Source organism: Nothobranchius furzeri, chromosome 2 (genome assembly GCF_043380555.1).
Source record: "Nothobranchius furzeri strain GRZ-AD chromosome 2, NfurGRZ-RIMD1, whole genome shotgun sequence".
Classification (NCBI taxonomy): Eukaryota; Metazoa; Chordata; class Actinopteri; order Cyprinodontiformes; family Nothobranchiidae; genus Nothobranchius; species Nothobranchius furzeri.
Window position 1 is genome coordinate 85,997,135 of NC_091742.1, and position 68,642 is coordinate 86,065,776.

The 68,642-nt window shown below is 42.7% G+C and overlaps 1 protein-coding gene and 1 long non-coding RNA gene across 3 annotated transcripts in view; both read left to right on the forward strand.

The window, feature by feature from the left end:
• Positions 1–1,155, forward strand: part of LOC139066131 (uncharacterized) — a 4,236-nt gene extending 3,081 nt beyond the window's left edge. Inside the window, exon 3 of the long non-coding RNA XR_011519101.1 lies at positions 954–1,155. This is a non-coding gene — a long non-coding RNA (uncharacterized lncRNA). The remainder of the gene's footprint in view (positions 1–953) is intronic.
• Positions 1,156–30,509: 29,354 nt separating this feature from the next.
• LOC107376895 (zinc finger protein 638) lies at positions 30,510–60,021 on the forward strand. 2 transcript variants are annotated; one of them, XM_054747370.2, is made up of 21 exons: positions 30,510–30,642; positions 35,422–37,609; positions 38,929–38,990; positions 40,234–40,272; positions 42,479–43,269; positions 43,648–43,781; positions 43,934–44,068; positions 48,697–48,795; positions 48,902–48,981; positions 52,126–52,931; positions 53,541–53,750; positions 53,824–53,858; positions 54,158–54,343; positions 54,455–54,517; positions 54,678–57,725; positions 57,799–57,889; positions 58,247–58,360; positions 58,444–58,731; positions 59,007–59,120; positions 59,214–59,335; positions 59,726–60,021. In XM_054747370.2, exons 2-21 carry the CDS (start codon positions 35,579–35,581, stop codon positions 59,789–59,791), a joined length of 8,514 nt encoding a protein of 2,837 aa, XP_054603345.2. In that variant the 5' UTR covers positions 30,510–30,642; positions 35,422–35,578; the 3' UTR covers positions 59,792–60,021. The 2 variants fall into 2 exon arrangements, with proteins under 2 accessions (XP_054603345.2, XP_054603346.2); XM_054747371.2 differs by having other exon boundaries at positions 58,444–58,725.
• The last annotated feature ends 8,621 nt before the right edge of the window (positions 60,022–68,642 follow it).

Genomic DNA, 68,642 nt, shown 5'->3' on the forward strand with positions numbered 1-68,642 from the left:
CATTGGAGCACCACAGGGGACTGTACTCTCACCATTTCTTTTCACCCTGTACACATCAGACTTCCAGTACTAATCAGAGACCTGTCATCTACAGAAATACTCAGATGACTCTGCAGTCTTCGGGTGTATCAGAGATGGACAGGAAGCTGAGTACAGAGAGCTGGTGGAGCACTTTGTGGCATGGTGTGGAAACAATCATCTGACCTTGAACGTGAACAAGACAAAGGAGATTAATTTAGACTTCAGAAGAAACAGGGTGGAGTCAAACACTGTTTCCATCATGGGAGAAGAAGTGGAGGTGGTTGAGGAACACAAATACCTTGGAGTTCACCTGGACAACAGACTGGACTAGAGAAAGAACAGCGAAGCCGTTTACAAGAAGGGACACAGCAGACTGCACTTCTTGAGGACGCTTAGGTCCTTCAATGTCTGTAGCAAGATGCTGCAGATCTTCTACAAGTCTGTTGCTGAGAGTGTAATCTCTTCAGCCTTCGCCTGTTGGGGTAGCAGCATCAGAAGCAGGGACCTGAAAAGGCTCAACAGCCTAATAAAAAAGGCTGGTTCTGTTCTGGGGACGACTGTGGAACCACTGGAGGAGATAATGTAAAGAAGGATTCTCCAGAGAATCAAGAAAATGATGGACAACCCTGAGCATTCTCTTCACAAGACTGTCCGACAACGGAAGAGTGTCTTCAGTCAGAGGCTTCTTCAGTTTCGCTGCAACACTGACCGCTACTGGAGGTCCTTCCTGCCAACAGCCATTGTAATATACAATAACTCTTTGATGACTTGATTATTATTATCATTCTGAGCTACAACAGCAATCAGTTTCCCTCTGGGATTAATAAAGTATTTTTGAACTGAATTTAATTGAATTGAAAGCTAAAGAACCATCTTTCCTAAAGCTGCTTGTAAACAAAATATGTCATTAAAGTTATTGTCTATCATTGCAGAATATGGCGATGACATCATGGAACTGGTCTTTGGAAAAGTTTTCCCTGAACCAACTCCGTTTCTAGATGAGGTAGAGAAAATCAGCATCCCACTAATCTTCTGGTCTCAGTAATCAGACAATGGAGGTCTCCCACTGTTATCCAGGACCAGTTTGAAGCCCGCATACAGCCCCTCCCTCATCATCAGGAAACAACAGTCTGTATCCTGAGGACAACAGAAGATGGCAGGAGGACAGGAACGCTGAGACCAAGATACACCAGCACCAGGACACAAAGCACCTGTGTGCACAATGCCTGTTTAACTACTAAAGCCTGTTTATTATATTGTTCTACTTGTTTGCTGTGAGGTTAATAATTTGAAAATTTGTATATTAATATAAACAATAAAAAAATCACTGATTGTATGTTTTCTTTTAGATGTAATGGTCCAAACTCAGCCTTGTAGACATTTATTGCATCCTGTAGGTAAATACACAGAACAGGCTCAGGTCCAGGATGACCCAGCATGCTCTTCTTCCATTCTGGCTGTTATGGATTTTATCAATAACTCAGTGCCTACTGATGTTTTCACCTAACGGTATTTATTTAGAATGCAGGTAAGATTTAACTATATTTGTTAGCAAAGCAGACTGATCTTGGGAATTTCACTGCAGCACTGATGTCCACCTCTGTGTACACATTAGAGAGAATTACCACGTTACAGCTAAACACACATTTAATAAAGATATAGGCTACGCATTGCAGACAATAAAAACATAAAGTTGTAAGCATTAAAATTATAATGATCACATTAAAATAATGATCACATTAAAGAACATTTGGAGAAATGCACTTTATTTGTCACTAGAATCTCAAATCTTTAAATTAAAATGTAACTGCTTTTTATCCATTTTCAGCCATTAAGACACCCAATACAAAATAAGACTACTTACTAAATTATATATATATATATATATATATATATATATATATATATATATATATATATATATATATATATATATATATATATATATACATATACATACACATACATACATACAGAGAAAGATCTTAAGAAAATATATTCTTTTAATGGTGTTTTAATGAGCTGTATCATTTTTTTAAACAATTTTTTTACAGAAATAAATAAGCAAGCAGCATTCCTTGTGTGTGTGTGTTTGTGCGCGTGCCTGCTCGCTTGTCCCTCCGTCGGCCGTGACGGGTGTGTGTGACTACAGACAAATGCATGAGAGAGTTAGCAGCCTTGAAACAGCTTGATGAACAACTCTCCCCACGTTTTAAAAATGCTAACATAACGTTTCTGCTACGCTAAATAATAATTTCCCTATAGAACTACAAAGTCCGACTGGGGGAGGAGAGTACAGGTCTGCACTGTGGAGGGGGGCGGAGTTTACAGCTCCTTCTCCAGATTTAAAGAGACAGTACCCAAAAACGGCTCGTTCTCAAGACTCTCCTCAGAACAGGGGTAGATGGGGGGTCTGTAGAGCAATATTAATGAGGAAATCAGACCAAAGAACTGCAGTTCCACTGTATTTAGACCCCAACTGAAGGATTTAGATGTAAAAAGGAATAACTTAAAAGCATGTTATGTCTCCTTTAAAGATGAGGTAAATGTTTACAGCCTTTCAACAGAAATATTAAATCAAAAATCAAGACAGAGAACACAAGATTGTTTGCCTCAGAGTGGATTTGAAAAAGAGGATTCCTCTCCACCTACTTTACCAGAGGACAGAGAGGAATGTGAGGAAGGTTTTTTTCAGAGGTGGTGAGCAACCCTGAGCAGTATTGCTTCTAACTGATGGCCACTGGTACCAAGCTATAAGCAACTACTTTCCATTCCAACTCAAACTTGCTAAAACATGGCTGCATCTCCACTGCTTTTATACCCCTCAGCCAACGTTACACATACCTGCTAATGTCACATATCATCGCTCAGCCAATAGCAATGGCTGATTCAAAATCAAATGTAGTTCAGACTTTTAACCCAAAGAGGGTTGCTAGTTTGAATATTTATATTTTAGATGACTAAAATGCCAAAAAATAATGACTAAACCTGTGTACAGCACTATTAAACAATCAACTATACAGTTTATCAGCAAAAGAAAGTTGATTTGGGGATGATTCATGCCTTACATCAGTTAAAAGAAACATTTCTGAACACACTTTATAATGCAAGTGACCGTATTCTATTCCTTTTTACAAGCTTCAAATCTTAACTTGCAGTCTACACCTGGAAACTTTTTGTATTTTTTTTTTTTTACAAAATTCTTAGTTTTTTGTAAATTTAATAACTTTTTAAAATTAGTGTTTTAGATTAGAAAACTATTTTCCGTGTTTTTGTCTCTTTTTGACATAAATGTCTCATGGAGCTAAAACGTTGTAAACCCAAATTAGCCTGAGTTTATAAAACGTTGGATTGTCTTGAGATGCTGAATGACAGCATGTTTTTACAAGATATAAACACAGCCGTCTTAAAGGATAAAAATATTATTGCTGTTGAGATTCTTTGTTTCCTTTTACAACTGATTTATTAGCCTTGCCCGTGCTCTGTAACCGTACCCGGTAATAGTCTCTGACACTTGAGTGGGTACGAAGATAAAAACAATTCTACAACATTACAAATCCTCCCTGATTATAAATCTATAGCGATGACTACTGCTGACTGCTGTGATCTAGCTCAGCTCCAGTCCAACTGCTCCCTTTGTGTTGGACTCCATTTGTTCACCCAGTTGTGAAAAGACTTTCTAGGTCAGTCCAGTTGTGATAACGCTGGACAGGACGTCTTAGCCACAGTTATGAAACGACGTGCAGACATTTTTGTTTGTCCTGCCTGAAATCATCAATCCCAAGAAAACTATCAGAGTTAAGAAGTGTTAAAGCCTCTGAGCGTGTTTTGCATCTTGATTTATATTTACGGCTTCTTAAAATAGCAAAATGTCTGAAGGCTCGCTCACCATATCAGTCGATCGTGTCAAGTGTGAGTGTGTCTGAGACACGATGACACATAGCTGGATGTGATGAAAAGTCTCAGCTGCAAGTGAAGCCGCCGGTCGGTGACGTAACTCCAACCGGGCCTGACATCACCGCCGCCACGTTGTCAGGTTTGACTTCCATTTTCCGCAGGTCGTCTCATTCTGGCTTCAGATGGAAAATATTTCTCTGATTACGCGATAAAGGTGCTCCAGGCAGCGGGGGTGCACCAAAACCAATATGCCCACGACAGTTTATCAAACATGTTTTATTGTAATTGGACTGATAAAGTTGTTACACCCATTTAGGCTTAAGGTTTGAAAAGACACTTGCTTAAAGAGCAAGTCACCCCCTACAAGAAACTTACTTCACTCCCACTTCATGTTTGAAAAATGCAACAAATGCTGTTGCTTGGCAGACCGAAAGGGCGGAGCCACTAACACACACACAGACACACACACACACACACACACACACACACACACACACACACACAGGCTCACAATGGCATTATGACATCATAATGTACCAGATGACATCATAGCATACCTCTTAGCCAATGGCGGTGGCAGATTTAAATTCAAATACAGTGCACAATTTTTCCCTGACGACGGCGCAACACTGACAGTTTTAGGCAGAATATTTGAATTTTAACCAAGATGCACTGAACTGCCAAATTATTGACTACACGTGTCTGTAGCTTGATTAGACACTCCTTTATATAGTTTATCAGCAAAAAAAAAATGTGATTTGGGGGTGACTTGCTCTTTAAGTAAAAAATTGGCATAGATGAAATGATAAATTCAGCTCTGCTTTTGGCTCAGTTCTTTCTGAAGTTGAATAGATTTGTGGGTACGTATTATCGCGATAACCCACATGAAAACATGCGGTACACTGGTATCTACGCTAGTTGGAAGAGCAAAAGGTAAAAAAGGGTTGCTAATAATATATCTGTTGCACTTAAACATGATCTAGTTGTACTTGCGGCTCTGGGTGCTATAGACACAAATCTGATTCATAGCATTGTGGCACATTGTTGTCACAAATTAGCATCAAACCACTTCCAGCCTTAAATCCCCCTGATGGAGTATCAGGATTAGTACTTTAATCAGAAACCTCATGTATCCAGTATCACATTTAATGCCCTCTGGTGGAGGAAGTACAGGTGGAAATGAGTGTCGTGTTCTGTGGTGCTCTTTTTACCCACGACATGCAGAATCAGAGGCGGAAACAGGGAGGTAAGAAAATAAATAATTTATTTTAGAATGGAGAACTCAAAGCGCTGCTCAAACTGATGCAGGAAGTACCAGGATGTTCTACTGGAGAGACAAAGGTCAATACACGTGAGAGATGATGAGATGTATAACTGAAGGTTTAGGCTTACTGTCAGGAGGTGGTTGGAGGGCGTGCGAAGGAGCACTGGTTGGTCTGTGAAGAAGAGTTGCAAAGGGGTCTTGATGAAGACGAGGTCCAGAGTTTCTGCGTGGTGAGCTTAAAAGGGTCAGGCGGTAGGGGCGTGGTGGGGAGCGGACAGCCGGGAGTTGGAGCTGCGTGAAGAGGAGCTGATGAGAGGTTCTTGGAGATGGCTGGAGGAGATGGTCCCTTGAAGGGATAAGAGGAAGAATTATTCTTGGTCCTAGTCTGTTAGAAATCTGCTTCACAAAAAATTCCTTAGTCTAGGTCTTAGTCTTAGCTTGACAATAATTTTTAATCTGGCTCGAACTACCCAGGTTGAGTAATCATTTGGCAAGGGTGTTGAGGAAGTCAGCTCCTTAAATACTCCCTGGAGGATGATTGGAGATGAGCTGCAGCTGGCCGTTGCTCCCGCTCTCCAGACATGCCCAACTGCAGACTCTTAGACTTAAAAACGTGGTGAGAGTAAAAACAGCCCGTGACAAAGGGCAATTTTAGTTGTTTCATACAGTTATAATGTTACAGAATTACATAATACAATAAAACACATTAAATAGTTGTTTAATTACCATTAGACTCCGTTTTAAAAGCTAGGGTAACACTTTACAATAAATCCCTTTATTAACGTTACTTAGTGCATTATTAAGCTTTAATAATGTATTAGCAACTGCTTAATATTATTGTTAATATCAATAATTTCATTACTAAGACCCCAGCCCTTTGTCCTAACCTTAAGGACACTTAATATTTAACAATATTTGTAACGTTAACAAAGGCACCTTTTGTTTATTAATGCGTAATAATGCACTAAGTAACATTAATAAAAAGACTCTTATTGTAAAGTGTTACCAAAACTAGATTTCAAAAGAATCTTTTCAGGCTCTAAAGAGTCTAATTTCTCCTACTGCAAATATTTGACCCTCCTTCTGTTCTATTCTCATTTCCTTTAGAAGATCACAGTGTAGGGAGACAGTTCACCAACACAGGGTTGGTCCTCCTGTAAACAGACGCCTTTACCTCACTGGTTTAATAACACTGGGTGTTTGCAAATGCACCCTTTACTCGTCTCTGGTTTGTACGTGTTGCTGTCAACAAGAACTAGGAACCAGCTGGTGTTGAAATATAACTTACAGGAACTGATTGTACACAAAAGCAGGTTATGTTTATGATGTCATTTTAAAATAAAAACATGGAGTCTGAAGGCAGCTCTATAGCTGACCTCTGTAGCTCTGACCTACATTAACAAGCAGACTTATTAATAAATTGAAGCACACGTTTTTTCTGGTCATTTGACTTCTTATTCATTAAAGTTGAGCATTTTGGCATTTTGACTTAAATTTGGCAGAGAAAAAGTGAGCCCAACTCAGAGATTTTTGATTTGTTTCCACTGGTTGTTGGTCTCCTTGAGCCTGCCTCCAGAAGGCCCTGCCAATCAGAATCAGAAGGTTTTATTGCCTTATGTGCGAGAATCACAACATTAGGAACCTGCTGCGGTACTTGGTGCAGAAATAGAAAGATAAAAATAAGAGATAAGAAAATATAGGAAGTAAGAATTTAACCATGATAAAATAATAATATAAAGTGGCATTACTTACAGAAACGGCTGCTATAAACAAGACAGTGTAGGTACTGATCAGAGGGGATCAGTTCAGGCCAACCTTCTGATTCTCAGACAGCTGAGCTCCAGATGCTGCGTTTACAAGGAAGAATATTAATTCAAATGAAAACCAAAACAAAAAAACAATCCAAGTCAAACTAAACTGAAAATATGCTAAAATTAATACAATAACTAATTGTAATTTATATGTGACCTCCAGCTTTTTGTTTGAATTTAAATACATTTCAATTTTCTCAAATGTATTTATTTATAATTTCTGACTAGTGAAAATACTTTAAATACACATTAAAGAAGTCCCCACTAAACCTGTTCACATTAGGTCTAAGTCACTAAATGTAACTGACATTATAAATACTCATAAATACTCGTCCATCCTCGTGCTCCCAGTCAAGACTAATCAACAGGTTCTCTCTGCATGTCCAGACTTCAAAGTGCTGAGTGACTGCAGCTTTTTCCTCTGAACCGGAGGTGATTAATTTTCATCAACACTTACTGGGATCTCTGCTAACCACTCCTCAGAGAATTACTGAGAGTCGGTTTACCCACCAGATGCTGGCAGTTTCAAATTTAACCAACTCTCTCCTCTTCTGTCAAAAATTACACAACTACGCTTCAATTAAACTGCAAAATCATAAGTCATAAGTGCATCAGTTTTGGTGGCCTGAGGATCGGGTCTCTGCTTTTTGCAGATGATGTGGTCCTGTTGGCTTCATCAGAACGTGATCTTCAGCTTTCGCTGGAGCGGTTCGCAGCCGAGTGTGAAGCAGCTGGGATGAGAATCAGCTCCTCTAAATCTGAGACCATGGTCTTGATTCGGAAAAGGGTAGAATGACTTCTCCAGGTCAGGGATGAGGTCCTGCCCCAAGTGGAGGAGTTTAAGTATCTCGGGGTCTTGTTCACAAGTGAGGGAAAACTGGAGTGTGAGGTTGATAGGCGGATTGGTGCTGCGTCTGCAGTGATGCAGGTGTTGTACCGGTCTGTCGTGGTGAAGAGAGAGCTGAGTCAGAAGGCGAAACTCTCGATTTACCGGTCGATCTACGTTCCTACCCTCACCTATGGTCATGAGCTTTGGGTAGTGACCGAAAGAACGAGATTGCAGATACAAGTGGCCAAAATGAGTTTTCTCCAAAGAGTGGCTGGGCTCTCCCTTAGAGATAGGGTGAGAAGCTCGGTCATTCGGGAGGGGCTCGGAGTAGACCCGCTGCTCCTCCACAATGAGAGGAGCCAGTTGAGGTGGCTCGGGCATCTGGTCAGGATGCCTCCTGGATGCCTCCCTGGTGAGGTTTTCCGGGCATGTCCAACCGGGAGGAGACCTAAAGGTAGACCCAGGACACGGTGGAGGAACTATGTCTCTCACCTGGCCAGGGAATGCCTTGGGATTCCCCCGGAGGAGCTGGCCCAAGTGGCTGGGGAGAGGGAAGTCTGGGCCTCTCGCCTTAGGCTACTGCCCCCGCGACCCGACTCCGGAGAAGCGGATGAAAATGGATGGATGGAAAACATAAGTCTGGGTGAGATAAAGCGCCAGAGTAGCGCAGAGATGTATGACCATGACATGGTTGGGTTTCAGTTTGGACTTTGTGTCCCTGTTGCATTACAGTTTTAACCACTGTGCCTGTTGCTGGGCAGACTGCAGAAAGGCAGGGACCCCCAGGAACTGCTGAGGTAACCACAAACTCATGTGACATGAGCTGTCTGTTAGGAGGGGGCGTGCTGGGTGAGGTCAGCAGCTGAAAGAGGTGATAATTTGGGGCTCGATGGCATCACTACACGCCGAGGATAATAAACGTATACTATTAGTGGACTGATGGCTTTAATAAGCTCAGAGGGCAATGAGGGGAATGGTCAGTGTAGTGTGGAAAACAGAGTTGCAGACATGCAAAAACAAACAAAATCTAAAAAACAAATCTGAAAAGTAAATAAAACTATAATATAAATTCATTTATTTACTCAGATTTGCTTAATTGTGTCTGCCCACACACAATCTCGATGATTTACTCGTTTTCATTTTCTGTTTCATATTTTTATTAAAGTATGTATACAAAATTACAAGAAAGAATATACAGAATATACAGTTGATTTTTACATTTTGCCATAAAGGATAAGAAAAATATGATGTAAAGAGAAAAAATAATTATATAAAAATGGAAAATAGAAGATAAACAAATAGATGTTTAATTGCAAAAAGTATATATATATTCAAAAATCCAAAATAGAGTCCCTTATAGGCCTGACAAAAATAAATAAATAAATAAAAACTTTGGGCATATCTCCTTACCAAATTTTACCACTAATACAACGTGGTCGGTAACTGCCCAGCGGAGTTGGGACATGGAAACAGAGCATTAATGAAATAAATTGATAAAAATAAAATATTAAATAAAATAGAAATGGAGAGAAAGAGAGAGAGTCAAGGAAAAGAGGGGTATCAGGAAGAAGTTGGAGGGGGGTCAAATGATGTAAAAAAAATCAATGAATGGCTGCCATTTTCTGTAAAATGTGTTCAGACTGTGCTGTCTAGAATACCGTATTTTTTCAACTTTTAAATAGGACATGACCTCATTCATCCACAGCCAGCGGGATGGGGCAGTAGTGGACTTCCACTGGAGAAAGAGATGTTGCCGCACCATCAAAGAGGTGAAAGCCAGAACCTCAAGTTGTACTGATGAAAAATGTGTGTACTTCTCTGGGAGGCCAAATATTGCTATGTGAGGGGAGATATCAATGGTTCTGAGAAGTACCTTTGACATGACATCAAAATACAACTGCCAAACATTCCCTAAAGCTGGACAGGAGTAGAACATGTGCGTGAGATTGCAGGGTGAGCCAGAACACCGATCACAGATATCAGGCGTGTTATGAAAAATTTGAGCCAGTCTAGTTTTAGAGTAATGGCATCTAAAAGAAACTTTAAATTGTATCAGAGTCAAGCGAGCACAGATGGAGGATTTGTGAATAACCTGTAGTGCAGCTTCCCACCATTGGTCTTCAAACTTCAAACCTAATTCACCCTCCCAAACTGCTTTTGTTTTGGTCGTTAGATGACAGTCATAGGATTTTATAATGCCATAGACCAGTGGTTCCCAAACTTATTTAGCCGCGCACCCCCTTCTATGTCCCGACCATGTCGACGCACCCCCCCAGCCCCCACATCAGGGCATGGCTATATATATATATATATATATATATATATATATATATATATATATATATATATATATATATATATATATATATATATATCCCTGCCATAGACTTTTGAAATTAAAGATCTTTGAGAGGGATTTAATTGTAGGAGTCCTTCCCATGTTTGCTTAGGCGGGAGTTGAGAAAAACTAGGAAATAACGGTTTTACACAATTCCTCACCTGGAAATACCTGAAAAGATGGGAGGGTGGAAGGTTGAACTTTCCAATCAAGTCAGTGAATGAGCAAAACTTGTTTTCATTTTCACCAGCTACCTCTATATAAACAGTAAATTCCCTCCACCAGACTTACTGGTTTCACTCCTGGGGCGCTGGAAAAAGCGCCCCTGAACTGCATTTAAACAGCCAATCACATTTGGTCGCTAAGGAGAACTGGAGAATTTTGGGCCACGTTGTATGGTGTGGCTGAATCTGCGATCCGCTGCCATGCGGACAGGAATAACAAATGCTGCAGTAACATGAGTTGTGGTCAGGTTCGGAGTCACTGGGTGGAGCGGACCCGACTTTAACACGTCATCCCAAAATAGAAGCTAATATCTTAATTTGACCTTGAACGCAAAATGTTATAAAACCTCTTAAAAGTTTTTATCATGGAGGAGGCAGCGCTCATTTCTGTCTTCAGTCTGACGGCGCGCCAGAGTTTGCGCAGCGTGCGCGCTTATTGAATGTGTGTGTGTGTGCGCGCGCGTGGCACCGCTCCATGAGCCGCTCCAGTCACCGCGTCTCGTTATTGGCGCTATTTAAACCAATGTTGTAAAATTCTGCCCAGCCCAGATGTGCTCACTTGTGCACCCGTGAGCCGTGGTTCCGCTGGAACGCGTCTGACCTCTGACAGACGCACTCTGAACTTCAGATCTTCAGCACGCTGTTAATAGCCTGAATGGGAATCATTTCTTGATTTATTTAGTTACATCCACAATGTTCTGTGTGTGAGGTTTACAATGTCAGAACACCTGCATGAGACAGGGTGTTAATTACAATCTGCCAGAATGACTCGCCACCTTCAGATTCCTCCAACACCGATAAAAATGATCAAATGCGAAACATCGGCGTGCGCAGGCCAGAGTGCTGAAGCTCGGCACATTATTATTATGAAGCTATGAAGGGCACATGTGGAGGACACACACTCAAAAATATACTTGTTTTCAATTACATTTATTGGGCCCACTTACGTTTTCTTAGGCCCACCCACAAATGAGTTTCTGGCTACGCAAATGTGACATATGACAGACTTCTCTGAGCTCCGCAGCCATTACACTTTTCACCTCGCGCACCCCCTTGCGGCAGCTCGCGCACCCCCGGGGGTGCGCGCACCACACTTTGGGAATCCCTGCCATAGACTTTTGAAATTAAAGATCTTTGAGAGGGATTTAATTGTAGGAGTCCTTCCCATGTTTGCTTAGGCGGGAGTTGAGGAAAACTAGGAAATAACGGTTTTACACAATTCCTCACCTGGAAATACCTGAAAAGATGGGAGGGTGGAAGGTTGAACTTTCCCATCAAGTCAGTGAATGAGCAAAACTTGTTTTCATTTTCACCAGCTACCTCTATATAAACAGTAAATTCCCTCCACCAGACTTACTGGTTTCACTCCTGGGGCGCTGGAAAAAGCGCCCCTGAACTGCATTTAAACAGCCAATCACATTTGGTCGCTAAGGAGAACTGGAGAATTTTGGGCCAATCAGCATACATAAATTTAATGTCTTGGGGCACTACAGCACCCCTGATACAGAAAACAACTAGCTAGCATGCTAAAAGGTATTGGATCTCATTGTCACTTCCTTATTTAAACACACTCACTGTTATTTTAATATAAGTCTCCTCCCTTTCCGGTCAGCTCATGGATCCCCAGAAGAACAATAAAGGAATGCAAGTAAATGGGCCTAAAAGAGCTATTTTCTAATCCGCTTTGCCTTACGCCCTTAATCAGATATGTTATATTTTTATTTAAATGAAAAGTAATGATGTGTGTTTCCACCACGCCAGTCACATACTTCTAGATTTATCAGCTTGTAAAAGTTCATAATTAGCATGACTACAAATCAGATGTCACCACATAATCTCTCCCCTAGCGTAGCTGTTACCACATGACAAGGTCTTTCCTCCTGAGGGAAGGATTTGAATTTCGCTGAACTTATAGCTATTTGTCCTCGGCTTTTCTCTGTGTCTGGTTCAATGACGTCAATTTGGTGATGCACATTTGTACTGCTAGACTTATTTTCTTTCAAAATCTAAATTACCATTTTCCTCCTGTTCGAAATTTAGTGCTTTTTTGACATCAAAATGCATATTTAAAATTCACGGACATCATATGTGAAATCCATGGCACATAATAAACGTGATTAGAAAATAGCGTTTTTAGCCCCATTGACTTGCATTCATTTTTTGTTCTTCCGGGGACTCATGGTGCGGAAGTGGATGGGTGTGACTAAGACTCCCCATAGAACTGAAATCATAGCTATTGCTGCAAATCACGTTTATTTGTTCTCATTTTATTGGATTATATTTTTAAAACAATAATTCAGTTTTTATGTAATGTTACTGCCACCTACTGTCCAAACTAAGTATTGCAGTCTGTGCAGCTTTGAGCAGATGATTGAGACACAGGATTTTTGATTGCAGTTGCTCCTAAAGGCTCACACATGCTTGTGTATTTATTTTACTGTTACAGTTATAGTCTCTGTAAATTTGAAATTTGACTTTCTGTAACACAGCTTATTTGGAGGAGGGAAATTCATGTTTGTTTTGGAACTGCAGTCATTTTTCAACTGTTCGTTTTAACTTATTATGGACTGATAAGACAAATATTTCACACATAAACATTTTTCACCAGCCGCCACTGTTAAAAGATCCTTTATTAAGAGTTAAACAAGTTTGATTTTAGCAGGAATAACTGGATCAGATTTCCATCAAACAGATTTAGCACTGAAATATCAAAAAGAAAAAAATTGGTGTTTTGCTTTTGTTTAATCATAGAAAACCTTAAAAACAAAGACTGATTATCTCTGTAGTTGGTGATGATATATTCTATCAACACCTGGAGGCAGTGCCTATGCAACGGCAGGTGATAAATCACTGCGTTAGAATGACATCAAGAAATCAAACACCTGCTCTGAAAATGAGCACATTAGAAGATTCTGTGACTGATTAGCTCCTTGTCCTCTTTTATTCTTTGTTTGAACCCTTTATTTGAAGGTTTAATTCACTAATTTTCCAATAAATCTGCTGTGGTCTCATACCTTGTGAAGTTTTTTACGTGGATAAAAAGCTCTCGTGTTCCTGTTCCAGGGGGTAGAAGTTAGTTGGTGGGGATGGAGGCAGAACACTACATTGTGAGTGTTACTCATTAATATTCATGATATACAACATATCACCTAGGGACGCACCGATTTGAATTTTTTGGGCTGATACCGATATTAACTGCCAACAGTTTCCTGATCAGAAAAGTCCTTCGCTGCCAGTGCTTTTTCAGCATTTTCACAGTTTTTTTAGGAGTCACAGGAAATTGCACGCAAGGACGATGTCAACGCCAAACTACCAAAACAAAGAGATTCACTTCTTACATCAGGAAAAATCCGGGCCTTTCGAATGTTATCCGTTCTTTCATAATCGCGCCTCACTTTTTTTTACAGCGGCGGTCCAAAACGATCTCCTAACACATGGATTTTCTGCTTCCTGATCACGTGACATGTGACGTACACGGATGAAGATCGGCTTTAGAGTTGGGATGTTTGTTCTCACGGTGCGGGGGCTCATTCCGACGCCCACACAGTAAAAAAACGCAAATGACGACTTTAGTCATCATTGGCAGTGAACGGTTGGATTTAAAATGACAACTTTTGTCGTCAATGGCAGTTAATGAGTTAATATCACTGTTATGGCCGATAACCGATATTTGCCAATACTGATTTCTGCTTCTGAAATCAGCAAATTTGAATAGTCTGAAATTATGCAGGTTGAATTTTGGAATGTTTTGCTTTATTTCTATAAAGCAGAAGTTGCAAGATGTACACACACACACACACACACACACACACACACACACACACATTTACGCTTCTGAGATGATTACCACCACTGTCTCATGACTAAACAATTACACATCCTCACCCCCCCCCCCCCCCCCCTTACCCTCTGAAACATATACACAAACGGGAACAAGATGGAAAAAAATATTGGTTGTTAATATCAGCCCAGTTTTACTCATCGGACCGATATGTTACAAAATGACTAACATTGGCCAATATCGATATTGATGTCAATATATCGCGCATCCCTAGTATTGGCTAACAGCAACACAACTCTTCCCCTGCCTTCATTCCCTCTTCACTTTTAACCCAAATTTTCTTTTACATAATAAGTCAAGCTATTACTACTTATCTATTCATAATTTTACAAAAGGTGGGACCATTATTAAACAAAATTAGAATTACAACAAGTATTTGCTTCACTAATGGTTCTGAGCGGAGACAACTCACATTTACATGCTTTTACTGGTTCTGGGGGAGGAGCTTGCCCAAAGAGCGTCTTTCGACAGATGAAGAGGGGGAATCGGCGTCAGACAGATTGATTAACAGGTTATTAACGTATGGTAAGTGCATACATTTGATTCCCTTATCATAGTTGTTCTACTCGCGGGGTAAAATATTGTTTTCCTCGTGCTTTTAATGCGTGCAGCGAATTTAGTCCTGCTGCTGCCGCTAACGGCTAATACTTAGCGGTAGCAATTTGTAATGTTAGCTCTCTTGTTACCTTCAAAATAATTTCCTACATGTGTTAATATTTTCGTAACTTTGATAGTGAACTTGTTAACCAAGAGCTGCTTGTTCTGGAGCGTTGTAATGATCCTTTGGTCGTTAATTTTGCTTGGTAAGTTAGCTAGCTGTGTTAGCTAGTACAAATATAACACATAAAAAGCTATGAAAACATGGCAAAAATATGACCAAAATGACTAACCTACGATGAGAAAAAAAGGAATAAGCTTAAATGAGTTTTGTAGGTCTTCAGTTTCAAATTTGGCGTTACATTGTGGTCTAGAGGCTGTAAACTCTTTAGGTAAATGAACTGGTTTGGTGCCGCAGCAGCGGACGTCCCATTGAGTCAGTTTACGCTGCATTAGGATCTGCAGTCAGAAAGGAGGAAAAACCCCTTTTCGTACATAAGTGACGAAAAAGGGCACTTTTAGCCTCAGGGGTTTGATGCTGAGGGTGGTTGACCAAGCTTTTGTTTTTGACGCGCTGGGACTGAAGATGTGTTGGTAAACTCCAACCTGGAACCTTTTAGATTAGGGTTAAACTGGAGAAAATATGCTCGGTTTAGGTGGAGATTCAGAGGTTAAATTCTTCTTAGTTCTTTGTTTTTGTAAGCCCAGATGCTAAAGACATTATAACCTGCGCGGAGTAATTTTTCTGTAATTTTTTTTGCAAATTGTATCATACTGTACTAAAATAGTGCTTCTTTTGTTTTCTTTGCCTTAGGTTGGAATTAAACACTAAACCATATTTTCTGTTTTACATGTGGCTATTTCATCATGCTGTGGAACTGTAAATATTGTGAGTTCAACTGTCGCTTTGGACAAAAGCGTCTGCTAAATACATAAACATAAACTGTGATAAGAGGGGTCACTTGCTCAGACACTACAGACTGAAAAATGGCAGCTATACTAGAACAGTTCCTTTTCCATGTTTGTACAGAGCCTGTCTCTGTTCATTTAATTCAACCAATTCACTAAACACTCATCTGTCAAGAATCCACAAGGAATGTACTTCCCAACCCCAAGAGGGCATACGATTTTCATGTCGGCTGTGTGATTTTGTAGCAACCTGCACAGATGATGAGTTTTTCAAACACCTTTGAAGTACACATCACAAAGTTATTTGTCCATTTATTGGATGTGATTTTGAAAGTAAAGTGTATTCAACATTCAATGCCCACAAAAGCAGAGACCATAAAGACCATAACTAGAAGATGTTGAAGGCTGAGATTGTTTCCAGTAATAAAAAGGATGAAGACAAAGCTGACAGTATATTGAATGATGCAACTGCTGAGGATTTTGAGGATGATGGGGATCCCAGTGATGATCATAATGATCTGGAGAAACAGCTTGGAGAATTTGGCCCTGCTCCTTTTAAAAATGGAAACTATCCTACATATTCCCCAGCAATCAGTACAAGAAGTCATTGAACAACTGGTACAGATAAATGCATCGTCAGAACCACTGTTACACAAGTCTGTAAATGACATCTTAAAACGGCACATGGTAGACAACAGTGTTGTGCTAGGCCAGTTGGTGACTGCCGTTGCAAACACTAATGCCATAGAAACATTTTGTGGGAAAGGTGGTTTTCTATCAACAAAAAAAGAGGAGAGAAATGTATCTGAATAGAACTTTTCCTGTTGTGCAGCCAGTGGAGTTCATTGTTGACAGATTTAAAAAAGACAGTGCTGTATATGTGCCTCTAAATGCAATGCTTCAAGCAATGTTGAGCAAGACTGATATTATCAGAATCAGAATCAACTTTATTGCCAGCGCTCCAGTGACTCAGAGCATAGGAACTTGACTCTGCGAACACAACCTGACCAAGGTTAAACACACACACATGTAGACAAAAACAGGTACAGGCAGTCACGAGAGCAGCCATAACGGCGCTCATTTCATTAGATGAAAAGGGTGTTACGTGAGGATAATTGGGGTAAGGTAAAAAAAAAAAGGCATATCAGAGTTAGACCCAGCGGGGAGTAACTCTATTATACAAAAAACTCCTCAACATAGAAGCACGAACATCACAGATACAAAACATCAGAGTCCGATGGGGAGGTGGGGTTGGGCGGGATCCTGAATCCTCCAACGGGAGCTGCCATTACGGCGCTTCACCAGCTGCAGTCGACAGGTGGGAGGGAGAAATGAGGAACAGACAGCGCATTGAGTTCCTGCAGGTGGATGACCTCGAAGCCGAAGTCACAATCTGAAGGCGGGGGGGGGGGGGGGGGGGGGGGGGGTCGGGACACAGCATCTGTCAGCATTCCTCCTTTCGTGGGGGTGAGTTGAAGGCAGCCTTGGAGGCTGCTTGGCGTCAGATAAGGATAAGCAAGACTTTGTTTAGGGCAGACAGAGATAATTTTCCTCTCTGCCTTGGAGTCTATTAAGTGGTCATTCAGGTCCACCAGTGAAGCCAATTATACGTTCTAAACATCCCCACACCGTCCGACGACCCTCTCCGGGATGACATCCATCTTGCGCACTAACACAGGCAACGCCGCGAGGACATTGTCCAGCTTACGGTTCACCTCGAGTAATGTCCCAGTCTGTGAGGTCACCGCCCGGGCGGCACATTCCGTGGGTGCGGGTCACACTCCAATCGCTCCCGTCTTCCCAAATTTCCAGAAAACCAGATATCCTCCCACTCCAATCAGAAGAAATCCAGTGATCATCAGGCAGAATATCCCCAAATCTTCCACGTCCTCGATGGAAAACTGAGAGAGGCACACGATTCGCCAGACCTCCCAAGAATCGAGTGCATATCCCGCTGCGAATGTCCCCTCGGGACAAGTGGGAGCCCCCTTCTCCGTTCTCTTCGTAGAAAAAAACTTAGCAATCGCGTTGAATGACCAGTTAATTAAGTCCATATTTCCAAAAAAGAGTAGTGATTTCAGGATAAATGCAGAGAAGTGCTCTGTAGGCAGACAGGACAAGAGCCTTGGGGAAGCAGATAAGGGAGATAAGGGAGCTAAAGAAAAAGCGCCTGTGCTCTCTGAGTGCTGGAGAAGAATCAACAAGGCTTTAGAAGTACCAGAGTCACTACCTCATGAGTACTTAACCTTGACCAACGCTTTGTTTATGTGCAGTGATGACTGCAATGGTCCCATATAAAATAATATAAGTATGTATAAACAACCAAGTAATTTAAAGTTTTCTGATTTCAGTCAAATAGGGACAGAATAGACCAAGTGGCCTCAAATAGTCCTTACGCCAATATTGATTTTAAAATGTTTAATGTTAGAATGTTTAAGTTGGTTGCAAATGGTAGCACAAATTGCTACAGCTAATGACTGTCTGTTGTAGTTCAGTAATTTTATTCATTAATATTTATGGCTATCTTTTTTTTTATCTTTAGGATGGTGAGTCCTTTGGTCAAATGGATGTTGGAATTGTGTTGGTGAATCCCGAAGATGTCTCTCCCCAACATCAGATCTTCACCCAGCAAGCCTGAAAATAGTCATTGAGGGTGAAGTTGTTGTGGAAAAGGTGACAACCCTGCCAGAAGCTGTGTCTCCTTTTCAGGCTCACATATGGATTCCACCTAAACTACCCTAAGAAAACCTCCCTTCTGTTCATTCAACATGTATTTTTTGCTTTGGGAAGCACTGAGCTGAAAAATCAACTACCTGTGTAAAACATTTTTCCAGATGCTCTATTTTTGTTTAGATGGAAAAAGGTTTGGTTTTTAGCTTATGGTTTGTACTGTTGAAGTTCAGCAAAGGCCACATTTAAATACAAAATTAATAACAATGGCCTGGAGGCCAGTGAAATTTACAGGCTGACAAAACTTTAAACTGTTACACAAGCATTCCAGTTCATTACTACGTTTAACAACTACTGTGTGCTACCGTCCTAGTATTTTTATTTTTTTGAAGGATTTCAAGTTTAAACAATCTGTACAAGGTAGCGATGCTCATTGTTATTGTGCAATTAATCAGTTTACCTGTCAAAGCACTAAGCTTGTGTTATAACCAGATTAATGATGTAAATATGAAATAACTGAGCTAGCATTTATCAAGTTGTTATGCAAGCTTGTTCTTTGCACAATGTTTTAAAATTTCCAAAGAGAATTTTTGTAAACCCATTTTAAAGGGTTAAATGCAGAATTGTTTAGACAAAGCACGTTACCGGCTTTATAACAAATGTTTAACATGGTGTTTAACATGTTGCTGTAGCACAATTTTTTTTTCAATAAAGTTTTGGAAAATAATTACTTATTGTCAATTATTGTGTAATTTTGGAAAAATAGAAAAGATTGATTACAATATATATTTAATAATTCTAACTAGTATACACCAAAATAAATACTAATAAACATGAGCAATAGTTACATATAAACGAGAAATGATTACATATATAAATGAGTAATGGTTAGGGCAATTACTAGTGCTAAGCACTGCTAAGCACTTAAACAACTTAAACAACTAGTGAACATTAGATTCAAAACCTTGAGTTTTTTAGTAATGGATTCTCTTGGACACAAGACTAGGTAAACGGAGATTGATTTTTTTGGTTTTTGATTTTGTAAAAACTAGACATCCCAGTGCAATCACTTACCATAAGCGGCTTTAGTAATGATTACTAATTTGGGTTTACAGAATTCTTTCTTGGTTAAAAAAATTAAATCTCTGAAAAATAACTTAAGTCTAAACGTGTTCCGCCATGTTGTGGAGTAGCTAATGCTAATGGCTAACTTCCACTAGCAGAGACACACACTACTCTCTCCTGGCTACTACCGTATTTTCCAGACTATAAGTTGCACTTTTTTCATAGTCTGGCCGGTCCTGCGACTTATATACCAAATTATGTATACTGCGCTGCTGCGGACCAGCTCTGGACCAGGAATAAGCTCCTCTGCCCCACCATCACCGGCTGGAGCCTGTGGCGAGCTGCTGCCGGTCAGGCGGCTCCTACCCAGGAATGAGCTCCCCTGTCCCGCTGGGAGGGTTTCAAACACTGCCATCACCTGCTGCAGCCTGAGGCGGGGTGCTGCGGGCCGGCTCCGGCCCAGGAATGAGCTCTCCCCGCCCGCTGGGAGGGTTTGAAACACCGTGTCACTTTGAGAGCAGGAGGTGGTTAGGACCCAAGATGCAGAACACCAGATGACACGAGGCAGGAGCGATTGTAAAAATAAAAATTCCTTTTATTAGGATGGGGGAACAAAAGTAGAATCGAAAAGGAGCAGGAAGCCAAGCCTAATATCGAAAACATTGACAAAACCAAAAGCTCACTTTCTGAGCAGAAACCTAGAGACCTAGTGGGGAACAACACAGTGCTGACACACGACAATGGACCGACAAACACTGAGAGACACAGACAGGGTTACATACACAGGGCTGGGTGATAGGAGACGAGGAGCAGGTGCGTGGGGAGGTGAAACTAATGAACTGAGGGAAGAAGCAGAAATAAGCAGGGGAGAAAACCATATCTAAATCCTAAACCAAAGCTACTAAAATAACCCAAACTTTTAAACACTGTAGAAACAAAGACACAGGGGAATCTAATAATAAGTAAACGAATGATCCAAAGTGAGGAAGGGAACACACACACTAAAGAACTGAAATCCTAAACCTATAGAAAACTACAGTGGAGAGACTAGGAGAACATGAGGGGAACCTGGAGGGGGCTGGGGACCACAGGGACGCAGAACACGACACACTGCCATGCTCTGCTGGAGACCATGGCGCGCTGCTGCGCCCTGGTTGTTTATTCTGTTATTGTTACCGGTACTTGTCTTGCAATGTGGAATGTTTGCTCTCAGCTTTTGTAAGAAAAACAATAAAATTTCCCCCCAAAATGCAACTTATAGTCCAGTGCGACTTATATGTTTTTTCTTCTTCATTATATGTTTTATGGCTGGTGCGACGTATACTCCGGAAAATACGGTAAATCAGTAAAACCTTGTGGTGTCTTGAGCTTAGGTGGTGAATTCCTTGAACACTAAATTACCCAGTGATGAAGAAGAAACTGGCTCTATCCCACTAGATTGTTTTCCCATCTATTTCCTTTCTGCGGCTAATGCAGGCTATAGGGCTTGTATTTCTAGTAATTGATAATAAACAAGTGTAGCAACATGGTTTCATTCTCAGAAAACAAAACTTTCAAACCAGACAATAAAATTCCTTGTAACTTCATTCTTTCCCCAAACCAGAACACTGATTTGTTTGGTTTTCTTTGCAGAAAGACGTTAAAACTTTAAAAGACATGTTCTTTGCCAAACCAGACTCACGGTAAATTAGTGTAAGAAAGAGAAGAAGGAAATATTTAGTTTTGCACAGTTCAAGAAATCACTAAAATGTTAAAGATGATGCATTCCTTGAATGGATATAGCCACCACTTTCCATGCAAAAGGTTTAACTATGACAAATACGTTGAAAAAGGATGCAGACGTGTTGGTTCATTTATTCCTTTGCATTTGTCTGTGAATGTGCTGTGGCTCTAACTTGCAAAAGAAAACAGGATCAAAACGTTGTCCACACGAGGATCATCTGTCAAAGTTACCATGTAAAAACATCATCCAAAGTCGTCGTCGTCGTCTTCCTCCGCTTATCTGGGTCCCGGTCGCGGGGGCAGCATCCCAACTAGGGAGCTCCAGACCGTCCTCTCCCCGGCCACCTCCACCAGCTCCTCCGGCAGGACCCCAAGGCGTTCCCGGACCAGATTGGAGATGTAACCTCTCCAACGTGTCCTGGGTCGACCCGGGGGCCTCCTGCTGGCAGGACATGCCCGAAACACCTCCCCGGGAAAGCGTCCAGGAGGCATCCTGACCAGATGCCCAAACCACCTCAACTGGCTCCTTTCGATCCGGAGGAGCAGCGGTTCTACTCCAAGTCCCTCCCGAATGTCCGAGCTCCTCACCCTATCTCTAAGGCTGAGCCCGGCCACCCTACGGAGGAAACTCATTTTGGCCGCTTGTATCCGCAATGTCGATCTCCCGATCCCTCCTACCCTCACTCGTGAACAAGACCCCAAGATACTTAAACTCCTCCACTTGAGGTAGGACCTCTCCCCTGACCCTTAGTTGGCAAGCCACCCTTTTCCGGTCGAGAACCATGGTCTCAGATTTGGAGGTGCTGATCCTCATCCCAGCCGCTTCACACTCAGCCGCGAACCTACCTAGCAAGAGCTGAAGGTCAGAGCTGGATGACGCTAGGAGGACCACATCATCCGCAAAAAGCAGAGACGAGATTCTCCCGCCACCAAACTCGACACACTCCACACCACGGCTGCACCTAGAAATTCTGTCTATAAAGGTAATGAACAGAACCGGTGACAAAGGGCAGCCCTGGTGGAGTCCAACCCTCACCGGGAACAGGTCCGACTTACTACCGGCTATGCGGACCAAACTCACACTCCTCTGGTAAAGGGACTGAATGGCCCTTAACAGAAAGCCACCCACCCCATACTCCTGGAGCGTCCCCCACAGGGTGCCCCTGGGGACACGATCATAAGCTTTCTCCAAATCCACAAAACACATGTGGATTGGTTGGGCAAACTCCCATGCCCCCTCCATCACCCTTGCAAGGGTATAGAGCTGGTCCACATTTCCATGGCCAGGACGAAAACCACATTGCTCCTCCTCATCATCCAAAGCAAAGATGCTTATTTATGTTCAGATGTTTTATCACTGCACTATGTTTCTGCATGTTGTTAAGCATGCATTTTAACCACCTGGCGTCTCATTTATCAAACATTTCATAGAATCCTTACTAAAAACGTACTTAAGCTCAGCAAAACAAATGTACTTATGCCAAGTAGGTTTGTGATCTATCAAACATGGAATACGCACAGCTGCACGCAATCTCCGCTTCATAAATCGGAAACTATCTACAAATGTTGTCAGCTGCATTTTAATCACATCCTGCCCTCACCACGCCCACTTACTGCCATAAATAGTCAATGCAAATTGTCTTTTGGATCTCATGCATTTACAAAAGCCGGCTGTTGCAGCACTCCGCCAATGACATGGCGACCGTAGATCAAGGCAGATCAAGGAAGCGCAGTTTCACAAGCAGAAGTTTAGGTGGAGAAATGAAAGGACGTGCTTTTGTAAAACAAATAAGAGAAAATCCACGGAGTGGCACAGCATTGCTGAAGCCATCAAGAAGAAGAAGAAAATATCATTTCTATAGCGCCTCTCAAGATAAAAATCACGAGGCGCTTAATACTGAGATCGGTGTCGGATATAAAAAACATGATCCAAACAGAATTCGATCCCCTTACTCCTGGGTGATAATCACACATGCTAACCAGTTAGCCAAACAGGAATCTCTCTTGTTCAAGTAGCCAGGGCACATCATCAATCGGGTCACAGTGACAGGACACACTGTCACAGACGCATGACATTCTGCCTCAATCTGTCCCCCTGCTGGTATTCTGCATTCCGTATTCTGCGCTTCAGGCTGTGTGTGCGTGTGTGCGCGCATTAGGGGTTGTATGAACTAGTCGACTAGTCGCTGTCACATGATAATGACCGACAAGATGCAGTCCTCGGAAAAGACAGCAGGTGACGAGCCCCTGCGCGTCGGGAGGCGGAGGCGATGCGCTGTGCCAGAGCGTCGGTACTGACACCCGCCGTAAAACGGACATTTAACCAAATTGTGACCTTTTCCCTCTTGCAATTTAACCTTCCCCTCACCCCCATCCTAACCTTAACCAGCTTGTGCATGCAAAGCTCTGATTGTTGACGCGCCCCAGACATCTGTGTCCTGAGCACCGCCACAGTAACATTATCAAATCAGGTGTCACCACTCAAAAACTAATTTAACACGCAATCGTTCATGTTGGCTCATTTCCTTTTATGTTTTCTGTCTATTATTTGTGCCTGATGCTTTTCGCTGCTGTGGATCAGGGAGCATCACCTGTTTTGTCCTCCGGTGATGCACCTCACTGATGCGGCCGGCAAGCAGCGCGCACTCCGCTGTTTTTGCGGTCGGTAGATCTTTTAGAACTGCAGTTCAAAGGTAACTCATGAGGTGAATATATATGAACCCAGGTAGCAGTTTTTCTTTAGGATTGAGAGGAGATGCAGGAAGATAATAAACAGACAGGACAGAAAAATAGTCAAATAAAAACAAGTTAGTTTTTGTACCTGGTGGTTGCAACAAGCGGACACCATTGAAGGTAATCCGAAGTGAGGAACAGAAAATGAAATAATTATTTTAATGTTTAGAGCAGCAGGAACTCTGAGAGGCCGCAGGCTCATCAGTGAGATTGCGGCCGCTGCGCAGGGGGAGGGGGGAGAGGGCTGAAGCAGAAACTACCGTTGTTAAAAGAAATGTGTTTAACTTTGAAAATGTGGGCGCAATTTTAATTGTCAAAAACTCCAGCGAACCAACCCCCCCCCCCGCACTGCTTCAGGTGTATAACGTCATCAGCGACTAGTCAAAGTCGACTCGATTTTCATTACTTGACTGTCAACTTAAAAACAAAAAATTAAGTCATGCAGCCCCTAGCGCACATATGTGTGTGTGTGTGTGTGTGTGTGTGTGGGGGGGGTCTTGTTCTGTGTGAACATGAAGCAGTACAATTGATAATGCTGCAGGAGTTCATCATTGTACCCTTCTCAGCAGCAGCACTGCAGGTGCTCTCCATGTCCAAAATGTGCGTAAGCAAGGTCCTTAGTCAACTTAAAGTTGCGCACATTTTTCCGCTAAGTTTTCTTTGATAAATCCCAAAGTTTGCGTGGAAAGTAGCTTACGCAGATTTCCGACCCCGTTTTGTGCGTAAGCAAGCTTGATAAATGAGGCCCCTGACTAGTTTTATGCATTTCCTGTAAAAGACGAATCCCTACCTGAAGTCAATTTGCAGAAGGGAAAAGCAGATTTTTGACAAGTAAATAGTCAGTCAAGTCAGAAGCTAACCCTAAAAACTACTATTCCTAAAAAAGGCAAACATTCTTAAGAAAAAGTACAATATCATGCTTGAAAAATTAGTTTTTTAATTGTCCTCATCAAAGTGTGGCAAAGGTGAATTTGTATAATGGTAAAACGTAGACACCCCACCTCCAATATTTTATGTTATTTTATGAATGATTTATGAGTCATAGCTAAATTAGTAAGTCTTTATTTTCACTCTGACGAATCTAGAAGCTAATGACAGTTTGACATGTTTCTTTAGTGCCACCAGATGGTGTTTAGTGGTGTTGAGGAGAGCGATTAAGGCTGTGGTGGAGAGCAGTAGGATATCACCATCAGGAAAGTGTGTTAGTAAAATGAATAATGTAGCTCAATAAGTTTCCTTTAAATATATGTAATAGGCTTTGGGGTTGAGTAGTGACACAGTACTGTTGCCTTGCAGCAAGAAGGTTGCAGGTTTGATTCCCAGCTGCAGATGATCTGTGTGGAGTTGGCACACAGATTGTGTTTGGGGGGCAGCAGTAGTTGAGCGGGTTGTCCAGTAATTGGAAGGTTGCAGGTTCGATCCCTGCTCCGGACAGAGAATTCCACTGTTGTGTCCTTGGGCAAGACACCCAACCCACCCTGCCTGCTGGTGGCGGTCAGAGGGACCAGCGGCGCCCACGCTCGGCCAGCACGCCCCAGGGCAGCCGTGGACATACTGCAGCTCATCACCATCAGTGTGTGAATGTGAATGTGAATGGATGAAAGATACACTGTAGTGTAAAGCGCTTTGGAGTTCTTACTCTGAGAGGCGCTATACAATTATTTATCATTTTTCTAATGAAGTGTATGTTGCATCAACACCGTTTACTCTGTAAAATGCATACCCTGTCCACCCATACGTCTCCATGTGTCCTCACACGTGTGTAATGTGCGCTGAGGTCACTGCCACAAGCCTCTGTCAGGGTAGTGATGACAGCTGAAAATAAACTCAGCTCCTTTTGGCTCGACCTCCACACACACCGACACACAGGGGAGTCCTGCCAGTCAGCTGTTGTGTTGTGGTCAGGTGTTAAGCCCTGTGGTCCAGGAGAGGGGATGAAGGGGATATATTAGTAATTTGCTGCAATACCCAACAGAGAAGCGTCCTTTAATTCATCCTCAGCTTTTGATAAACTATCGAATCAACAGTCTGTCAAGTCAATACATGTTTATTATGGAAGACACCAACCTCTGGCCAGGTTACACTGGCTGTGAAGCACCAGTGATGGGAATAACGCCGTTTAAAATAACGGCGTTCTTTTATTGGGTAACGGAATAATCAAATTAATAAATTTTCCCACTGTTGCAACGCCGTTCCTGGGGACGGAAGGTTGTGCTTTTCGAACGTTGAGCAACAGTGTGACCCCTTCTTTCCACCGGAGCCGTCAGCAGCACGTTACTGCAGCAGCACGTCATAGCTGCTGATAGGAACCGCTGTGGTCAACAGAACCTTTTCCACCGGAGCCGTCAGCAGCCATCAGCAGCGCGAGTCGGCCGCGTCTCAGGAGCAGCATGTTGCGGCCTTTAGGTGCCGGTGTCGGTACAGGATCTGCTCGGGTGCAGGATCGGCTCGGGGTCCTTCGACTGCCGATGACGTCAAAGTACGGCAAACCCACTCAGACAAAATACACCACACATCTTTATACTGTTGGAAAGAATTTAGCAGTTTCGTTATAAAAATAATGTTTCTTACGACGTAAGTTTGTATTTATAATGGTTTTTGTAAAATAAAACACTATATTGAATTCATAATGTTGAACTCCTCTTTGAGCACATCCCTTGAAGGATCATAGGTATTAGCAACACCTTTGAAATTGTATTTGCAGGAAAGAAGCGTGTCCCGTTTATTGAAGTATTTTGTGTTTAGTTTTTGATGCCTTGTCCATGCGTAGTTCAGTTACGCTCATAGCTGCTAGCCAAAACTCTGGAGTTAAAACTTTTCTGGCTTTACTAAAATACCTGTCTGTACTTCATTGATTGGTTGTAGTTTTACTTTCTTTTAGACTCCAAATGTAATCATTTGGCACATTTCTAATTCATAATTTGTAAGAATGTAATCGGTGATGTTAGCATTAGCATTCCTATGGGTTTTTCCATGTATATTAGCATTGCGCTAACCACTCGCTGCCAAATTGCAGCCTTTTGGGCTCGACACACGGGAAGCGACATCACCTCTCCTCCATTCATTTTCAATGAGACATGCGCGACAAAGCGATAATCGCGGGTCTCCCTCCTACTAAGCGAAACGCGAAAAACGTGCGTGTGAAATTTTGCGCTCGTGCACGTGTCGTGCACAGGCGACCCAGCGATGCAATCCCAGAAAGTTGAAACATTTTCAACTTTTCATCGCTGTCACTCGGGCGAGGACCAATCAACGGAGGTTTCATCCACTGACCAATGAGCGGACAGGATGCTCCGTACACCTCCAAGCAAACATGAAGGAGAAGTTGATTATTATTATGTTTTATATAGTAAAATCAGAAGTAAGATTTCACATAACTCTAGCAGCACCTTGTGAAACATCATATCTACCGCTTTATTAACTCTGAACCGCTTAAATAACCTTAATTCCCTCCAACCTGACACAGCCAAACAAAACAATGGAAGTTTCGATTTCGCCATGGAACAGAATGCGTAGACGGCTTTGCCGCTGGCTGCGGATCGCCTCCCGTGTGTCAGGTAATAAAAGCGACAGCGACAAATTTTGCTGATCACGGTCATTTGTCGCCTCCCGTGTGTCAAGCCCCTTTGTGATTAGAAAATCTCCTTTTGTCACATCGCAATTTAATTGCACATGCAATTAATCGTTCAGCCCTAATATACATGCAGCTCTATGCTAAAAGTGTATTTTCAAAGAGGCAATGATGGATTTCTTTGTAAAAGTTGTCCATCTTTCCAACAGAAAAACTTGCCTGGACCAACATAACATGATAACAATGTAACGTGATTACGTAACTTTCGTAAGGTTCATGTTCAGCCAATCATACTTTGACGTCATCGGTAGTCGAAGGACCCCGAGCCGATCTTGCACCCGAGCAGATCCTGCACCGACACCGGTTCGATTTTCTACGCGCGACGCCTCTGAAACGGGTCAAGTTCAGCATTTTTGGGGAAGGAAAGACAGGAAATTGGATGCGAAAACGAAGCGAAGCTCCTGAGATTTTCAGAATAAAGAAACATACTGCCTTCCGGTTGCTTTACTTTAAAAACAAAAGTTACTAACTGTGCGGCCCCGTGAGAAGTTATCACCTAGCTAGCGGTATCCTTTGTTTTTCAGGTCCGTATATGCGATTATAAAACGGACAGAACATAAAACACAAACCTTTTTGGAGCCATGTTGTAGTTTTCTCCTGCTTGTTGTTATGTTTACTGACGAAGTCACTCGTGTGACTTCGTGCTCTGTCAGTGACAGCTGCTCCCCTGCTGCTTCACATCTCGTGGGAAGGGCCAAGCAGCAGCTTACGCGAGCAAGACGTGCTGCTGCAGTAACGTGCTGCTGACGGCTCCGGTGGAAAGAAGGGGTGAGGCTTTCTGACCGCCACACTTCAGCTGCAGCCAGGGAGAGAGAGGTGTCGGCAACGCACTTAAAACACGATGATTGGCCGGATGGGTGGAGACCCTCAGTGCTCTCACTGTCACCGCCTGCTGTAGACCCAACAGAGCAGTGATGGGAATAACGCTGTTTAAAATAACCGTGTTACTAAAAAGATATATTTTTCAGTAACGAGCAAACTAATTAATTACGTCTTCTTTTATCAAAACGTTGTTTCTGTTACAGATAAGAAAATGCGTGCGTTAAGCAGCATGGTGTGTTGAAGCTGTCATCAGCTGATCAGGAACTAAAGAGGTAGATGTTTTCATCCAAGCGAATCATGGCCATGAAGAACGAGCAAGACGTGGTGAAAATCTACGGCTGCAGGTGTGGATCTGCAGCCGTGCCCTTCTTAGCGTGACAGCGAGACGTCCTGAAGGTCCGCTCACCTGTTTACCGCTCAGACATCCTGATCTTCTACCTTCCTAGATCATCCAGCTGTAACCTGTTTCTGATCATGTCTTTAGTCCCGCTGTAACACTGATGCATCAGTCTCAGACGTCATGGAGCTCAGGTGATATTAGAACCTGTGTGTGTTTACCACCCAGCTTCAGCTCTTCTGTGGTTGGGTCTGACCCACGTTAGTAAATGTAAGTCCTCCATCAGGCTTGTGCCTCTTCTAGTGTAATTTTAAAGGATATTTATTTATTTATGTAACCATTACTAGATTCCCAGCAACAGAAATGCTACTTAAAACACACAATTATGTGAAGCTGGGAAAATTAAAATACTGTGCAAAATTACATTCATTTCTGTAATTTAACTAGACAGAGACCATTTAAAGGCTCGGGAAACTTTACAGGTGTTTCTATTTGCAATTTTAAATTTTAGCTGATTGGGGTCTTGTTAAATATCACACAGTGACCTTTTTATAGTCTAGATAAGTGTATTGTTCCTGTTAGTAGTTCCTCCTGTTAAGTGCTTATTTATTTAAATTATTCAGGTTTGTAAAAAACATTTTGACATACATTTTATTATGTTCCAGTCATTATTCATTTATATATATATATATATATATATATATATATATATATATATATATATATATATATATATTAGTCATTTATATTTCACCACTGTAGTCATTTATAGTAAATTAAGTAAGTTCAATTAACCCATTTTTCTTGCATTCTTTAATGAAAAAAGTAACTAAGTAGTTATTTTTCTTGGTAATTGGTTACTTTTATAATCTCGTAACTCAGTTAGTAACTGAGTTACTTTTTTGACAAAGTAATTAGTAAATATAACTAATTACTTTTTAAAAGTAACTTTCCCAACACAGAAGCACACACTTCGGGGGCATCAAGCACCAAATCTGGAAAAATCTTCATTTCTTAGAATTTTCTTTTTGATCCAAGGAATCAGGTTCATTTTCTTCTAGAATGCAATTCACCATGTGTGACATAATTCTAAATTATTGTCTTCAATTGTAACGTATGAGTCATTGTTATTGTTTAGAGTAAATTCAGAATAAATCTCTTTTTTTAATGCAGGTCAGAATGTGGATTCAGATTCTTGCCAAGTAGCAGTTAGGTCAGTGTTGTGCTTAGGTTTCACATTTGTCTTTCAGAAGTTGGCGGAGAACAAAATCAAAGCAACAGCAGCAAAAATAACACACAATTTACCGTAAGCATCAAATAAGTACACAATCACAGACAAAATTACAAAACAGATATTATCATTAGAGCATTTTACACAGAGCAGAAATAAAAGTTTGTTTTTTTTAAAAGGGATACTTAGCAATTTTTTCATATTTTTAAAGACTTTTCTCGAGTCAGTGTGTGCTAAAATGACCCTTTACGGAGTTAATGAAGCGTCACCCAGCCCCTACCGCCCCCTGTGGCCAGAACATCCCACTTCTGTTTCAAAACACGTTGGCTCCTTTTCTGCCTGCGACTGGCCGGTGAACGAGGCAAGTGTGGAGAGAGGGGAGTAAATCAGGAAAGGAACATTACGCTCATGAAAACGGCGCACCACAACAACGCCATTAGCTGTAAACACTAGCTGTCTGATGAGCTGTTTTATTAGTACACAAGCACCGCCTATGCCATACTCGGCCGGCGTGTGTTGTTAAGTAAATGATTCATACCTTGTGCACTTTTATACTGAAGGCAAACCGGAAGTTCCTCAATAATTTGACTTCCATTTGCCAACGACGTGCTCGCATGCTAATGGAGGAAGCTAAAGTATCACCGTCAACTCCGGCAGACGTTTAAACTCCAGCAGACGTTTAAGCGTGTTAAAGCTTAAGGTAGGCAACACACCGCTGGTATAAAAAAGGCGAACGGCGAGATTTCACAGTTGTCTCTGGTAATCTGTGAACATTTGTCCAAGTCTAGAGAAAACGGGCCTAGAAGTACGAAGCGTTGCGGAAGCAAGCATGCATGAACTCAGCGTTCGATTTTAATGTTGACATGTAGACTATTGATTGCAAAACATCGATGATTCGGGATTATGCAAAATGTGTTTGCAGAGGTCTTAACGGCTTCTTTTGTGTGACGTAGTTGGTGGTCTAGATTACTGGTGGCCTGTCCTGGTCCTCCAGGCCCACCATCCTACACATTCAAGAAGTTTTCTCTCATAGATGCAACACATTTAAATCTGCTGGTGATAATAGGTTTCTGTTGAGCTTCATGGCCCGCTGAACTGGTGATTTTAAGTGTTTAATCAGGTGTGTTGGAGCAGGGAGTGACCTGCAATGTGCTGGGTGGACCAGAGCTGAACACATTTGGCCTAGATACAGAAACTGTGGGGCTTTTATAGTTGCTGCGCGGAGATTTAAGCGCGGAGCTCATTTTTCTTTCCCCCGCAAACTGAGCTGCTCGGTCGTGTTTCCTGTCGAGATGAGGATGCATCCACCGCCACCGTCTACGGCGAGCACCAGGAGTTCATCTGACCATTTGCTGCCACCCGATGGTTGATTCCTGCAGGCCGAGAATTGGAGTTCCCCGACTTCATCCATTCCAACAGAAAGACCTGGACTAAGACGAGATGATCAATTTCCTGCACTTTTATTATGTAACTAAACGTCTCCAGTGAATTTATGTTTGTGTGACTTCATTATTTGGTGATGTAGTGAGGCCTCATGTTGTTTAACTTCAAAAACGTGTTATTGTTAGTTTACATGGTTCACCACTGTGATTAAATGAAATTGTTTTTTTGCTCGTGTTGCCTCTTCTGCGAGGATACAAGAGTCCTGGATGCTCCTCCTCCATCAGGGGTGTAACTGAGGAGACGAGAAGTCCACATACCGAAGGACTTATACCAGGCGTGTCCAGAGTGTGGATCGGTGATCATTTGTGCCTTCAGAGTGATTTTACATTTCTAGGATAAACTGTCTCTCCAGTAAGCTGTTGATGTAGAGTTGTCATTTCTGGCAGTTTTGTGTTCACATTTTTACTTATGTCTAATATGGGCCCAGTTTTAGGAGTATAATTGAAAAAAACCTAAATCAAACACTTATTTGCTCGTTAAAACAATAGTGTTTTTCTGGCCCGTGAGAACTATTACACTGAACAAAAATATAAATGCAACACTTTTGTTTTGCTCCCATTTTTCATGAGCTGAACTCAAACATCTGATTTGACAGCATCAATAATGTTCAGGTGTGACTTAGATGGCCCACAATAAAAGGCCACCCTGAAATGTGCAGTTTAATCAAACAGCACAATGTCACAGATGTCACAACCTTTGACTGAGCATGCAGTTGGCATGCTGACTGCAAGAATGTCTACCAGAGCTGTTGCCCGTGAAATGAATAATCTTTTCTCTACCATAAGCCTTCTTTGAGACTTTGGCAGTACATCCAACTGGCCTCACAACCACAGACTACATGTGACCACACCGGCCAGGACCTGAGCATGTTCACCTCAAGGGTCGCCTGAGACCAGCCACCCAGACAGCTGCAGCAACAATGCTTAACTGGGGAATTTCTGCACAAACTGTCAGAGACCGTCTCAGGGAAACTCATCGTCCTGTCTAATCAGCCTCCAGATATGCTCCACCTGTGAGGTGGGATGGATTACCTTGGTAAAGGAACAGTGCTCACTAACACACATGTAAACAAATTTCAGAACAATATTTGAGTCATGGGTCTTTTGTGCATGTAGAAAAAGTGTCAGATGTTTGAGTTCAGCTCATGAAAAATGGGAGCAAAAACAAAAGTGTTGTGTTAATATTTTTGTTCAGTGTAATTTGACTAATTTAGCCTGAAAGGTTCGAACGCCTCATTTATTCTACAAGCACATTATCAGAAGGCAGAGACACCACCAGATGAGATGTTCATGGCAACCTTAAGAGAAAGAACTGCAAGATACAATATTTCTCCTGTGGGTTTGTCTACATAAACCCAATTTTTACCTTTTGCAAGATCAGTCTTGGAGATCAGAAGCCTTACCCAGCACACAACGGAACGGACTCACCAGAGACCATAATTTAACTACTTCATGATGATTACACGATTTTACATGATCGGTTTATTGGGAATATGTGTGATTAATTGTAAAGCATAATCACAATTGATGGTAAATATTTAAAATGATTATTTCGGTTGCAATGTCTCGAATGAGTTAAATGGTCAAGCTAGACAGATTTCTCTGAGAAGAAAGAGGAAGTGCAGTTCAGATAACAGCCAACTTCAGAATAAAATCCCTTTACGAGGAGGAAGAGACTGAAAGGTGATGCAATACATGAAACCAGGTAGTGGATAGGTATTGTGGCCTGTTGAACTTGAGAAGTATTACCGTAAATCCTCTAATATTAACCTGTATTCAATTAACTGCCGGGTATCATATTTTGGCCGGTGTCTGAGTCGGTGGAGGTGAATAATGGCCGGTATTTTATTGTGGCTGGGTGGAATGTGGTAACAAGCAAGTACGGGGGGGGGGGGGGGGGGGGGGTGCGGTTGTGTCATCCGTCTCACTTTTGATTTGCCAGTGATAGACCGCGAGGGTAACTTTAACCGTGCGGAGACGACGAGGAGGCGAAAATTTGATATCAAGTTCAAAGAGAACGTGCTGATTATGCTGCAGAACACTCTGGGGAGCAGTAGGGGTTGTATGAACTAGTCACTAGTCGACTTCACCGCTCTATAGTGACTTTTTATGCCTGTCATCGGCTAGTCACTGTCACGTAATAATGACCGGCAAGATGCAGTCCTTGGAAAAGACAGCAGCCTGCTGTCAGCAGGTGACAAGCTCCTGCGCGTCGGGAGGCAACGCGCTGTGCCAGAGCGTCGGTACTGACACCCGCCGTAAAACAAACATTTAACCAAATTGTGACCTTTACCCTCTTGCAATTTAACCTTCCCCTCACCCCATCCTAAACTTAACCAGCTTGCGCATGCAAAGCTCTGATTGTTGACGCGCTCCAGACATCTGCGTCCTGAGCACGGCCACAGTAACATTATCAAATCAGGTGTCGCCACCTCAAAAACTAATTTAACACGTGATCGTTTATGTCGACTCATTTCCTTTTATGTTTTCTGTCTTTGATTTGTGCCTGATGCTTTTTGCTGCTGTGGATCGGGGCGCATCACCTGTTTTGCCCTCGGTGACGCACCTAACTGATATGGCCGGCGAGCACTCCGCTGTTTTTGCGGTCGGTAGATCTTTTAGAACTGCAGTTCAAAGGTAACTCATAAGGTGAATATATATGAACCCAGGTAGCAGTTTTTCTTTAGGACTGAGAGGAGATGCAAGAAGATAATAAACAGACAGGGCAGAAAAATAGTCAAATAAAAACAAGTTAGTTTTTGTACCTGGTGGTTGCAACAAACAGACACCATTGAAGGTAATCAGAAGTGAGGAACAGAAAATGAAATAATTATTATAATGTTTAGAGCAGCAGGAACTCTGAGAGGCTGCAGGCGCATCAGTGAGTTTGTGGCCGCTGCGCAGGGGGAGGGGAGAGAGGGCTGAAGCAGAAACTACCGTTGTTAAAAGAAATGTGTTTAACTTTGAAAATGTGGGCGCAATTTTAATTGTCAAAAACTCCAGCGAACCATTAGTTCATTTTGCTCAAATAGAAATTGAGGCCTGCCTCTAATTCTGGTCCTCCTTCCAATAAAGGCCTGGAGCTTGATGAGCTTGAGTCAAATACAGGCCCGGGCCTGTATTAGAGGATTTACGGTAACTTTACTTTTCCTTGTGGAAGCTGAAAAGTTGAAGAAGATCCATTCCCAAAAGTTTGTGCACTCTTAAAGGATTAGTACTAGTTGGATTCCTACTGTAGGGACTCTGTTTTAATGACCAGGAAGGATTACACATTTCTGGACCAAAATGAATAGACCTCGCTTTCCGTTTAAGGTCAGGATCAGGATTTGTTAATTTTGCCAGTCAGTCTTTTCTAATTACCAGTTAGCTGTTGTTAAGAATCTAATACTTTCCTACTCTAGAAGACTGTAAAACGGAGTGAAGGCAGTTAAAGGCTTGGTGACCCTGCTTGCCACCAGCCTAAAAAGACATCTTGCAGGTAATATACACTGGGCCAAGGCTTTCTGAGCCTTTGGTTGGAAACCTAAAAGACTCCAGGTTACTCTGGTACCCTGTTTATTTTATTTATTTATTTATTTGAGGGATTTAACATATTTCAAAACATTACAAAAAAGTTTACACAGTGAGAATAAAAGTTTAAATAAAATATACAAACTCTAGATATGTATGAAACAGTTTCCTCTTGCTTCACAGAGACTAATCAAAGTAAAATCTAAGGTATTTGTCAAAATTGAGGTTAAGGCCTAATGTATTATTTAAATCTCAGAGCTAGTGACATCTGGCCTAGGAAACACATTTGAGAGTATATTTAAGTAAGTTTTCATAACTTGTTCTACTACATCAATTTTACATTATTACTACTCATTTTCTTGCTAGTGAAATTACATCGGCATAATACCTGTGTAACCACCAGGAAAACAAGCAAAGGTGGAAGAAGCTTCCAAATGATGGATTCACTTTTCCGTAAAGCTAAAAGTTCTGATCCCAGTCAGTAACTCCTTTCTTGTTTTTTGTTTTGTTTCCTTTAAACTTTTCAGCTTTTCTTTGCAATTGGAGCATTGCACCCCTGGTCCTGTTCCAGGGCCCCTAACAAGCCCCCTTCTAGGAGGGCTTCCAGGAAACTCTCCGCTGACAGGAGGGCCAGCTGCATCCTTTCGGTTGGCTCAACTAAAGGCTCAGTTGGCGCTAGCGCATATGAACAATGTTTTTGCTGTTGGTATCCAAGCTGCGACTTTGACGGCAAAGTCCAACACACCACAATCGCCGTTACCATCAACACCACCACCTTCTCCGACTGCTGTGGCCATCAGTCTCCTGAACCTTCTGAAAATTGCTAACAGCATGTCTCATCCCTTTGACAACCCCTTTCTTTCTGGGAAACAAAGTTCCACCCAAGGACAATATGAACTGTTTGGTGGAGAGACTGAAAGGGAACCTCGTGGGACGTCTCTTCTACCGACACCTAGGACATTTGCAGGACCTCTACCGCTACCTGGGGCATTTGCAGGATTTCTACCACAACGTGGGAGACTTCCAGTATTTCTACCGCCACCTGGGAGACTTCCAGGATTTCTACTGCCACCTGGGAGATTCCCAGGATTTCAACCGTCACCTGGGAGATTTCCAGGAGTTCCAATGAGACCTTTAGGTCTGCCAGGAAACTACAGACTAGATTGCGGTAGGATGACAGTCGATGAAGACATAGAGAGATGTTTAGACTTAAATATTGGCAGAGCTCGTGAGGAGGTGAGACTTAAATCTGCAAAGCAGAATGCCCCTGTCATCAGCAATCAAAGAGGCCAGTCTCCTTCCTCCAGCACAGGGATGTCCTCCTTGACATCCTCAGTTTCTCAAGGACTTAAACCTTACAGTGTTGACATTGACAGTAAGTCATTGAACTGGTTATCTGTTTGCAAAGGGGCTGCAGAGGATAAGTCCTCAAAAATGCATTCATCTGCTTCAACTAGCTGTATAGGCAGTGGTGGTGGTATGTTTAATACTGCTAGTGAAACAAAATGTGATGTACAGTCCATTCCAGGTTTGGCTGATTATAACGAACCCATGCCAGCCAGATGTATGTCTCCTAATGAGTCAAATCGTCCCACATATACATCTGAATCAGCTTCTAACATCCTCCTGCAGTTTGGGCTAGAAAAAGAAGATTTAGAACAACTCATCTGTTACCCTGAAAACCAGGTCACACCTGAGAACCTCCCTTTCATCTTAAGGCAAATTCGGATGAACAAGGACAAAAGAACTTCAACAGTAGATAAACCCAAACCCTACAGCGAACCACAACCCATCACAACAGTGAGTGAAATAAAAGAAATAACTCCAACAAGCTCCATAGGGACAGCACTGAACCAGGATGAAATACCATCACTTGTCCTTAAACCAAGCAAAGTGATTGACTATGGACATACTGGCAAATATACTGCAATCCCTGATGGTGAACATGGACGAGCTGCTAGCAGTACTGCCAAGGTTGATGGGGGCAGAAGTATGTTGGATACGGACAATTCAAAGAACAGCAGCCGCAGTAGAAAAGTATTGACAAAAATTACTGCAGGCATAAGTGGTTCCTTTGTTTCTTCACATGACCAGATGAGTTCAGTCACCACCTTCAGCTCAGTGAGGAGTTCCATGGCTCCATCAAGCAGTGGTCCAGCTAAAAAAATGGAGGCCCAACCATCCCAGACATCACAATCAGCTTTTGCCTCTTTTTCTGTTCCGAACAAAGACACAAATTTAAGGCATCTTGGTGCTGGAGTCCCCAAGTCTCTCCCTTTGAAACAACCAGAACCAGATCGCCAGTCATCTGCAAAACACCAACCATCCTCTAATTTATCTCATGGTGTTCACCCAAATCGTCCTGGCCTCATACTTATCGGCAGTAATGAACAGTCTCAAAATAGTAATCGGAACAAAATTGAAGTGCAAATATCAAAGGTTTCTGAACGGGTTAAAAAGCCAGCACAACAAGGACAGCAACCTTTTCAGCCAAGAGATACATCCACCTTGAAGCCGATTCCTGCGCCAGCCCAGCTGATCACAAGTTGCGCAACCAGTGTGCCAGGGCCACCCTCCAAGAAGCAGCTTGCAGCTAAGATGGGAAATCCGAAGCACGTTCCAGGGGCAACCATGATACAAGACTATGCTGCAGCAACACCCGAAAAATTTCCTCATACCTGTTGTCTTTGTTCGAAAGATTGTACTACATTGAAGGTGAGTGTAAAACCACACTTAGTTCTCATTACATTTAGGAATTTGTGTGCGTGTGTGTGTGTGTATGTGTGTGTGTGTGTGTGTGTGTGTGATTGACGTTTTAATTGATTTTCATCATAAAAATAATTTGGAATCACTGCTTGATATTGATAAAATTTCTAGTCTCATGACCTTTTGAGAGATTTATTTTAATTCTACATTTACTGGACCACCAGTACCTTTAAAAATATTCTAATAAAGAATTATTCATTTTGGATTTCAGATGTTTAAAGTTTTTGTTTAACTCTGTTTACAAATATTGATGTTCCAAACTAGGATGCCAGCTACATGTTTTTTTTTAATCATTAAGTAACCATATGCAATTTGCATTGAATATCTGTTGGAAAAATGGTCTGAATATTATGCTGCAATATAGCAAGCCTTGTCAAATATACAGTGACTTGTCTTTTTAAAACTTCTTGGAAAATTATGAAAAACTGAATTGTGGAACTGTTGCTGAAAATGGAACCATACATGTGGATTCAAATACGTGAGGAAACATCTGGACGGCTGATATTTTTCTTCTGATTACCTTTTTTTTTTATTTTTATTTTTTACGTGTTTTTCAATTTCATTTGAAAACTTTTTTCCTAATCTCTACCATAGAGGGGGTTCAAAGTAATATTTTTGTCATGTCACAATTTCATCCTGTATATCCCCTCTTATAACACACTATGACTGAGCAAAACTGTACTTTTCTCTTTTTGTGTGAAAAAAAATTGTCTGAAAGAGCAGATGTATCTGCACACAATATTTTTAGTTATACATTTTTGAAGTTTTTTATTTTTTTAAATGGAATCCATCTTCAAATCTTCAGATTTTATATCTTCCTTCCTTGTCATCTCCCTGAAATCGACTTTGGTTTTTGCCCGAGTCTCAAATTGCTCCAGGTGACCCCAGCAATCCCGGGAAGTTCGGAAGACCCACAAGACTGCAGAACCTGACAGCACAGCTTCCTGAACCTTCAAAGACATTTCCACATGACCTGTTTGTTTTTTTTACTAATGTGTTGTTATAATATACGATAAAGACATATTACCCTGATACTCGAGATGTATTTCTTAACATGCTGGTGGTTTTCCTTTTCTTTACATTTTAGATTATGCAAAGGCTTGTCTTCTTTTTTTAATTAACTAATTTTATTTTAACCCTATGGCTTGCATAAAACTATCTTGGTTTTTAATTAATGCATCAAAGTGTCAGCTGGCTGCAAGAAAAAGAATCCGAAAGAAACCTTATAGTAAGGACTTTGAAAACACTTGTTCTTTTTTTCTGATTAGGATTGGGTCGTCCACCAGAATACCCCCCTTCATCTTGAAAACTGCAAACTACTAAGATCACGGTAAGGCTTCCCGTCTTACCACTACCGAGTTCAAACATGTTTTAGAAATGTACATCTTTGAAAGGACACCAAAGGTAATACAGTGTAAATGTGTGGTGATTGGTTGAGTGTGCTACCGCTACTACCATTGCAATACAAAGAACTTGACTCCTTGTTATATTCTCTTTTCATCATCAAACAGTCGCCATCTTCAGCCGGTGTTGGCGGCGTCACTTCCACTGTTGTGACCCCATATGTTCCCACCCGTGCCCTTCGGTCAGCAGATCATCTGCTGCTTGTTGTTCCGAAGGCTCGGTACAAATCACGGGGGAAGCGTGCCTTCTCTTATTTAGCCCCAAAACTCTGGAACTCTCTGCCCTTCCGTGTGCGTCTGGCTCCCTCTGTTAGCAGTTTCAAGTCGGCCCTGATAACACACTTCTTTAGCATTGCCTTCCCTCCGTGACACTTTTCATCACAATCTAGCACCGGATTTGGGTTTTTAATTCCGTTTTTATGATTCAGTTGCTCACTTTTGGCACCTTGCACCATCTGGTATTTTATTTCGTTTTATTTGTGCCATTTGAAATGTTTTTACCATTCGTTGCATTATTTTTATAGTTAACTGTTCTCCTATTTTATTGTTTTTATTAGGAGTTTTTATCTCCGACTATTTATGCTTTGTTCTTATGAATTTTGCCTGTTCTTATTGTGTTTCTTGGTCAAGCATTTGACTTTTTTATGTACATCACTTTGGTTTGCTGCCATGCTATTTTGAAATGGTGCTTTATAAATAAATATGGTATGGTACTATTCATCTGTGTGACACCGCCAACACCAGCGAGGCTTTGAAGATGGCAACTGTGTAATGTCGACACTCAGAAGTTCAAGGTAAAAACTTTGCTACACTGTGTATTAAGCAAGAAACAACAAATGGAGAAGAACTTGTAAGCATTGTTTAATAGATAAACTGTTTTTTCAAGGGCTAAAAAAACCTGTTATTACTGAGCCATTTTACTTCTACAGTTTGCTTGGCTTGCATGCTAGTTGTCCTCAGTTGAAGTGTATAAAATGTTGATCAAGCCTTAATTTTAGCCCCTCGACTGCATAGCAACAGTAAATTTACCTGCAATGACTAATAATCAGTTTTATTATAGTAACTAGGTTTTAATACTTTAGGTTACTCCCAGTTTTGTTTGTCTTGAACAAAATTATTTTGTCAAAATACCTCATTGATTTTATTATACACATTTCATATTTTTTCTAGATACCCAAAATGGCATGGTGAGACATCAACACTGCTCAGGTAAATGTCCTGTGATGGAAAAACGACTACATCAGCTGCATGGTGAACTTTTCTTTTCATAAGCGCTTTACCACCACTGGTCACAATGCTTCAAAGTGCTGGACACGGTAAAAAAAAAAAAAGACCAAATATTAAAACAGATAAAAATTCACAATAAATATAATCAGTTTCAAAAACATATCAAATGGTAAATGTCCTGTATTTGATATAGCGCTTTCTAGAGTCCTGGACCCCGCCAAGGCACTTTACAACACGGTCACACACACACACTCACACTGGTGGGGATGAGCTACGATGTAGCCACAGCTGCCCTGGGGCGTACAGATAGGCAAGGCTGCCGAGCACTGTTGCCACTGGTCCCTCCGACCAATAAAAAAAAGGATAAAAAATGAAAGAAAAATGAGATGCGATACAGCGGCATGTCAACTAGTCCACATAGAAAACCAGGTAAATGCCCATGATTCCATCAAAGCAAAAACATAAAACACAGTTCAAATTGTCCTAAGATGGCGAGCAACCCTAGCTTTAAAGCTCCATACTGTTCTTGAGCTTCAAATCTCCAGTGGAAGTTGATTCCAATCTAGCACAGTCACAAGAGCCAGAGTAGGCAGAAAACAAACAGTAGGTGACCCTGATAATATAGATCAGCCGTTCTTTCCATAAAAAATATACGAAACGTTTCACAGTTCTCCACCTAGGCATCAAGGGAGTTACTAATGTCAGGTTCCAACACTGAATTCAAGGATTTAAACAGAACTCGGTGGTCACCTGAGGCTAAGGAGATCGTGCCAGAAAAGAAACCCTTCCTTGCATCTCTTCGTACATCATCATAGCTCTGTAATTTGGTCCGATATAACTATGAGCTTTTCTTCCATTTCTTTTCAGCCTTTCTGCAGTCGCACCTAGCAGCCCTAGCAACCTCTGATATTAACCACTTCATCCTCCTGTCGCTGAGGATCTTAGTTATATGGAGCAATCTCATTCAGAATACATGGACACAAAGAATAAACCTTCATTAGAAACGTCTCAGCACTGATTGGTTCTGAGTACAACAAGGCTAGAGATAATTGCCATAAATACTGGCCCTTTCTGGGTATTAAAAAATCTAGATTGAATAAATGGCACAGGTTTAGGCACAATACTAGCAGGCACAGTATATTCAAACATCAAAGCAGAGTGATCAAAAAAGAGGAGTTCAATTCTTTTTTAACAGTCAAGGTAGCAATTCCAAAAAGGACCAAATCCAGCATGTGCCCTTTACTGGTTGGTCCTGAGTCCCATTAAACAATATAGTCCAGAATCCCCACAAAAACACTCACAAGTGGTTTATCCAGACAGCATACATGTATATTAAAATCTCCCAAAAAAATAACCACATGATTATTTGAATGCAAAAGCCAAAAGAAGGCCAGCAAAGTCGGATATAAATGCTCCATTGATTTTAGGTGGGTGATAAACAAGAATACAAACAAGTTTTTTCCCAACGCCCAGCTTGAACAAACAGAATTCAAAAGTATCAAGAGTCGGAGGGGTCAATCGTTTACAGTTAAGAGAGTTTCTGCTCTCACGAAGAAGCCCATCCTGGAACATCTCGGAACATTAATACAGGTGGTGAATTCTTTTAACCAATTTTAAATTAAAAAAAAAATTTCTACAGCTGACATGCTTTTATAATGCTCCAAGTACAGATGCCAAACCCTTGCAATCAGCATCTGCCGAGACACCTCAGACAGCCAGACATGAGAGCCCTTTCACTCGCACAGTCCTCACCATCAACACGTAGATCAGAGGAAACAAGGGAAAAATGGATTGGCCGTTCTCGCTCACGCAGTCCACACTGCCGCCATGGATCGGCCAGAAAAAGACACAGCAGTTGTTCTCGCAATCCACGCTGCCACCATGAATCAGATAGAAGAATAAGGCGTAGTAGCCCCTCTCGCTCGTCAAACCGCCACCATGCCTCTGAAAGTCACACAGAAAGACGTAGTAGCAGATCACGGTCGCCACACATCTCCCAGCAGTCTAGAAGGTTATTAGAACAGAAGTACTGCATTAGTGTTCTACTACCTTGGAACATTATATAAACTAATGAACTCCTAATTGCTTATTAAATAATTCTAACTTGTCAGAAATCAATAAAGATAAATTAAGATGTAGATGGATAAAGATGGTGACAGTCATTTAAAATGTTCCTTAACATCCTTAGGTCCCGCTCTCGCTCTACCTCGCCACGGCATGACGACTTTACCACCTCACATCATCGTTCACGTTCAAGGAGTTTTGAGAGACTTTCTTCAACAAGGAGGAGAGACAATAAACGATCCCCACTAAGGAGCCGTGAGCACCAAGCGTCCTCCAGGAGGAGTGGTGACAGACGTTCTCGTTCTATTTCCCCATGGCATGACAACCTTACCACCTCACATCATCGTTCACTTTCAAGTTCGAGTTTTGAGAGACTTTCTTCACCAAGGAGGAGAGACAATAAACGATCCCCACTAAGGAGCCGTGAGCACCAAGCGTCCTCCAGGAGGAGTGGTGACAGACGTTCTCGTTCTATTTCCCCATGGCATGACAACCTTACCACCTCACATCATCGTTCACTTTCAAGTTCAAGGAGTTTTGAGAGACTTTCTTCACCAAGGAGGAGAGACAATAAACGATCCCCACTAAGGAGCCGTGAGCACCAAGCGTCCTCCAGGAGGAGTGATGACAGACTTTCTCGTTCTATCTCCCCATGGCATGACAACCTTAACACCTCACATCATCGTTCACGTTCAAGGAGTTTTGAGAGATGTTCTTCACCAAGGAGGAGAGACAATAAACGATCCCCACTAAGGAGGAGCCGTGAGCACCGAGCGTCCTCCAGGAGGAGTGATGACAGACTTTCGCCACAAAGTCGACGCAATGCCAGGCGATCATCTGCAGATAGGGCATTGTCTCAATGCAGGAGGTCGACAAGTGCTGAAAGATTGGCAAAGAAGCTGCTGGAGACACCAGGTTGGACTTTTAATTTCTCTTAACATTTCAAGTGTTGCAAGAAATTAAAAGTGAAAAGTTTATGACGAGACAAGTATGTTTTGGTTGGAAGGGTTACAAGCGAAAACCTCTTCTCTTTCAAACGCCTAGCTTGTTAAAGCTGGATTTTGGTGAACTGCAAAACTTTTTGAACAGTCCTTTGGACAGAAGAGGCAAAAGTACAGATTTCTAAAGCTCAACATTTGGAAAAATAAAAACACATCAGCAACATCACCTCATACCAACTTTTCAGCATGGTGCTGTGGAGGGTTTAGGAAGCTTATGTGAAGTCACCCTGACAACCAAAGCTTTGAAAACGGGTCAGGTACTAAGCAATAAACCTTGTTTTTGTTCCTGCAGCTGTCCAGTCTCTGTCAAAGCAGTCTGATCTCAAGACTATGGTTAAAACCTTGGCTCCTGCTTTGCTGGCTGAGCTGAGTAAGCTGACGTCCAGCTCTCAAAAGAGTGGGACAAGTTCCTCAACAAATCCTACGGTTGGTTTCATTCATAAGGCAACTACAGCGCCTCAAAATTTCTCTTCTCATAAACCTCATGTGGATTTAACTAATGAAGATTTTGCATTCATGGTGAATATTTAATGGGACCAATTATAATATTTTTTATTTGTATTTTTCTGTTTTCACAGACTGTAGTAGAATCACCTGCAGCCAAAGTGAGGATCAGGGCAAATCACGGGACACTTTCTCAACGTCATGTGACCTCTGCCCTGAAAGAATATGGAAAAGTCACGTCTGTGGTTCTTTTCAGGTCTGGAAAAGAGGTATGTTTAGTAGGATACATTAAGAGAGTGTCTTGTATAGGATAGAAACTCAATATGATTATAACCTTTGATGAAACATGAAACAAAAGGCTTAACCCTTTAGGCGCCATAGTTTTTTCAGTAAAATATGAAATTTTTACATCACTATTTAAAGAGCTTGCAGCTTAAATCTGGTAAGAGATAGAGGAATATTGTAAATTAGAAAAATCATCTGTATGAGCCAAATTTTGTGATAGGAACAAATTCACTCACATAATTTGCATATTATGACGTCATCAGGTGGCAGCCATATTGGATTGCATCACATTTGCAGATTTGTGTTGTTTTTTTATGTTTTTGTCTTATTTTCTTAGTGTTATTGTTTATGATACATATATACATATTCCTATGTAGACCTTTATAACTATTATATATATATATATATATATATATATATATATGTATATATATATATATATATATATATATATATATATATACATACATACATACATATTACTTTATTGGTATTTTGTTATGTTTTCTGCGTATCAATCAAGAACACTGTTTTTGGAGCTTCAGTGTCATGAACACTTTTCACTCATACCTTCTTTGGTTTATTTTGTTATATATATATAATCCTCAATCTCAGGCTTTTCCACAAGCCCCATGCAGAACTGAATGGCACTGAACATTTTCATTTCTGGGACAGTTACATCGTACCAGTCATTATATCTGGAGTTAGATTTCAGTTCCTCCCTCTCTAAATACTGGTGAGCATATCGGTTAGTTTCAATTGTGATGAGGTTCCAGAATTCCTCATCCAAAAACACTGACAGAAAATCAATGTTGTCACGAACAGAACTCGGAAGACCAGTGAAGATGCCAAACACAGTAAAAATAGATAAAAAAATCTTTTATTCTTGGTTGATGTTACCCGAGGTGGGAGAGGCTGGAGACAAGAGTCGGAGACGGGCGTAGGTCGTAGTGGCAGGCAGAATACAAGGCAGGGGTCAGGAGCGAAAAACGAGGTCCGGAGGCTGAGGTCAGGCAGGGTGGATGGCTGGAAGATTTACTGGCAAAGGCTTTCAATAATCTGGCAGGGAACTGGTGGCTGACTGGTGAATATATAGCAGGGGGAGCAGGTGTGAGTGATGAGCTGAGGAGTCAGGAGCAGGTGAAGTGGATGAAGCTGATTACAGGAACAGGTGGGATGGAGTTGATTGTGGTTGCCAGGGAGACTGGGCTTGTCAGGAGCTTGGTGAGGGGACCAGGTGAGCCCCCACCCCCACCCCCTCAAGGGCGAATCCAAGATGCCCACAGGAAACCAGAGCAGGGCGGGAGGAGGGGGACCAGGAGGGAGGGCCAGAAGAGTCTGGGGGGTCGGCGACGGGAACCAGGAGCCGGGACTGCGGGAGTCTGGGGGGCCTATGATGGGGATCCAGGAGCTGGGACTGCAGGAGTCTGGGGGGCCGGCGACCAGGAACCAGGAGCCGGGACTGTGGGGGTCTGGGGGGCCTATGACAGGGAACCAGGAGCCCGGACTGCGGACGTTGGGGGATAGAGGACACTGGTGGACGAGGACTAAGAGGGGACTCTGGGCTATGAGACTGAGGGGACTCTGGGCTATGAAACTGAGGGGACAGAGGGAACTCTGAACTAATGCTAAGAGGGGACTCTGGAGACTGAGGGGACAGAGGGAACTCTGGACTAAAGCTAAGAGGGGACTCTGGAGACTGAGGGGACAGAGGGAACTCTGGACTAAAGCTAAGAGGGGACTCTGGAGACTGAGGTGACAGAGGGAACTCTGGAGACAGGGAAGTAGACTCTGGAGACTGAGGTGACAGAGGGAACTCTGGAGACAGGGACATAGATTCTGGGACTGGTGGGGACGTAGACTCTGGGACTGGTGGGGATGTAGACTCTGGGACTGGTGGAGACGGGAACTCTGGAGACAGGGACGTAGACTCTGGGACTGGTGGAGACGGGAACTTTGGAGACAGGGACATAGACTCTGTGACTGGTGGAGACGGGAACTCTGGAGACAGGGACATAGACTCTGGGACTGGTGGAGATGGGGACTCTGGAACAGGCTGGACCAAAGACAAAGCCTTGTGAAAAGGCTGGACCGGAATCTCATGGACGGGCTGGACCTGAACCTCATGGACGGGCTGGACCTGAACCTCGTGGACGGGCTGGACCGGATGCGGTGCGTCCCCTGGGACCACCGCCGGAGGAGGATGCGATGCGTCCACCGGAACCACCGCCGAAGCAGGATGCGATGCGTCCACCGGAACCACCGCCGAAGCAGGATGCGATGCGTCCACCGGAACCACCGCCGGAGCAGGATGTGGTGCGTCTTCCTGGACCACCGCCGGAGCAGGATGCGGTGCGTCCTCCGGGACCACCGCTGGAGAAGGATATGGTGCGTTCCCCGGGACCACCGCCGGAGCAGGATGCGGTGCGTCCTCCGGGACCACCGCCGGAGCAGGATGCGGTGCGTCCTCCGGGACCACCGCCGGAGCAGTATGGGGTGCGTCCTCCGGGACCACCGCCGAAGCAGGATGCGGAGCGGGCGGGTGGTTTTTGGATGGAGGTTGCTGGCGACGATTCCGGCGTCGTCGTCGGGTGGAGGGAGAGACGGCATCAACAGGGACAGGGGAAAGGGAAAGGAAACCGGATCTGATGGGAGCAGGAGAGTACTGATGCCCCAGGACAGACAGAGTGGATATGGACAAGGTGACTTGATGTCCTGGGGGTGTGAATTCGGAGCCATGAACAGGAGACGAGCAACGGCCAAAGGTCTCCTGCAGACGCCTGGCAAACTCCCAAAAGGACACCGTTCCGGACGGACGCACAGAAATATAGTCCATAGCCCACATCAGGGCGTTACCACCCAGATTAGATATCATGAATGAGACTTTTTCATGATCCGAGGAAGCCAGGTCCAAATAACGAGCACAGGCTTCGATATAAGTCCGGCAAGTCTCTGGGTCTCCACAGTATCTGTAATGGAGAGTTGGTGTAGTCCAGGATTCTGCTAGATCCATGTCGGGTCAGATGAAAAGTTGGGGAAAAACAAACAAACTCTGAAGTACTGTGTCGGCGTCGGGTCTAATTTTTTGGCCAGATTATTCTGTCACGAACAGAACTCGGAAGACCCGTGAAGACGCCAAACACAGTAAAAAAAATAGATAAAAAAATCTTTTATTCTTGGTGAAGTTACCCGAGGTGGGAGAGGCTGGAGACAGAGTCGGAGACAGGCGTAGGTCGTAGTGGCAGGCAGAATACAAGGCAGGGGTCAGGAGCGAAAAACGAGGTCCGGAGGCTGAGGTCAGGCAGGGTGGATGGCTGGAAGATTTACTGGCAAAGGCTTTCAATAATCTGGCAGGGAACTGGTGGCTGACTGGTGAATATATAGCAGGGGGAGCAGGTGTGAGTGATGAGCTGAGGAGTCAGGAGCAGGTGAAGTGGATGAAGCTGATTACAGGAACAGGTGAGATGAATGGAGTTGATTGTGGTTGCCAGGGAAACAGGGCTTGTCTGGAGCTTGGTGAGGGGACCAGGTGAGCTGAATGAAGAGGCAGAGGAGGGTGAAGGATTGGAAGTCATGACAAATGTGTTCTGAATTTGACAGATCCCTGTCTCCACAGTATCCAACTGGCTCATCAAAATGCCTGATCCACTTGGAATACTGTTCCTCTTCTCCCAAATTAGCCCAGCCATCATCATCATTATTATTGTCATTGAGACTGTGTTGGGCCACCCCCCTGCTAGCAGTGATTTTTTTTCCCGCGGCCCCTCCCCCTCCTGCTGCAATTCCCACGGTTTACACCCCTGGGGCTGAATCGATCACCAGCAGAGTTTTCACCGGCCCGATCACCACCACCACATACCACCCCCACCCCACCCCGACACGGTGGAGCGAAGGATCAGACCCAGTACGAGCTGCTGGAGCCCCCCCACCATGTCTCTTTACCCAAACACGGACATGGTGACGTGGAACATCGGACAAGGTAAGGGCTGGATGGGCTGCTTGTGTAACTGCGTCGTCGCTGACAGACTCCCTGTTGCTGCACGCTGAAGCCACGCTTTCCGTCTTGCTAGAAGACCGCAGATCATCCTCGGAAAGGAAATATTCTTCCCCCGAATCCAAATCTGCCAGTACTACACGAACAGCTTCGTCAGCACTGAACATTCCTCTCTGCATTGTTTTTTTTTCCCTCTACCACTCGCTCGCTATCACTCGATCTGACTGCTCTGACAAGCCGCGCGACTCTGCGACTGGTGGGCGGGGTTCAAGTTCTAAATACTCCAAAAGTTTGAATAGTAATACACCCACAAATGCTGCTTGGATTGAAGTTACAGGTGTCTGCCACACGGCTGTGTAACGTATTAACTGCATGAGGGCTCATGTCTGCTGCTGTGGTTTATTAAATCCAACATTGCTGCTTGTCGCAATTCTGCGACTTTGGCGCTTAAAGGGTTAAGTTTGGTTTGTTGTTAAGCAGAAGAAATTTTTACATCCTACACCTTTGTCTGTCGTTGGCTATAAAATAAACGGCTGTAAACTGTTAACATTTGATCTTTTGTTTTTGAATCCCTTGTGTGAGTAACTTGTGGTTTTTGTTTACTTTGGGCACATTTAGGCATTCATAACTTTTGAAAAAGAGAAAGACGCAAAGAAATTTAGGACTTTGGAAAGCTTTGAAATAAATGGACTGCCAGTCTCTATTTTCAAGGAACGGGTAATAGACTTTCTCTTTCTGTGTTTCCTGCTGGAAATGGCACATTTATAGTTTTTCTCTGGAGTTTTAATAACTGCATTAATCTATAACACATTTATATTCTTAGAGTGTCGTTGCCAATACGACACAGCCGGCAAAAGAGCAGAAGGCTTCGACAAAAAAGGATCACAAAGCAGCTCCACCACGGTAAGTTGTGCTTTACAGCTGAACGATCTATGGGTTTTGGACCGAAATTGCGATTTCAAACAGCACAGTCATGTGACCGTCAAAGCTGCGGTTTTAGCAGTTTTGACTGATCCAGGATCAGTTGTGTTGACCCTTTTTTACATCCAGGGTTTTCCCCTGTGTAATGGCGGTGGCAAAAGCCAGCGCGGGGGAGGGGGGTGGGGTGTACCGTCCAGAGCAGAGCCCAACTCCACAGCTGACAGAGCTGCATGTTCAGGTTATTTTCCCTGTTTTATGTTACCACACACAGCGCTGCTAGAGCCGATAATAATGGCACCGTAGGTGAGCCCGGGACAGAGAGAGAGAGAGAACGTAGTTGAGTAAGGGAGCGAGAGACTCCTCCCACATCGGTGCAGGTTCAGGCTGATTTCTAAAGCTTGGTTTATGCTTCATCAGCGTGAGTGCGGAGTCGTGCACTTTAGTTGACTTGAAAGCTCAACTTCTCTTCTTAAAATGGTTTGAATGTTTCTGACGGCACACGTTAGTTCAAACAAGCTAACGTGTCTGAATGCGTGCGTCTCTCTCATGGAACTGACGTTAGTGAGGAAGAACTATCCGACGGCTTGGAATAACGTGCTGCCAGCCTGCCTTGGTAATGCAGGGAAAACTGCATTTTTTGTTATTTAATACATTTAAACACAATTTTACTTACAGATTTCCTCCATGCAATTTTGGAGTAGAACATGTTCTTATAAAGCTCCTCTAGATAAAAATCACAAGCACAAGGTGCTTCACAAACACATTAAAACATAAAAAAAGATAATGGGAGAAAATATTAATAGCTTCAACTGTTTTTATTGTATGATTAAATAGTAAATATTAATGTGAATTATTTTTTGTACTAGATTAGAATCTAGACAATTTTTTCACTTAATCTACAGGATGGCTTGGACCTTTGCACAAAATGGTGAATTGAACCGAAATCGCAATTTTGCTAGAAAAATTGCTATTCAATCTTTTCCTGAAATCGTTCAGCCCTACTTTACATTGATGCTCAGTTTTAATGTTGCTAAGAGATATGATCTTTTTAACAGCCCTTAAAAAAATTCAGCATGTTCGTTTGATCTCTTTTAAAATAAAAATAATCATACAATTCTGAATCACAGTAATTGGAAGTAGGCAGTTTACATCATATTGAGTCTCATTCTTCTATTAGAGATTTTTGAGAAAAGTTTTTCTACATCAGGGTGACCACAATGATCTATAACCCATCACAAGTTATCAGTTTGGTGTGTGGTGTATGATTCCATTGTACAAATATCAAAATGCTTGGGCACGTCTGTCATGAGCTTAAAAGGAGCTTTTCGGCGGCATGATTACGTATTAGTAATTAGTAGTATTAGTAATGATTGGTTGATTGTAACTGTAGCATAGGAAAGGCCTTGTAATGTCAGGTCACCTGAACTGTACACTTGTCCTCAGCCTGCCTCGTCTGTGTGTCAAAGGTTAACTGTCTTCTTTCAAATCCTAAACAAATGCTGTTTGTGACCTCGCCATCTGGAGGAAAAGCCATAACATTCCTCCCTCCTTCATTATCTCTGCAGTCACAAGACTCCAGATGGAGACGAGACTTTTTATACTTTAATACAAAGAATCTTATTTTGTCTCATACAATGATTTCCTCTTTTTATTGGTTAATTACAATTACATTATATTCAATTCAAGTATATTTATATAGCGCCAAATCACGACAAGCTTCGTCTCAAGGCACTTCACATAATAAACATTCCAATACAGGTGTGTGTGTGTGTGTGTGTGTGTGTGCGTGTGTGTGCGTGCCTGCTTTGTCTTCTCGATCCCCAGTGAGTCGTGGTGGATGGCTGCTTATTCTGAGCCAGGATCCTCTGGAGGGTTATTCTTGTTAAAAGGGAGTTTTCCTCTCCACTGTCGCTGTATGCTTGCTTAGTATGAGGATTGCTGAAAAGTCACTGACACTAGTCAGTGACTCGATGCAATTTGCTAGGTTCCTTCCTTATTTAGGAAGGTTTTTTCTGATTGGCTTAATGAATTGACCTGCATAAAGTTAAAGTCCCATCAGTTGCACACACACTGATGTGTGTGCAAAATTTGTTCTCCGCATTTGACCCATCCCCTGGGGGAGCGGTGAGCTGCAGACACAGCCGCGCTTGGGAACCATTTGGTGGTTTAACCCCCAATCCAACCCCGTAATGATGAGTTTCAAGCAGGGAGGCATTGGGTCCCATTTTTTTTTTCTAAGTCTTTGGTATGACCTGACCAGGAATTGGAATGTTTATTATGTGAAGTGCCTTGAGACGACTCTTGTCGTGATTTGGCGCTATGTGAATAAACTTGAATTGAATTGAATATAATGATTGTTTTATCTAAAGTCATTTTAATAATCTTGGTTGCTTTCCAGTAATGATACATCAAAATAAGTTATTGTTGAAGTGCACAATTTCTGATCTCAAATACACCAAAAAAATCTACTTGATGATTTAAAAATAATTTTACAATGTCATGTCACATATTAATATTGGTATTTTAACAAATGTTACACTTATGAAATAACAGCCGTCTAAGAACTTTATAGCCTCCTACATTCTGTGGCTTCTGATAGGGCCAACACGAACCCTAGAAAGTATAGCACATGAACTGAAACTTAAGTTTCCTGCCTCTCTTGCAAAACACTGACCTCTTTTGAGGGATCAAGCCAGATCTTTAAATGGAACATTTTTAGCAGCATAGAATCAACGTTTTTCAAGATCAAACGACTATTTGTTTTAACTTGCAAAACAACTCAGTCGTAATACGACCCGCCAGCTTCTAGCAGACCCAGCTCGAGCGATGAAACACCAAAACGACTAGCCACATGGGAGGCACCGTTGATTTCACCACTCCACAAGTAGAAAGGTCCTGGGGGAGCTCTGTGAGCAGCGGTTGACCAACCCAAATCTAGAACTTTGACCCCTGGAGGTCAGTTGTATCGAGTGTGCTTGTTCCACAATACAGATGGTTTGCTTTAATATTTTTAACTTGTGAACATAAATTTATTTAGATGTTTTCTTTATCTATTTAGAAAATTCAGACTTTACCCTTTTTACAGTCTTTTTTTCTTTTCTTTTTTTTTTTGTTTTTGTTTTACAGGAAATCTGCAAAGCCCAACACCTCCAAAACCGCAGCTTCTAAACCCAGTTCCACTGCAAAAGTTAAACCTCCTGCATCATCTGGAGCAGCTTCTAAACCCAGTTCCACTGCAAAAGTTAAACCTCCTGTATCATCTGGAGCAACTTCTAAACCCAGTTCCACTGCAAAAGTTAAACCTCCTGTATCATCTGGAGCAGAAACCACCACAAACAAAATCTCCAAAACTAAAGTTTTGGCTTCCAAAGCAAAAAGTGCTACCAAGCAGGTGGCTAAAACTGTGAAAACAGAAATGGGCAAGAAAAAAATCTCAGTTGCCCCAAGTGATAAAAACCCTAAAAAAGACACAAAACCCAGTAAACAGAAAGAAACTCCTAAGGAACCTAAAAATGGTGCCGGTAAGTCTGCAGTGGCAACTAAGGAGACGGCCATGGCCAAAGAAAAGTCTAAACATATTAAAAAGGATAGAATTGATACTGATGGAAAAGACTCAGCTTCCAAAGTTGGAAACGATCAGCTTAAAGAAAGCATCAAAGTTGAGGTGAAGACTGGTGATGCTGAACCAGGAGCAACAGATCCCATGGAGGCCGAGAGTTCTGTTGAGTCTAAAGATCAAAATGTGACAGATAAAGCAGCCAAGAATTCACAAACTACCATCAAGGCTGAGGAAACATTGACAATTATGACATCACAAGACTTCCCTACTGCATCAACGCATTCAGAGTCCGCCGTAGAAGAGATTAGGATGGAGACAGATCCTCTGAAAGAGACAGAACAAAAGGCAAAGCCAAAGGAGATGAAACAAGAAGGTAAGTTTCAGGTCTGAAATCTAGAACTGTAGCAGTAGCAATAGATGTTGCACTGCAGGTCGGTCCAGCCACGCTCCATTGTAGCTTCAGCAGGTCTGCCACTGTCTTGGTTAAGTTTAGGCAGGGCCAATCACAGCACTCAGTGTTTCTATAGAGACAATGGGCGGGCTTAGCGCCAGAGCGGCGATGTTGAAAAACTACGAAGATGGCGTTCGCTCAGGATTGGCGTTTGAAACAGCTTTAGCATCAACTTTAGACATGAGCAGATAGAGGTGCTTAAGTCCTTCATTTTGAAAAACGATGTATTGGCTTCTCCTTTGACGATGAATAACACTCTGCCCAATTGACTGATTTCTGTAGTGATGAATACGTTGAATCACGTTTTTTTGCGCTGATGGGTTCTAGCGCTGACCAGTTGCATGCAGAGACAGTCTGAAAGACAACAGTAGATTCCTTTAAAAGACTGGGTTCTGTTGATGTCTCATGGTCAGATAATATATTTACATTTATAGGATGGCTTGGAAAAGTACATTTCTGGAACAATATCATCTCAGTGGAAGTGATCAGGGAGAAAATTCCAAAATGCATGCATTTATTTTCTCCCTAAAGTTCAAGCTCCTGAAGAAAGAGCTTGTCACAAGCCAGCACCAGAACAAGTCAGCAACAATTCTGCTGGGTCACCTGAAGCAGCTTCGTCCAAACCTAAGCCGGCCGATGAAGCAGAAAGTCACCAGCAGGCATCCACCGCCGGGTTGTGTGATGGTACCGCATCAGAGGTCGAAGAGAAGATGGAGAACCACCAGCAACCAGAAGAAACTGGTAAGAATTGAAAGAAGCCTAATTTATGCAGTTTTTGTTTCATTGTGTTTATTTATTTTTTTACCTTTTGCAGGTTTTGTCCAAATGCAAACAGAAACAACATCCACAGTAAGTTTTCACAAACAACCTGAATACATAATGTTTATGATGAGTCCTTTAAGCTTAAGAGAACACTAAGTACATTGGCGTCACCACAAAACAGTGTTACTATTTGTTAGCATGTGTACAGAACCGAGTAATTTAAATCATAAATTAATAAAACATAATTAAAGCCATAATCTGGGGCCAAGTTTGGGTGGTTGTTTTGTTTTTACTTTGGTCTTTTTTGCAACTTAAACTTTGTTTACTATTTAGTTCAGTCTGCTTCTGTTGCATTTCCAAATAATGAGGAACAACCTCCTCCACAGGACGGAACCTCTGTTCCTCCAGTATCCTCAGCTGGATCCACAGCTTCAGTCACCGATGCCGTAGAGTCAGAGACAGCGTCAGCAGAGATTCCTCACATTACTGAGGACATTTTCAAGGCCTTCACCTTTGTGCTTCGTCAGCACAAACAAAAAAAGGAAAGCAGGATGCACCAAGAGGAGAAAGAGGTGACACTGCTCATCTAGAGTATTTATTTGAAATCACGTAGAGATGTTGAGCACAATTCCAGTTTATGGAATAATTTCAAATAAGCTAACAGTACACATTTGTTCCTCTAGAGCACCACGATAAGCAAGACACCCTTTGAAAATGCAAAGGAGGAAAACTCACAAAACGTACAGGTAAATGTCTGCTTATTGTGTGTAATTTATTTAAAACACTTAAGAGATGGGGGGGGGGGGGGGGGGTCCAATTATTCACATTTTGTTTGCTGAAAGTAGTTTTGTGTTAGTTGCCATCAGTAAAAAACCTGATGTTGTTTTTTTTTTCATTCTGACACAGGAGGATATTAACGATGTTGACACTTCTTCAGAAGTTGTTGATGAGAACAATTTTAACTTTGATGACTTGGTGACTGTTGATGAAATTGGTGAAGACCCAAAAGATACAGCATATGATAGCTGTTCCTCATCTAAGCCAACTTCTCCAAAGAAAATAGAGAGACAAATCTCAAAAGTCACATCTCCTGCCAAAAAGACCATGCCAGAATCTTCAAAAAGTTGCAAGAGCTCAACTTCAGCCTCATCATCTCCTACTACCACAAGCTCCTCCTCCTCAAAGTCAGTTAAAACCTGTGTTTCGCCTGTTAAAAAAGCTCAGCAGAGCAAAACGTCTGCCGCTGGAGGATCAAACACTTCACCCCGAAATCAAAGTACTCATTCATCAGCAACAGTGGTTGAAACATCTGTGGAAACTTGTCAGCTGCATAAAAAGGAAGATAAGCCCGCAGAGGGTGCAGTGGTAGAGTTTGACCACAGGGTGTCAGCAAAGGGCAGTGCTGCAAAAACAGTCGAGTCAGAGTCAAAAATGGAAACCTCAGAGCTGGATACACCCGAACAGGAAGAGAGGTTAGAACCAACCCACGAATCCCAGAAGCCAAAGATGGAATCTAAGGCAGAAATACCCGAAGAGGTGAAGATGAGCAAAGAAAATGAGATGCACATAGAGGAAGATAGCAAAAGTACTGAGGACTCTGAGAACTTCAAGATAATTGATTCACTCGAGGAGCCGACTGATGATCAGATAATTACAAAAGACAAAGATAGCATCACTGAAACACAGGAACTTAACCTCAAGGAAGACCAGATCTCTCATCAGGAATGTCCTCCGGTTTCAGATGGTGCTGATAATGACAAAGTAAGTCAAGAGGCGTGCAGTGAAATGGAAACAGATCCATCTATCCAAGAGGAAGACACTTTTAACAACCAGGCAGCTACCCCTGACAACGATGAAGTTTCCATGGTGACAGAGGTTAAAACTAAAGTAGCCCACCACTCTGACAAAGCGCTGGTTGAAGCTGAAGCTCATAAAACATTGGATTCAGATACTAACCAAACTCTGAGTGCAGGAGCTGGACACACTGGAAAACAAAAAGAAGAAATCTTTTCAGAAGAATTGTGGCATACCTGTTTGAATTCTGAACAAATGTGTGAAGATAACCCTCATCTTGGAAGCAGTGATGACAAAGACACCCAATCAAAAGTCTCTGATAATTCAGCTGGTGATCAGACCACGACAAAGGGTAAAGGCCAGATAGTAGAAGGTCCCAGTGGTGAAACATCTCCAATAGAGGAGGACAATGTTGTTTATCAAGTAATTGATTCTGTGGAAGATCAGCTAACAACAGAAACTGAACCGGAGACTGACAAGGAAAAGCAAACAAAAAAAGGCAGTGAAACAAGTTCAAGAGATGATCGACCAACCAGGAGCTCAAGAAGTAAAACATCTAAAAGTGAAGATAAAGATAAAACACAGAAACAAATCACCCCAGGTAGAAAATACGGGACTAAAGTGAAGGGCAATGTGACAGAAAAAGAAGAAAAGATGGATGAAGGTACTGAGGAGATGGAGTTTGAGATATTGGACTCTATTGAAGATGAATCTGTTCAGGAGGCTCCCACCACAAAAGGTTCTGGTAGAAGACAGTCTTCTAGAAGACATAAAGAGGCTGATAAATCAGAACAGATGGTATTCAAAATTCTGGACTCTGTAGGGGAAGAAAATGACTCTGAAAAGCCAATTGGGACCAGATCTACCAGAGTAAGAAAAGGGAAAACAACTGAGAAATCTAGTGAAACTGAGGAATCCAAGAAAGAGAAGACCCCAACAAGGAGACGGCTAACACGAGCAAGAGACTCACGTGAAAGAGACAGAGGCACAAGTCCCAAAACAAATGTTCCTCAGAAAAGAAACACACCAACAAATAAGAGCAACTCTGTTAGAGACGAAAGCAAGGAGGAGATGACTTTTGAAATAATAGATGCTGTTGAGGAAGAAGCTGAACATAAACCACCAACAACAAAATCAAGAAGAGGACGGCCAAAGAAAGACGTTAAACCATCTAAAGAACAAACCGCAGCTTCAAAGAAGGTGCATTTGCCCTCTGAATTTGCAGAAGACACAGAAGCTACAACATTTCAGATTCTTGACTCTATTGAGGATGAGACGATTGATGAACAAGCTACCACAGACCAGACCAAGAAGACTTTCTTAGGAACGTCAACAAGTTCCAAAAATGATGACAGGACAACAAAGAAAAGGACAAGATCATCTAAAAGAAAGGAGGAAGATGAGCCTGTATACCAGATTGTAGATTCTCTAGAAGATTATCCATCTCAAGAGGAGCAGGTAACAGAGACGTCCATTGTGCAGAAGGAAAAGAGGGGGGCAAAAGACAAAAGGGCTGCAAATGTTGACTCAGTACCACCTTTAGTTGTAGAAACATCCAAAGCAGCTCCAGTGAAGCATGAGAGTCTGCTTCAAGAGGTTGGACAATGTCCAACAGGAAGTACACCAGACAAAGATCTTGAGAAACAAGAGGAGTCTGACTCTGCAAAATCACAGAAGACATCTCAAAAATCACCCAAGAAAAAAGATGAAACTTCTTCCGCAAATGCGGTCGTAAGCTTGGATGAAGTCAGCGATGAGGAAGATGATTACCCCGATGATACAATCGAGAAAGAAAAAATCATTAAAATCCAAGCAGCTTTCAAAGAAAGAGAAGATGAGCAGAAGGAGAAAAAGACCGGCGAGAAAGGCACCAAGGAACGGAGTCGTCGAGGCAGTGGGGGAGCAGCAAAAACCAAAGAGTTACGGCAGGAGAAGGTGGAAGCAGAGTCTCAGGAGCTGGTGACTTTGGATGAAGTGGGAGTGGGTGAGGCTGATGGGGTGGAAACTACTAACAGTCTAAAGTGTGGTGGAGGGTTAACGGAGGGGGAGCTGCAGGACCTTGTTACTCTGGATGAGATTGATGAGGAGGAGGAGCAAGAAACACCTGTGATCCAACCACCCAGCCATGAGGTCCAATCAGGAGAATCACCGAAGCCAGAGGTCCGATTGAGATTCAAATAAAAAGTTTGGTTTTAAAATAAAACTTGCCGTCCTTACATGTCGTTCTCTCTAGACCTTAGATGAAGCTGGCCTTGGTGAGAATAAGGAAGCAGACGAAGAGGATTCCTCAAGCTCTGTTAAACGCAAACATGACGACTACACAGGTTTGTTTGTTTTTTCTGTTAGAAACTCGGGATAACTGATTTAATAGTTTCTATTTGATGTTGGGACCATCGGTTAGGACATGTTTGTTCTGTAGACTCCTGTAGCAGCTCTTCTTTTAGACTACCAACATCTGGAGGACGTTTGTCTCACAACGCTTTAGGCAACAGTTCAGCCATAATGAGACCTGACACATTTTAAACTGATATCTGAAAATGTTACTGGAGCATGGCAGACGTATGTGGTTTTTATTTTAAATGTTATTGGGAAATCCCTTTTGCTGGTTCAATCCTGCCACCTGCTGGTAGAAATTCATACCTGCAGTAATGAGCGAAACGTTTTTGAATGGTCTGTTTCAGAGGACAGCGAGGACTTTGTAACCGTCGACGAGGTGGGAACGACGGAAGAGGAGGAAATGAAAACGACGACATCTGCCAAATGTCGACCCAGGAAGAGGAGCAGGCGGACTCCTGGTAACATAAAACAAAGCTGTTTGCTACCTGGATAAAGGACAACACATTTAAATGTGAAACACAGACTTATTTGTCTTCTACAGTGAGGAAATCCACCAGAGCAAAATTGGATGAGAAAGAAGTAGAGGAAGAAGAAGAAGAAGAAGAAGAAAATGAGAAACTCCCTCCTCCTGCAGTCAATCCCCCCTCCACTCTGGACAAAGACGTGTCTGCTCCATCAGGAGAGCTGGAGACCGAGAAGACAGGGATGGAAACGGAATCCGTTTCTACTGAGTCGACGCAACCTTCTGAGAGTCCTTGTGATCCGAAACTGGAAGCAGGTGTGGAGGAAAAAGGGAAGGAAGAGATCAAGACTGAGGTTAAAGGTACAAGTCAGTACAAGCGACTGGTCTAAACCAAATAATCTATTTTCTAATGTCTTTTTTAAGTCTTAAAATAATCAGGAGTCATTTGCATGGAACTGTTTTATTATTTCTGACACTTGATGTCTGACCTCTGCCCACTGGTAGGGCGGGTTGTTGACAAAGGTCATACCATTTGCATTACATGGCCTTCTCCTATGCTACAACTGTGATTCTACCTCCTGGTTCGGTATTACTCAGTGTAAAACACACAAGATTCATTCAAAAGTCTTGTGTTTCTATAGCTGACGACCAGTTACAGAAGCTTACAGAACCTGAAGCAAAGCGACCTCGCTCTGAGTCTCCTTGCTTGCCCGTGGACTTTAAACTGCCTCCATTTAACCCAAAAAATCCCCAGGGTAAGAAACATTCATGATTAAATAAATAAATAAAACGTAAACAAAGTAGAACTGTTATACATGTTTTGTGCTTTCTTTCCCTTTTCCATTCAGGTCAGGAGTTTGTGGTCCCTAAATCTGGATTCTTCTGTAGCTTGTGCTCCATGTTCTACCTGAAGGAGAGCACAGCTAAAGTGACTCACTGCAGCAGCCAGAAGCACTACAGCAACCTGCTGGTATGTGCAAACACCTGGAGAACATTGTTTTTAAACACACCTGCTGTTGTTTCTAGCATCAATGAATGCTTAAGGAGTTGTTCTCTTAGGGCGGTCTTGTTTCACGAGTTTGAAGTTAGTCGGATGGGGGATAATATTATGAAATTATCATTTCATAATATTAATAAAATGCAAAGATCTCTCCTCTTATTGACTAACAACAATGCAACTCCGTTCACTCTACTCTTGTTTTATCCCCACAAATAACTCAAGCCTGAATGTATCCTGCCATGTTGTGGAGTTGCTAAAGCTAATGGTCAGCGTCTACTAGCTGAGGCTCATTCTAATTTAAAAAGAACATGTATTACACAGGTTCTAACCTTTACAGCTCTTCCCTTTTCTTGTCTTCAGAAACATTACCAGACGTTCCAACAGAAGACTTCACCGCAAAGTTCCCAAGGACCTGTGTCCAATTGATCAACCTGAACTGTGGAGGGTGGAACCACTGATGTGCAGACAGATGTGTGTTCTTTCTTGATTCAAGTCCTTTACCTGGTCTAAAGTCTACATATTCCTAGATCTTCCCACTCATTTTCTTCCTTCTCTGAACAGTGACACTGAGTGGTTGAGTCACAAAAACACTATCAGATCTTTTAAGTAGAGAATGAAGCGAAACAAAGCAATAAGTTCTTTGTTTGGCTTCATTTTTAACTTTCACACAGGTGATGGATAAATGTTGAGACTTGAAGGGGGTAAGCACCCCCCAACCCACACACACCCAAGGAGATCTAGAATATGGATTTACTTGAGACAAAAATGTAATTGCATTAGTTTTCAACGTAAATAGTTGTTAATCACTGTTGCAACATAACCAGGTTATTTTAAAACGTGGTTAATAATAAAGTACCTGAAAGTTAAGTGTTGTGTTTCTAATTCTAGTTGTAGAAAATATGAAATGAATTTAATCTTTTGTTTGGTTTTTTTGTTAAAAAATTTGTTCTGTATTTTAAAATTTCCAATAAAACTTCAGTGTCACTTGTTAAGTGGAATCATTTTATTAAGCCGGGCATACACTGCAACTTTTTCACTTTTTTGAGCCGATTTTCCACTCGTGCGAGAATCCACAAGATCGGGGCGAGTTTTGCGCTGAGCGTCATGTAGTGTACAGGGGGTTACGAGAGGCGATTAACACCACGTGACCAGCTACCGATCAGCAATCGTGAGCTCGCACGGACTTCTGGAGTGTTTGATATTTTGCTCGTTCCTCATGAGGGTTGAAGCGGCGCAGCGAGCGGCTGCAACCCAGAAAGTACCAGAACTGCTCACGGTGCATGTGCAATCAAGCATCAATACCGCTCACCCGCTATTTCCCAAATAAACACGTTCAGTTTTATTTCTAAACGTTTTTTTTTTTTTTTTACACACAGTGATAAGGATTGTCAAGAAAGTGAGTTTGTCGTGTTCATGTCAAATAAAACAGATCACAAAACCTATTTTACTTCGTTTTCCTCATCCAACCCCCATAAATCCCTGTGTCCTCCTGCAGCACTCCCCAACGACAACAGGCAAAACAAGACAAAAAAGTCTTGACGTGTTGTGTATAAACTGCTATTTTTAGCATATTTTTTAGGTCAGACGTGTTGCTACCAGACGTACAGTGTGAGCAGTCAGGTCACATCCAAGAACTGGGTCGTACAGTGTGAGCACGTGACTCGTGAGATCTGCCCTGCGAGGAAGCCTTAAGTTTGGCAAGACCCAACTACAGTTCAAAATGGCAAAAGGGGGTCAAACACCATATTAGTATGGTGTTCCTAATAATCCTTTAGGTGACTGTATAACACCTTGATTCTGTTGCAGTGAGACAAGCTGAGCCCTGCTGAGTAGGCCTACTAATATAAAGGCTCATGTATGAAGAATTAAGGTGGTCCTGATGACAAATAGAAGTCCTACAAAGGTGCTTCTAATAGTTACCAGTAAATGTGCGTTTTGTTTATGTTTTTGTATTTAGCAGACGCTTTTGTTCAAAGCGACTTACAAGTGACAATCGGCATATTGCCCTTGAGGCTATCAACAACAACAACTTGACATCAATCATGGAGAGGAGGGAACCAGGAGTGGACAGTAGAGAGGGGGGATGGGTGCAGGGAGGGGTGCTAGTTAAGAAGATGCTCTCTGAAGAGCAGGGTCTTCAGGAGTTTCTTGAAAATTGAAAAGGAAGCTCCTGTTCTGGTAGTGCTTGGGAGGTCATTCCACATTTGTGGAACGATGCATGAGAAGAGTCTGGATTGTCCTGAGCGTGGTGTAGGCACTGCTAGCCAACGATCCTGTGATGGCCGTAGAGGCCGCATCACCAGGATCTTTTGCTCTATTTCCGTTCCGCAGCTCTGTTGGTGCGTAGAGACCGGAGGGTATCATTTAGCCAAGGGTGCGACTGAGAGGATCTAGCAGGTCTAGTGGCTAAAGGGCACAAGTTAAGACAAGAGCAGAGTGTGGAGCAGAGTGACTCGGTGGCTTCATTCACTTCATAAGCAGAGAATGTGCTGGGAGATGGAAGAGTGGAGGCAACAATAGATGAGAACTGGCTGGGTGCCAGATTGCGGAGGTTGCGGCGGAATGAGGCCATTGGGGAGGAAGCAGCGGACCTCCCTTGTAAAGTCGTGCTGAAATGGATGAAGTAATGATCCAAAAGATGCAGCGGTGTGACAGATTGTGTCTATGGCACTGTTTCTGGTGAAAATGTGGTTGAGTGCTTTTCCAGTTTTGTGAGTTGGAGGACTTTGTACTAGTTTTAGATCAAATGATGACATTAGTGATAGGAAGCCTGATGAGCTGTGATTGTCCAGGTGAATATTCATGTCAGAGCTGGAAACGTCTACTTCAGAGCTGGAAACGCCCACTTCAGAGCTGGAAACGTCCACTTCAGAGCTGGAAACGTCTACTTCACAGCTGGAGACGTCAACTTCAGAGCTGGAGTTGGAGACGCCTACTTCTGTCGACTTCGAGACAGGAGGCGTCAACTTCGAGACAGGAGGCGCCGACCCTTGGCCTGGAGGCGTCGACCCTTGGAATGGAGGCGTCGACCCTTGGACTGGAGGCGTCGACCCTTGGACTAGAGGAATCGACCCTTGGACAGGCTGCGCCGGACTGGGCGGAGCCTCGTGGACGGGCTGGACCAGAGCCTCTTGGACGGGCTGGACCGGAGCCTGTGCGTCCTCCACCGCCAAAGCAGGATGAGAAGCGTCCTCTTGGACCACCGCCAAAGCAGGATGCAATGCATCCTCTTGGACCACCGCCGAAACAGGATGCAATGCGTCCTCTTGGACCACCGCCGAGGCAGGATGCCATGCGTCCTTCGGGACCACCGCTGGGGCAAGATGCGATGCGTCCTCCGGGACCACCACTGAGGCAGGATGAGATGCGTCCACGGGGACCACTGCTGAGGCAGGATACGATGCGTCCTCCGGAACCACCGCTGAGGCACGACGGTTGCGGCGTCATCGGCGTGGGGATTTTTGGTTCAACGGAGGTATGGAGATGACGCTGGCATGCACTGAGGATGAGGAGGAATGACAGCCCACCGGAGAGGACACGGCAGCGCTGTCTGGAACAGGTGATGATGTGGAAACTCGGACCATCAGAGGTGCCACGATGGTGTCAGCTGAAGTAAAGGGTGAAGAGGTGTAACAGCCCACTGGAGACGGTGAGGTGGCGCTGTCCGGACCAGGTGAAGGTGAGGTGGCTTGGCCCATCGGAGATGCCACGATGGCGCCAGCTGAAGCAGAGGGTGACGAGATGTGACAGCCCACCAGAGATGGGGAGGTGGTGCTGTCCGGACCGGGTGGGGGTGTGGTGGTTAGGCCCCTCGAAGATGCAGCGAAGGCACCTAATAAAACGGAGGCAGGCGACAGATGACAGTCCTCTGGAGAAACGTCGGCAGCGCTGCCCTGGCCTGATGGAGATGTGGAGGTGTGCGACGAGGATTGCTGTGGGCTGCAGAAGGCGTCCAGCAGAGCCCTGGCAAAATCCCCAAAACCAATCTCCTCTATGGGGTGAAGCTCGAGATAGTAGGCTGCCCATTTCAGAGCTCTACCCCTCAGAAAGCACACAAAAAAGGTAACTAAATCAGTGTCCGAGCAGTTCATGTCCATAAAGCGCACAAAGTCCAAAATAAACTCTTGACAGGTGCCGGGTCACCATAGAAGGAGTACATCCCCTGGCTCAAGTCCGATTTACCTGGGGTTGGTGCTGGGTCCTAGGTTGGTCGGTCCATTCTGTCACGTTGAGGGGAAGGTTAGGACCCAAAGTGCAGATTACCCAGATGACAAGAGGCTGGAGATGATGTAAAGTAAATATGCTTTCTTTTACAGGACTAACAAAAATAAATCCAAAGGCAGTGAGCCAAAAGTCCAAAAATCCAAAAACCCTGGTAACAAGAACAAAAGCTCACTGAGAGCACCAAAACCAGGAGACATAAGCTCACATAGAGCACGAAACAACGCTGACAAACATACATGCACTCAATCACACATATACTGAGCTGGGGAACAAGAGGCTGGAGCTACAATTGGAGGGGCTGGGGATGACTAAATGAACACTGGACCTGAGGGAACGATATGAAGGCCTACAAACAGAAGACACATAAATGAGACGCAGACAAAGGACACATGAGGGCGCTTATGAGACCCAAAATGGGAACCTAGAGGAAGGAGAACACATGAGGGAAGACACAGACGCAGACCATGACACAACTACAACTTCAACCACTCAGACCACAACTACGACCCTACTGATAACAATCATGACTTCAAGTCAAGCTACTACTGCAACTACAGCCACACCTATTACAACTACCCAAACATTTTTTAACTACCCAAACCCTAACTTCAACTCCACCTTTTACAGCAGACACAACTTCACCTGCTACACTAATCACAATAACATCCACACATACGGCAACAATCACACTAACTACCACCACCCAGCCCACATCTGAAAGCACACTGACAACATCTCTTACTACAACATCCTCAACTATTCCACCTTCTGCAACAATCACACCAAACACAGCAACAACAGTCCTATCAACTACAACATCTACTACTACAAGCACAGTTGTTCTGACATTAACCACACACACCACAACTACAGCTTCACTTACAACAACCATGCAAACCTCAACAGATACCTCCCAAACTACAGCTACAACCACCTCTACAACTACACCTTCAACAACCACAGACTCACCAACTACATTAACTACACCAACGAAGACTGTAACCTCTGTAGACCAAACCATTACAGCCCAGATGATCAGAGCTATGCCAACAACAGCTAGAACCACAACTTCACTCACTACATTAACCACAACTACAACCACTCCAACGAAAACTTCACCTTTAACAACAATTCTACATACAACAACCACAACTAAAGTAACAACAATTCCAATTACAACAACCACCGAAACCACAAATATAATGACACCAACCACAATTACTATAACAACGCCACTAATGACAACATCTGTCCAAACTACAACCACACCAACTATAACAATCACAACTCCTCTGATTACTGCAACTAACCTACCCACAGCTACAACTACGACTACCACCGGACCCCACTAACTACTACAACCAACCAAGCAGCAACTACAACTCCACTCACTTTAACAACCACACCGACTACAACTCCACCAACTACAACAGCAATCCAAACCACAACTACAGCTACAACCACACCAGCCAAAACCACAACCAGTGGCGGTTTTACCATTTGGCATAGGTAGGCGGCCGCCTGGGGCCCCCATATGTTGAGGGGGCCCCTAGCCCTGACTGCTGGCACCCCTCTGTTAATGCCATAATGGATTCTTCCTTTAAGACGCCGATGCACAAACAGGAAGTGATTGGTAGTCATTCCACTCCAATCCAGTTGGTGGCAGTAATGCTCCAAATAGTTGTTTGCCAAGTGCCATAAGACCACAAATAAGAAGGAGAAGAGAAAGCAGAAAAAGAAGAAGAAGAAGAGAGGCGGGAGCGTTCGTAACAAACTCAAAGCAGTAGTCAAATCATTAACCATGTAATGGAGTTATCCTAGTGGCTCCAATAAGAGAAAGAAGCAGCTTGCTTTAAAAAGCTTTTACCTTCACTTCCAAACGTGACGTTGTTTTTCTATGTAAACATCAAAAGGAAGCAGAAAAGGAAAGACAATGGAAAATGTTTAAAGGGAGGAAAACATAGACCAAAATTGAAAATAGAAGAAAAAAAAGAAAGGCAAAAGCATAAGAGCACTGACAGGAAGAAGAAAGCAGAGCAAATATTGAAGACGCTCAAAGGGAGAGAAAGACAGAAAAAAGAGGAGGACTAATAAAAAGTTAAAATAACTCATGTCAGAAGAGGGTAGAGTTTCATAAATCCAGTTAAAGATGAGATCGTCAAAAATTTTGTGTAAGGGGGGCCCCATGTCTGTGTTCGCCTTGGGCCTTCAAATTGCCAAATCCGCCACTGACCACAGCTATAACAGCTCCACTTGCTACAACAACCGTACCATCCACAACTAAAACTCTACCTACTACAACTGCCCAAACCACAACTACAACTCCACCAAGTACAACAACCCTCCAAACCACAACTACAGCTACAACCACACCAGTCACAACCACAACTATAACAGTTCCACTTACTACAACAACCTTACCATCCACAACTACAACTCTACCTACAACAACAACAACTACCCAAACCACAGCTACAACCTCCCCAACCACAACTGTACAAATTCCATACACAACAACTAAAACAGCAATAACAATTCCACCTAGCAAACGGGACCACATCAGTCCAGTTCTGACCTCCTGCACTGGCTTCCGGTCTATCGTTCACACTTTAAACTCCTCGTCTTTGTTTACAATTTCTTCCAGGGTGGTGCTCCCCCCTATCTAGCCACACTCCTGAACAGACATTCCCCATCATGCGCTCCTCTGACCAAGGCCTGCTTGCTGTCCCTCGTTCTAGTTGTCGAACTCACGGGGACCGGGCTTTCTCAGTCCTAGCACCATCACTCTGGAACCAGTTGCCACCCTCAGTTAGGCTGTCCCCATCTCTGCCAGTCTTTAAGAGTCACCTAAAAACCCACCTCCTCCTCTTGGCGTTCTCTGAACGTGTTTGAATTTGGCCCTCTTTTATGTTGATTTTATTTCCCTGTTTTCATTGGTCTCTTTATCCCTTGTTTTACCCATTTCTCTTCTACTTTAATGTTTTACCTTTTTTGCACTATTTGAATTGCTTTTATTTCCGATTTATTCATCATGTTTCACATTTCTCATGTACCATGTTCAGCATCTTGGGCTTCCCGACAAGCTTTGATTGATTGATTGATTGACTGACCTACTACCCCAGCAATTAACGTAACAAGTCCAATTGCAACTAGAAAAATTGCATTTGTTGCACAAATGCTGTTTGAATGCTGGATAGCTGAAACTGTAAGCTGAAGCCACCGAACAGCTGAGCTGAAGCTGAAACAAAGCAGAACTGTCAAAATGAGCTGAATGTATTTAAAGATTTAGAAGCAAAAATCACCAACAAGTGTAATGAAGCTCAGAATATACCCTAACCCTAACCCTAAACAGCAGACAATTTTAATCTTTGAACATTTATTAACAACTCGAAATATGAAATGTTAAACAGCTGGCATTTGGATGAGAATAGTTTAACGGGTACAATTTTACAATTGGCTGGACTGTGAATTTAGAAATATTTGCTGATATCTGAAACTGATAGATTAACATATGTTCAGATTTGATATGGGATGGATGAAGGGTTGGGTGAATGAAATAACGGATGGATTGTTGGATGGATGTTAGATGGTTTATTGGACGGATGGATGGATAGATAGAAACATGTATGGATTTATATGTAGATGGATGGATTCCTTAGGCCAAGCCGATCAAGTTGATGTCTCACATGCGTGGGTGTGTAATTCCATCTAGCCAGAAGATGATTGACCTCTCTCAACCAATAAGGGAGCTGGGAGGGAGCGGGGCACTTTCCCACCTTCTGACGGTCAATCAAATTGAACTTATTTCTAGTTTTAAGTACAAACAGTTCAAAAACAGGAGTCTGTTAATGGCTCAATATTCTGCTTTTTATATTCATTCCTATGGGACTTGGTTAAAGTGATTTGTAGTTCCTTGTGTTGCCATGGTAACAGATGACAGAAGTCTGCATTAATAAAGCTATGTACAATAACACATGACTCATTTAAACTTTAAATAACATTTCTATATTAAAGTATGTTGATACAGTTGTGTCTAAAATGTTGTTAAATGTTGTTGCTAAGCACGTTGCCATGGTAACGCAGAGCACAATATCAAGTTAATACAAGACTCCTGGGACCAAGCAGGTTGAATTGATGTACCATACGTGTGGGTGCACATTTCCTTTTAGGCAGAAGACGATTGAAAACTCTCAGCCAATGAGAGAGCAACAAAGGAGGAGAGGGCGGTTCCTGCCTTCTGACTAGTGTTAAAATGTCAGCTATGCTGCTAGTTTTAAGTGTATAGAGTTTTAAGTGTATAGAGCTGGTTGGTTGGTTGGATGGATGGTTGTTTGGTGTGTTGGTTGGTTGGATGGAGGGATTACTTAGGCCTAGCCGATCGATTTAATGTCTCACATGTGTGGGTGTGTAATTCCATTTAGCCAGAAGATGATTGACCTCTCTCAACCAATCAGGGGGCTGGGTGGGAGCGGGGCACTTTCCCACCTTCTGACGGTCAATCAAATTGAACTTGTTTCTACACACAGAAAAAACAACACAATAACACAGTATGTGCAAGCGCTTCACCATAAATTCTCTTTAATTCTCTTGTATGATATTTAGTGTGTGTGTGTGTGTGGGGGGGGGGGGGGGGGGGGGTCATTTTGCCTTGGCCCCCAAAATGTCTTTAAACGGCCCTGGGTGTGTGACTGAGTTTTTAAGGTGATCTGAATTGTATCAAATGTATAAATATTACATGTGTGTAACTTATTGTTTTACAGGTAGAAACACGTAGTGGAGATAAATCTACCTACATTTTACTTTTCAACACTATGTTTTGTCTTCTTGTTTTTATTGAACTATTTTCCTGTCCTGTGTCTCTCATCTTCCTGCATCTCCTCTAAACTCTCCAGAAAATCTGCTGCCTGGATTCTTACTTTTTCACCTCATCAGTTACTTTTGAGCAGATCAAAGGGATCTCCTGACCGCAAAGCAGAGTGCGCGATTCGATGCTGCGTCAGTGAGGTGAAATCTCCGCAGTGCAGGTGATGAGCTCCGCAGTAGCAGAGCGCTT

Coding starts and splice junctions, on each gene's coding strand:
- LOC107376895 (XM_054747370.2), top strand. CDS start 35,579: ATGAACAATGTTTTTGCTGTTGGTATCCAAGCTGCGACTTTGACGGCA. Junction 48,796..48,901: donor TCTCTATTTTCAAGGAACGG/GTAATAGACTTT, acceptor TTATATTCTTAG/AGTGTCGTTGCCAATACGAC. Junction 57,890..58,246: donor CAAACATGACGACTACACAG/GTTTGTTTGTTT, acceptor GGTCTGTTTCAG/AGGACAGCGAGGACTTTGTA.